The following is a 72,089-nucleotide window of genomic DNA, read 5'->3' as shown; positions in this document are numbered from 1 at the left end:
ACTTGTTTTGAATCTATCTTGTGACGTCGTACGAAGTAAGACATCTCTCAGTTCGCCGTTGACCGTTGCTGAGTGCATGTCGTTTATGTGGTAACAATGAACAATCTTCTAGAAAGGTAAACCACATAATTTAGGACATTATTTTAAAGTGAGGGACATTTATTTTATTGCATACAACATAGTTTTATTTTTTTTAATGTATCGGTTTTTAATTAAACATTTTTTTTCTTTATTACAGTTTAATGAAAATTAACATTTAACGTAGAAAGCACGTTGCCACAGTTTATATCTACTTTGCATGAAATTTTGTTTTTTAATGAATTTTTTTTAGTTTAAAATCTATTCTAGATAAATAATAATCTTCCATTTTACAAAATTTGGTTTATTCAAAAAAAAAAAAAGGGGTGATGTAATCTTTTTTGAAATGGATACATCAACGTGGCAAAATTTTTATAAAATTAATTACCGATGAATTTTATGTAGGAACTAAAATGAATTTTATTCAAGAAAATGCTATAAAATGTATTAATATTTTCAATAATTTTATAGGAATTGCCTAATTTTTATATTACATCTGGATAGATTACTTGTATAAATAGTTAAGTGTAATCTATATGTACTGAATAGACAAGTTTTTTCTTGCGCTTGGCTACCTTTAATGTCTACTGAAAATAAGTACAAATACCTTAGTACAATGAATATCTTGTAGGAACTATCAAATTTTATAGTTTCATGTATCAAATACTTTAATTATTATTGCTGAAACAGGAAATATTTTTTAGAAATTGTATTAAAGGAACAGTTTGTATTTTGAATTAGGAAAATAACAATGTGCAGTTTTATATCATATTTAAAATACACTTATTCCTTTTTAGTTTTTCAGATCATAATAATTGTGTTGTCTCCCCGCTAGAACAATCAGAATCTTCTTTCATACAAAATCATTGAACTAAATCTTTTTGGAGATCCACACATTTTCACATCTACGATGTTCAATTTCTTTTTTCTGTAATTCTCTAGAAAATTCTAGAAATAAAAGCCCCAATTATCACTTGTACAAATATTTTCCATTATTACATAGGTATTCTTCATTTATTTCTCAAGAGTTTATAATAATAAGAAATTATCTTTTATCTTAATTAAAGATAATTTAAAATTTATTTTTGTTTCCCATATTTCTAAATTTTTCCTGGACGTCAGTTGTAGTTAACTGCATTCATTTCTGGGTCTCTCGATTGTAACCTGAAAAAGAAATCTTTTGTAAAGCTGTTTTATTGTGTAATCAACCAAACCTGTTTTAGCTAAATTTATTTTAATTTTTTTCAGCTCACTAATAAATAAAAACAGAATATTCAAATCCAAATAATACTTGTTCTAATCCATTTTCATTTGATCCATTACCATTTGTAGTGAATTGCCAACCGGCACTCAAATTTCTGAATACTGTAATACAATCAAAAAAGTTTAATCTTATTTTTTAATTATTTTCAAGCAGGTGCAAATTTTTTATTTATTCTGATTATACAGATGACTAGGTAGAAAGAAAAAAATAAGGGCATAATTTTTTAATTACTCATTTTTCTTCTAAGTGAATTTTATTCTACGCTTTAATATATTTTTTATGTAATTGTTAACTTTGTTAGGTTAGATACTTTAGCGGTTAAGGTACTGATGTCATATATCTCTTTTGTCACCACATTCATATAAAAAAGTTAGCGAATTATTCAAAATAATTTCTTCATTGAAATCATTTACAATTTTTTACTCTGCTTTTTCTTTCAGTTACAATTATTTTACTGAATTTATGTATAGCCATTTGTAAAACTTCATACAGGAAGAAAAATACAATCCCAGTTTATATTCCTACGTTTAAGAAAACAGTCAAATGATCATATACTGTAAAGGTTTCATTTATTTTCATAATAACAAGTAGTACACTGTAATTTTGTTCTTTATGTGAATTCTCTCTTTTGTAATGTAATGCAAATAATACAATTTTTCAAAAATATTAGTTTCCTAACCTTTTAATTAAATATTTAAATTTAACCTCTTTGGAGAGAGATAAATGTTTTTACTATGTATATTTCGTATACAAATTATGTTTACACGGTTTTGTTGGCTCAAACAGTAATTTTAATAATATACATAAAATAATTAGGTAGCTTGTAATTGCGTGTACTTGTTATGTAGCTAGTAATTTCATGTAGCTTGTAATTGCATGTTCTTTTTATGTAGCTTAGAAATATAACTGTTTTATCATAAAAAATAGTTTTACTAACATTGACTAACATTAATTACACTAATTAATTTAAGTTTAGTTGATGGGTATTTTATGTATATCATTCATTCTGCTGTATTTGAGTTGAATATTTAAATTTAAATATAATATAAATCGATTATCAATTATTAAATTATAACTGGGTCTTCAAAGAGGTTAAATTATAATTGATTTTATTGAAGAAGGTATATACAATTTTATACAATTGGTATACAATTTTATACAAGGTATACAGGCTTTTTATACAATTTTTCCAGTATTCTTTAAATTAATTATTTTTACAGCAATTTTTTTTTTAAATAAGGAGAAATTTGTGATTTGCTAATTCATAGTATTGGCTTTGTTCAGTCGTATTTGATCTGTTTATGTAAAACATCCTTGCATCTTATTTTCTTTGTGGATTCACTTTTATTTTATAATTATCCTAAGTAATTTCTTAAATAAATAACCATATTTAACAAAAAAATTAATTCTAAAATGACCCTTTGAATATCTACATATAAACAAATTTAAGAATACAAATCAGATTTTTTGGCATTCGTTTAAAAAAAAGCTTTTCACCCTAACCATCTAATGTTAAATAAAACTATTTTTGACACCATCAAACAGTATTTGAAAGTATACTGAACTTCTACAGAGAACCATCAAGGAACTATTACAGTATATCCATCAGGAATCATTTTAGTTCTATTTAAAAGGCCTATCACTATTACCGTTGACATTTTTACAACCTAAAAATACACTACATTAAACCTTTTATATGAGCAAATTATATATATAAACCCCCTGGTTTTAGTCTAATAGAATATATGCCATATCTTGCCTGGTGGTTATCCACTGAAATTATTAGTTTATTTCTATAAATGTATATTTTTTATAAACAATTTTCCAAAACCATGTAAAACTGAAATCGAGCACATTCTCTTTCTTATACGGGATTAGAATTTGTAATTTAATTGGTACCTGTCACCTGCTATTAATCATTCTGCACCTCCCACTGTTCACATGTAGAATTTCTTTGTAATTATATTTCATATTGTTGATGAAAAAAGACCTCCTTTTTGATTACTGAATAATAAAATTTAATTTTTTTCTATAATCCAACAGATACAGGTAACTTCAATATTACATTTAGTATTTGCATTATTACCCCCTTTTCACTTGCATTGTCATTAATCGTAACTTGATTCCATTTGCTATTCATTAGCAACTTTACCTTTTTTTCAATAATATAAATTATAGACTTCCAACCAGGATTGGCAATATTATGCTGTGAAAATGCATTCTTAGAGAATCTTAAATGGGATAATCAAGAGGTCTGGATAGTAATGCATACACCTGCACAGGTACAAAAGGGAAAAAAAGAAATATGAAAAATACAAGTAAATTCATTATGATTAAAGACTCTCTGAGTAATTGATTTCTTCTATTTTTAATATTGAAAATAATAGAAAAATCCCTTAAGTTATATTTCTTCAAATCGATAACATTTTTCTGTTGACATTATGAAACAAACATCTTCTGGTTAATATTTCCCTAGTTCAGTCTTCTAATTCGGTTTCATTTTAAGAAATACAGTTTCAAATTATTTAACTGTAACAACACACAGATTAGAGTGTATATACAGACAGAAAATTTGATATGTCATATAGTTCAGGGTGTATTGTTTTAAATTTTTTATCAACTTAGCAAGTCTGATATGCTCTGAAACATTTCAGGGTGTATTGTTATAAATTTTTGATCAACTTAGCAAGTCTGATATGCTCTGAAACACTTCAGGGTGTATTGTTATAAATTTTTTATCAACTTAGCAAGTCTGATATGCTCTGAAACACTTCAGGGTGTATTTTTATAAATTTTTGATCAACTTAGCAAGTCTGATATGCTCTGAAACACTTCAGGGTGTATTGTTATAAATTTTTTATCAACTTAGCAAGTCTGATATGCTCTGAAACACTTCAGGGTGTATTTTTATAAATTTTTGATCAACTTAGCAAGTCTGATATGCTCTGAAACACTTCAGGGTGTATTGTTATAAATTGTTTATCAACTTAGCAAGTCTGATATGCTCTGAAACAGTTCAGGGTGTATGGTTTTAAATTTTTTATCAACTTAGCAAGTCTGATATGCTCTGAAACACTTCAGGGTGTATTGTTATAAATTTTTGATCAACTTAGCAAGTCTGATATGCTCTGAAACAGTTCAGGGTGTATTGTTTTAAATTTTTGATCAACTTAGCAAGTCTGATATGCTCTGAAACACTTCAGGGTGTATTGTTATAAATTGTTTATCAACTTAGCAAGTCTGATATGCTCTGAAACAGTTCAGGGTGTATTGTTTTAAATTTTTGATCAACTTAACAAGTCTGATATGCTCTGAAACACTTCAGGGTGTATTGTTTTAAATTTTTTATCAACTTAGCAAGTCTGATATGCTCTGAAACACTTCAGGGTGTATTGTTATAAATTGTTTATCAACTTAGCAAGTCTGATATGCTCTGAAACAGTTCAGGGTGTATTGTTTTAAATTTTTGATCAACTTAGCAAGTCTGATATGCTCTGAAACACTTCAGGGTGTATTGTTTTAAATTTTTGATCAACTTAGCAAGTCTGATATGCTCTGAAACACTTCAGGGTGTATTGTTTTAAATTTTTGATCAACTTAGCAAGTCTGATATGCTCTGAAACAGTTCAGGGTGTATGGTTTTAAATTTTTGATCAACTTAGCAAGTCTGATATGCTCTGAAACACTTCAGGGTGTATTGTTATAAATTGTTTATCAACTTAGCAAGTCTGATATGCTCTGAAACAGTTCAGGGTGTATTGTTTTAAATTTTTGATCAACTTAACAAGTCTGATATGCTCTGAAACAGTTCAGGGTGTATTGTTTTAAATTTTTGATCAACTTAACAAGTCTGATATGCTCTGAAACACTTCAGGGTGTATTGTTTTAAATTTTTTATCAACTTAGCAAGTCTGATATGCTCTGAAACAGTTCAGGGTGTATTGTTTTAAATTTTTGATCAACTTAGCAAGTCTGATATGCTCTGAAACACTTCAGGGTGTATTGTTATAATTTTTTTATCAACTTAGCAAGTCTGATATGCTCTGAATCAGTTCAGGGTGTATTGTTTTAAATTTTTGATCAACTTAGCAAGTCTGATATGCTCTGAAACACTTCAGGGTGTATTGTTATAATTTTTTGATCAACTTAGCAAGTCTGATATGCTCTGAAACAGTTCAGGGTGTATTGATTTAAATTTTTGATCAACTTAGCAAGTCTGATATGCTCTGAAACACTTCAGGGTGTATTGTTATAAATTTTTGATCAACTTAGCAAGTCTGATATGCTCTGAAACACTTCAGGGTGTATGGTTTTAAATTTTTTATCAACTTAGCAAGTCTGATATGCTCTGAAACATTTCAGGGTGTATTGTTATAAATTTTTGATCAACTTAGCAAGTCTGATATGCTCTGAAACACTTCAGGGTGTATTGTTATAAATTTTTTATCAACTTAGCAAGTCTGATATGCTCTGAAACATTTCAGGGTGTATTGTTTTAAATTTTTGATCAACTTAGCAAATCTGATATGCTCTGAAACACTTCAGGGTGTATTGTTATAAATTGTTTATCAACTTAGCAAGTCTGATATGCTCTGAAACAGTTCAAGGTGTATGGTTTTAAATTTTTTATCAACTTAGCAAGTCTGATATGCTCTGAAACACTTCAGGGTGTATTGTTTTAAATTTTTGATCAACTTAGCAAGTCTGATATGCTCTGAAACACTTCAGGGTGTATTGTTATAAATTGTTTATCAACTTAGCAAGTCTGATATGCTCTGAAACAGTTCAGGGTGTATTGTTTTAAATTTTTGATCAACTTAGCAAGTCTGATATGCTCTGAAACACTTCAGGGTGTATTGTTTTAAATTTTTGATCAACTTAGCAAGTCTGATATGCTCTGAAACAGTTCAGGGTGTATGGTTTTAAATTTTTGATCAACTTAGCAAGTCTGATATGCTCTGAAACACTTCAGGGTGTATTGTTATAAATTGTTTATCAACTTAGCAAGTCTGATATGCTCTGAAACACTTCAGGGTGTATTGTTATAAATTTTTTATCAACTTAGCAAGTCTGATATGCTCTGAAACACTTCAGGGTGTATTTTTATAAATTTTTGATCAACTTAGCAAGTCTGATATGCTCTGAAACACTTCAGGGTGTATTGTTATAAATTTTTTATCAACTTAGCAAGTCTGATATGCTCTGAAACACTTCAGGGTGTATTTTTATAAATTTTTGATCAACTTAGCAAGTCTGATATGCTCTGAAACACTTCAGGGTGTATTGTTATAAATTGTTTATCAACTTAGCAAGTCTGATATGCTCTGAAACAGTTCAGGGTGTATGGTTTTAAATTTTTTATCAACTTAGCAAGTCTGATATGCTCTGAAACACTTCAGGGTGTATTGTTATAAATTTTTGATCAACTTAGCAAGTCTGATATGCTCTGAAACAGTTCAGGGTGTATTGTTTTAAATTTTTGATCAACTTAGCAAGTCTGATATGCTCTGAAACACTTCAGGGTGTATTGTTATAAATTGTTTATCAACTTAGCAAGTCTGATATGCTCTGAAACAGTTCAGGGTGTATTGTTTTAAATTTTTGATCAACTTAACAAGTCTGATATGCTCTGAAACACTTCAGGGTGTATTGTTTTAAATTTTTTATCAACTTAGCAAGTCTGATATGCTCTGAAACACTTCAGGGTGTATTGTTATAAATTGTTTATCAACTTAGCAAGTCTGATATGCTCTGAAACAGTTCAGGGTGTATTGTTTTAAATTTTTGATCAACTTAGCAAGTCTGATATGCTCTGAAACACTTCAGGGTGTATTGTTTTAAATTTTTGATCAACTTAGCAAGTCTGATATGCTCTGAAACACTTCAGGGTGTATTGTTTTAAATTTTTGATCAACTTAGCAAGTCTGATATGCTCTGAAACAGTTCAGGGTGTATGGTTTTAAATTTTTGATCAACTTAGCAAGTCTGATATGCTCTGAAACACTTCAGGGTGTATTGTTATAAATTGTTTATCAACTTAGCAAGTCTGATATGCTCTGAAACAGTTCAGGGTGTATTGTTTTAAATTTTTGATCAACTTAACAAGTCTGATATGCTCTGAAACAGTTCAGGGTGTATTGTTTTAAATTTTTGATCAACTTAACAAGTCTGATATGCTCTGAAACACTTCAGGGTGTATTGTTTTAAATTTTTTATCAACTTAGCAAGTCTGATATGCTCTGAAACAGTTCAGGGTGTATTGTTTTAAATTTTTGATCAACTTAGCAAGTCTGATATGCTCTGAAACACTTCAGGGTGTATTGTTATAATTTTTTTATCAACTTAGCAAGTCTGATATGCTCTGAATCAGTTCAGGGTGTATTGTTTTAAATTTTTGATCAACTTAGCAAGTCTGATATGCTCTGAAACACTTCAGGGTGTATTGTTATAATTTTTTGATCAACTTAGCAAGTCTGATATGCTCTGAAACAGTTCAGGGTGTATTGATTTAAATTTTTGATCAACTTAGCAAGTCTGATATGCTCTGAAACACTTCAGGGTGTATTGTTATAAATTTTTGATCAACTTAGCAAGTCTGATATGCTCTGAAACACTTCAGGGTGTATGGTTTTAAATTTTTTATCAACTTAGCAAGTCTGATATGCTCTGAAACATTTCAGGGTGTATTGTTATAAATTTTTGATCAACTTAGCAAGTCTGATATGCTCTGAAACACTTCAGGGTGTATTGTTATAAATTTTTTATCAACTTAGCAAGTCTGATATGCTCTGAAACATTTCAGGGTGTATTGTTTTAAATTTTTGATCAACTTAGCAAATCTGATATGCTCTGAAACACTTCAGGGTGTATTGTTATAAATTGTTTATCAACTTAGCAAGTCTGATATGCTCTGAAACAGTTCAAGGTGTATGGTTTTAAATTTTTTATCAACTTAGCAAGTCTGATATGCTCTGAAACACTTCAGGGTGTATTGTTTTAAATTTTTGATCAACTTAGCAAGTCTGATATGCTCTGAAACACTTCAGGGTGTATTGTTATAAATTGTTTATCAACTTAGCAAGTCTGATATGCTCTGAAACAGTTCAGGGTGTATTGTTTTAAATTTTTGATCAACTTAGCAAGTCTGATATGCTCTGAAACACTTCAGGGTGTATTGTTTTAAATTTTTGATCAACTTAGCAAGTCTGATATGCTCTGAAACAGTTCAGGGTGTATGGTTTTAAATTTTTGATCAACTTAGCAAGTCTGATATGCTCTGAAACACTTCAGGGTGTATTGTTATAAATTGTTTATCAACTTAGCAAGTCTGATATGCTCTGAAACAGTTCAGGGTGTATTGTTTTAAATTTTTGATCAACTTAACAAGTCTGATATGCTCTGAATCAGTTCAGGGTGTATTGTTTTAAATTTTTGATCAACTTAGCAAGTCTGATATGCTCTGAAACACTTCAGGGTGTATTGTTATAATTTTTTGATCAACTTAGCAAGTCTGATATGCTCTGAAACAGTTCAGGGTGTATTGATTTAAATTTTTGATCAACTTAGCAAGTCTGATATGCTCTGAAACACTTCAGGGTGTATTGTTATAAATTTTTGATCAACTTAGCAAGTCTGATATGCTCTGAAACACTTCAGGGTGTATGGTTTTAAATTTTTTATCAACTTAGCAAGTCTGATATGCGCTGAAACAGTTCAGGGTGTATTATTTTAGATTGTTGCTTCACACGAAGCAAATCTTATATGCTGTGACAGTTCAGGGTATATTATTTCAACGTTTTCCTTAACGGGTAGCAGATTCAATGTGCTATTGCACAGTTCCGGGTGTATTATTCGCATTTTAGCTTATCAGTTACCTAATATGATACACAATTATTTTTAATTATAATTCTTGATTACATATTGACATTGTAAATATCTATGTTGTATGCAATGAATAGTTTTCGCAAGTGCCGGGTACATAAAGCATTCGCGCCGCGTCAACCGCGTCGCGACCGTACTTCATCATCCCGATATCGTTCATCGGGTTCGGTTGGGGGGTGCTGTGTATATAAATGTGTCTATATATTGGGGGGTGATATATAAATATGTTAATGTTAGAAATAGTTATTCATATAATTCATAATATTTAGTTATTCTATGTTTATTATGTTTCTTTGTCTTTTCAGCTCATCACTTCACTACCAGTGGCTGAAGTCCTCCTTAACACAATTTAAATTCATAAAAAATTCAGTTTTATAATTTAAATTTTTATTTTAATTTTAAATTTAATCGCATAAAAATTCCTTTTTTTAGTTTAAATTGCTTTATAAATTTTTATTTGAAATATTAATGAGTGGGTTTTTAAGATTACCTTTTTTGTAAATTATTTATATTTTGTTCATTTCATTGACAAAATTAATCATTTAAATAAGTTCAAGAAATTAAAAAAATAAGTAAATATATAGAGGCAATTTCTTAATTAAATGCAGCTTTTAAATCTGGTTCATGTAGGATATAATGTTTATTTTTAATTTTTTTTTATATATATTATATTATATTATATTACATAAGCTTTTTCTTAAATTTTTTTTGGTAGGTGTTCATCAAATTGAAGGTTAGAGCATATTTATATCTAATTACAGTTTTAAGAATTTTTTATTTTTTATTTTATTTGAAATATTTTAAATTTTGAATACCCTTTGCATTCCCCAATCTGCATTCAGCCAACCAGCTTCAGAGAAGATGCATGCTTGCATGTTAGTTTAATTTTTTCAAACCAGAGTCAGCTGATTTTAGAGGTGCCATAATAAATTATTTCACTTTATTTGCTTTTTTTTTTATTAAAACAATTAACTTAGCTGCAAAATTTACCAATTTTTTGTGGTAAAAACCTAAGTAGAATGATTATTTGAAAAAAATCCATCTATCATAACAGTAATCCAAATTACTTCAAAATTTAATAATTTTTTTATGTAATATATTTGCCTTGCATATTAAAAAGGCGTGTACTGATTCTGGTTTTTAGTGTGTAATTATTTTATTTTCACATATTTTGAAATTGTGGGGTAAATAAAGTGATTGGTGAAAATAAAGTGTGAAATTAAAGTGCGATCAATATCAAAGTGAGAAATTAACGTTATCTTCCTCACTACAAAAATTTACAAACTATAAATAAAAATGAGACTAGAAATAATACAGATTACCAGATTACATTCCACATCTCATCAACTCTTCACTTCATGCTGCATCCTATTTCTTCAGACTACCAGATCGACCGATTCTTTCAGCTGCTCGATGGATTTGATCTTTGGATTAGCCTTGGCGATAAATGTATAGCTGTGTTGCCAAATGGTAAAATATTAAGGTACTACTAATTCTTTACTACACCATATAATTCCATGATAATACTAGTATTTATTAAGACTCCATCCGTTTATGTAATGTTTAGCTTCAGTTAGAGCAACCAAGTATTGGAGATACTCACTCTGTGAATTCAACCGGCCATTATCACTTGCCTTGTACCAGGGGCCAAGGTCAGGGCATTAGCCCACTGTGGCTAGTCTAGTGGTAACTCATCATTGCAAGTCAAATGATTTCAAAGTCGAGAGTTCTAAGGTTCAAATCCTAGTAAAGACTTTTAAATGGATTTGAATATTAGAGTGTGGATATTAGTGTTCTTTCACGGTAGGGTTTCAATTAACCACACATTTCAGGAATAGTCGATGTGAGACTGAGCAAAACTACACTTAATTTGCATTCATACATATCATCTTCTTAAGTAATACCTTATGGTGGTTCCCGAGGCTAAACAGAAAAAGAGCGGGTCAGGCCATTAGTTTAGACTCCAGTTTATATCACTGATAGGTAACTTTCTCTTTTGATACTGCAGGTACTTTTATTTCTAAATTTTTTAAAAATTTTAGGTAGATCGGTTATTAAATGTCATGCGAAACACAGAAATTTTGTGTGGCAAATTACAACATAATGCAATAAAGGAAAAAACAGTATAATAAAGAAAAGAAACTTAATAGTGTTACATATCAAGAAATGCCAGTATCTGGTCAATGCCTAATTTGTCTCTGATAAATATTTTATTTGAATATAAACCACCAAAACACAGTAATTAGATAAGTTACACTTGCCATATTAATTTCCACAGACTGTTTTTTTGCAGTACCCTGCATCTCCAGTATGTATTAAATTCTATTTTTATTACATTAAAACTTATTTATTTTAATGATATCTATTTTTTATGATAAATTATGTTATCTTTTGTGAAATTTTAAATGATATTACAAACATAATTAGGGTATACAACATACCCTATTGTACAGGTACAACGTATACCAAAATGAAACGACTAGCACTAAATAGGGAATCTTAAAGAGCTGCATCAAAAACCAGTCAAATGACCTAAGACAAAAAAATGAACATAAATGTACTTGTGAAAATTTATAATTTATAATTATTTAATTAAATAAAATATTTATAATTTACACAAAAATTATATTAATAAATTAAAAAGAATAAGATAGAATATAATAGCAAGTGAAGGTGTAAGATACTGCACAAACCGGTTATTGGAACATAAGTATAAATAATCTAATTACTGTGTTTAGGTGATTTAAATTTCATATAATGTTAAATTTTATATATATATATATGTATATACAAATTTTTATGAATTTTGTTACAGCAATGAAACTTAATAACTTATTATGTACATTTCTTGGCTTACAATATTTCAAGAATATTTTGAGTATTTATCAGTTAACAACTGTACATCATTTGATTTTTTTTCATCATTGTTAATAAAATTGAAATGCAACATGTACTTATAATTTAACTCAATTATTCTTTTTGTAGAAGACAATTATTCTTTTATAATGTAAAGAATAGCCATGAAAAGCAACTGATTTTGTTTGATTTCATGTGTAAAATAAATGAAATGAGAATCAAATTATTGTCGTGACAGTCATCTTTTCACTTAGATACCTCTTTAATTATAATAAAAATGAATTTTATATATGTTTACAGATAGAGAATGGGTTTTGATAGATGAAAAACAAAACAATATCTTCATTTAACGTATTATTTTAATAGAAAATATACTGTGTAAAAATTTAGAAGTGATTTCACAAGTTTTTTTGTTTTTGATAATGGAAATTCTGTTTAGTCCTTTATTGTTTTAATTGCTTTAACAATGAATCTCTTGCCTGACGGGGGCTTGAAAATTTAATGAAACCATGCTTGCACCTCTTTGTCAAAATTTGTTGAATATACTTATAAAGTAGATGGCACATAAATATTTCATGAATTTTAAATACCAGAGCAATCAAAGCAAGTGGAAACCTATATAAAATTGTAAAAAATAGTAAGAAAATAAATGATGCATTTCATTCTATAAAAATATTAAATATGATTTAAAAAAAATAATATAAAAATTAGTAAAAGGATCAGGTGGTATACCGATATCCTGTATCGATTTTTGTTACCATTCAACATTATTCTTAGCTGAAAATTTTAGCTCTGCCAAGTAGGTTCATATAACACACATTCCTGGATGCGATATAGATTTGTTACCATCTACATCAGTGAACCTTAATTCAGAATAATGTTTTTGCATTTATTCTTGGTAAAGCGCTCTGATCTTGTACGAGAGGAATCCTTGCTGCCTTAAAAGGGGCTTAGAGTTTTTTTGAGCGAGTTGTCTTGTTTAGCAATCTTCCTTTCTCACCTTCTAACTTCAACTTTTTTCCTTTATTTTCTTCTACCTTGATCTATTAAAAGGGTGTTTTTCAATGATTTCTCAATGGATATCTACCCGATGCGGGGTCCGTAAAAAATTCAGTGTTCTTTGTATCTATCTAGTGTGGAAGAAGGTAGGTACACTTTTCTTGTGTACCTACCTAGCTAGTGATTCTATTTCTGTAAAAAATGTCTATATAAATACTTGTACCTCAGGTTAAATATTTAAGAAGTAAAAATGGACCACCTAATCATTCCTAATAAACATTTTTGTTAGAAAAAGTTAAGTGCTATCATACATGAAATGAATTAAATAACTAAAACAAAACTATTTAATTTCACAACTGCTAATTGAATTTGTCTTATTTTCTTTTGTTTCAGGTAACTCAACGGTTCATTTAATATTCTAAGGGAGAGCTGCCATGTAAGTGGCCCTCCTTACATTGTGGTACTCCCTTTTATTGTAGGATAATTTTCTACTAAAGGTACTTACTTTTGTTATTATTGTTTAATATTATAAATTTTCATGTTAAAAATAAGTTGTGTAGTTTTTAAGTTGATAGTATAATATTCTTATAAAATCGCGGTAGGTGCCTAGTCCCAGTAGGGTCCCCTGATAGGAACTTTCCTTTAGGGAATTTTTATGTCTATTTTTGTGTATGTTTCTGTTTCAGGTTCAACGTAAATTTTACATTAAAATTACTTAGATAAGCAGTGTAAATTAAGTTTTATGAAAATAGATTTAAATTTTGTATATGCTGTGTATGTTTTTTCAGGTACAATGTAGATATTATTTTATTATTAGTTAAGTCGCGTCCGCGATCCCAATGCCTAGTCCCAGTAGGGTCCCCTGATAGGAACTTTCTTGTAGGAAATTTTTATGTCTATTTTTGTGTATGTTTCTGTTTCAGGTTCAACGTAAATTTTACATTAAAATTACTTAGATAAGCAGTGTAAATTAAGTTTTATGAAAATAGATTTAAATTTTGTATATGCTGTGTATTTTTTTTTCAGGTACAACGTAGATATTATTTTATTATTAGTTAGTTAAGTCGCGTCCACGATCCCAATCCCTAATAGGGTCCTCCTCCCTAAGGGGGAGGTTTTTAGTCGGTGAGAGCCCGACACTACCGTCTGTTGCGGGCGCAGACGGTGGCTGGTAGAGCTTTTCCTCCTCCTACGCAAAAAAAAAAAAAAAAAAAAAAAAAAAAAATTAACAGTTCATATTAAGTGCATTACTAATCTTTTTGCCAAGTGATTTTGAGTTGTAGGTGCTGTACTGGGAGTACTTTTAAATTCATGGAAGCTGTGACAAAAAAAATGGTTACTGATTCTCAAATATAATATTGAAAGCGGAAAATGGTTAGGGGAAGATAAAAGAAAATTTTAGTTAAAGTGACTATCAACCGTAGTTTCAAATCTGGATTGAATAAAAAGTAAGTACTGTAAATGTCTAATAGAATTTTTAAAACGCAGCAAAATATAAAAATCACATGTAGAATTGGGCATGGTATTTTAACAAATATTGGGTGCTGAATTCAAAACTTATAAAATTTTGTGTAATACATTGCATTTTTAGATACATACGATTTATTTACCAATAAATGCATAATCAGTGTCATACCAATATTTCAAAAAAGTTATTATTTTTATGTATTCATTTGTTTTCAATTTGTTTAAATCAGCTAAGTTTTTGTTATTCAAATACAGATGAATTGAAATATATTCAATAGAGTTTTTAAACGATTAAATCATTGGAACTAAGTTTTTAAAATAAGTTTACAAATGTTTTCTCGCTTATACGATGTTTTATCAGTTTCTCTAAATAAAAACCAACAACAGTCATCAATCATTCTAGCGTCCCATCTTCCTTTGTAGTGATGCTGACTGTAACGGTCTCCTTGCTCATCACTGACAGAGCACAAATTTTCAGGAAAAAAGTCTAGGTGAGACTTTAGGAAATGAATTTTTAATGACATCCTACGTACTAAATATTTGTAGTTTTTTAACAGCTTATTAACTATAAACATAGTTTTCATCTTTTCTGTGGCCTAAAAAACACCAACAATGTCTCTGAAGGACTTCCATGCAGCTAATGCATGATAAATAACAGGGCTCGTCGTTTCCTGTTGAACCGTTCAGTTACTGAGCATCATATAAAAATAACACGAGGCACCCAGATTTTATCTTTATCCCTGAGTGCGCAATCCAGAAATAAGTTTTTCTTTGAGATTTATGCGTACATTTACCTCTAATGTAACAATAATTGTCTGGATTTGTCAACTTTTTATTTTAACTTTTTAATTGTCAACTTTTTAGAGGCCATGTAGCAAATAAAAACGAGAAAAAAATCTCTTCAGTATTATAAAGAATTTATGAAAATATAGCAAAACACTAATAACTGTGTGAACACAACACACAGTATAGACAATTGAAGTTTTGACTGAATATAATTTTAAGCTCTGTAGTAGGCAACAACAGATGTCTGTATTATTTGGCTGTCTCAGCGGACAGCCGAATCACCCAGCTTTTGACCCAGTTCTTAAGAATCCTAATATGAGGGAGTATGAGGACCGTCCACGTTGTACTGCGCCTGTGGGTGTCCGTACACGACGTCTGCTGCAGCATATGAGTGTTGACTCTCCCTCGTTCTTTCCATCATGTCCGTGCTCGAACTCCCCGTGGAGAATACACCATGTAAATTTTACGTTTGATCATACAACATAATATAAGCGTTCCACGCCACCTATTGTTTTCTGGCAGATGTTTCAGTTTCTCCTCGCCAAGTTGAACCCAGGCGTGGTGATATATACTGATGGGTCGAAGCATGGCGGTAACGTTGGTTGTGCTTTTGTTATCAATGAACAGACCCTATATGTTTGGCCTACCCGGTGTTACGAGTGTGTTCACCGCAGAACTACTCGCTGTGGATAGGGCTCTAAGTATCGTTGGCCCTAAATATAGGAGCATTCTTATTTGCAGTGACTCGTACAGTGCTCTCCAGACATTGGAAAACCTTTATTCCAAACATCCTGTCATTGACATTTATGATAAAATCGCTGAGTTAAATAAACGCAACAGGGAGGTAGGTTTTTGCTGGATCCCCAGCCACGTTGGAATTCTAGGTAACGAAAGAACAGATTCTGCTGCCAAGGAAGCGTGTATTCAGCCTCCTTTCACCACCCGAGTTAGTACCTTTGATTTTATCAATCATATAAAACAATCACTGCGAGCGAGGTGGCAAAGTGACTGGACGGCTACCGTCGATAATAAACTCCAACGGATTAAGTGTTGCCATGGGGCTCCTCTTGCAGAAACTCTCGTCGTGAGGAAGTTGTCCTCTGCCGGTTACGGTTGTGACATACGAGGATCACACACGAATACCTAATGTCAGGAGAAATGTTTTAATTATTTAAAACAAATAATTTTTATTGTCTATTTTACATCTACAATGATATTAGAATACAAGAATTAATTACATTTTTAGTAAGTAGAAGCAAAGTATATAATGTGCTAACACCAATCAGCTATGATTAATCTAATTACATGTTCATTCATTTAATAGGTAATAGGTAAAAGAGTAGTCGATGAAACACATGATGTTACTGTTCCCAACTGTGAGGTACATTTCGTGAATAATTTTCTTTGACCTAGCAGAAGTCTTATCTTCAGTTATTGAATTACATTCCATTTTACAATTTAATTTAATTCCACTGTAGTTATTCTCTATTTTTAGAGCTTAATTTATTACAAAATGAAGCTTTATGTCACACAATTACTAGTTCATCAGAAAATTTAATAAGTATATCAAATATTATCAAGATACCGCAAAACTTACTGAGAAATAGATTTAAAAAAAACAATAATAGAACAGATAATATAGATAGATGGAACTTTTGATGGCAATAAATGTACTTTTATTGTTTTTCATACACTGAATTGATTCTTAAAGTATGTTGTGCATTACCTACCCAAATGCTACTCAATCAGAGTAAGATGCGTATTATAACGTACTTAAAATATCTTACTCAAATGCATGATAAATAAAAGAAAGTGTATACTTATATTGCAATGCTTATTCTTATAGATATTATTGTGCAGTGCACTGACAAGACAGCTTAATAGCAAGTGCACTATAATATTGATAAGGTAATCTAATTTTTATATTTCCATTAGCAAACACGTCTACCAACCCGTAGCCATTATATTTGCTTTTATATTTGATCAGATTACTTCTATATATGGAGCATTATTACCATTACATTTTCAACTTAAAATGTCAAGGGGGTGAGGCTGTAGAGCAAGGTCACCTTCAGTATCTCCAGATTTCGCCTAATTAAGGTCATATTTTAAGGCACATTTGTTAACAGTTACAAAATAATAATATTTGCAAAAAGAGTTTTGCAAAATTGCACCCCACCCCAAAAAATGCTATTGTTATGCTTGTATGTTATGTTGTGACGTCACAGGTAAGCGATAGAATTAAATAAATGAATAATATTTAAATTGTAAAAATGTAACTCGGTCCGGCCTGGTCTTGAACTCGATCGCCCGGTCGACTCGGTACCTGGTGCGTTAAGCCTCGCGGCTATACCGGTTTTTCTTTTTCCTGTTTAGCCTCCGGAAATTATCGTTCAGATAATATCAGAGGATGATATGTATGAGTAAATGAAGTGCAGTCTTATACGGTCTCAGTTCTACCATTCCTGAGATGTGTGGTTAATTAAAACCCAACCACCAAAGAACACCGGTATCCACGATCTAGTATTGAAATCCGTGTAAAAATAACTGACTTTACTAGGACTTGAACGCTGGAACTCTCGACTTCCAAATCAGCTGATTTTGCGAAGACGCGTTCACCACTAGATCAACCTGGTGGGTTTAGCTACTCCGGTCTATCTACCCTAAAGCGAAATTTGTTCTAACATTAGTTTAGTTAGTGCCGACCGTCGCCGCTAGTACCTCCACACCCGCGCGAATTAAATACGTTTTGCGTACTTTTTTTGTTTCCCCTACTTTTTTTGTTTCTTGACTTATGTTGCAATTAGTGTATACTGAATATTTATTTAATTCTGTTGAGCTATTTTACCTAATTTACATTTGTAGCTGTTAACTGATACGGGTTTCTATATTAACTGCATTTGACAAAGACTGTGATCTTATTCTTTCTAATATGTGTTAGTTTGATATGCTGTAAGTGTATCAATAACATGGATTTTCTGATTTTAAAGTGTATTTATGGATTACTTTGGATATATTAAGATCTATATTACTTTGGATATATTTGAACTTCGGAGATTACTATGAACTTGGGGAATTCATTAGTTGAATTGTATGAGTTTTGCTTAAGAATGTGATATTACAACATTGTGGTTCTGATGTAAACTTAATCTCTTTTAAATGGACTGGTTTTGATAATTACTTTTTATGAGTAGAGGCAACTACCTCTACAATGTATGAGAGGAACTCTGTGTCCTTTGTAATTTTTTCCAGATTAAGTGTAGGATTTTTAAATGAAAAATTACATTGTCTACATAGATTATTTGAAGATATTTTCCATTTTTTCATCATCTTCATTGCTTAAAATTAGATTATTAGAGATTAATGAGCAGCATTCAGATATCAAATATTTTCAAACAGAAATTTAGGAAAACTAATTAGTAAATTTCAGTATAAAAATAATGCATACCTGCTTATTCCAAGGTGTCTTTAGCTCACTCTAAATTGTTTTTCTACACTTATTCACATTTCTTTTTATCAAAGATCCAGATTACTTTCTTTTAGAAGTGTTGTTTTCACACGGGGAACATTTATAGGCTTATTTAATTAAAATAAAATAACTAAAAATTTCAAATCTGATAAACATAAAAAAACATCATCATAAAAAATGCACTAAATATATATATCTGTTAAATTTTTCATTAAATTTAAAATTTTGCAAGTCAGCTTTAAACAAGGAGTTAGTAGTAAATTTTTATGATTATTTATTTTTAATTTAGTGTGAGCTTATCAAAAGAAGAAAAAAAAAAAAAATTGAAATAGGAATAGTTTTATTGTTTTTGTGCACAGTACAACTTCTGCATAAAAGTTTTATTTTATCATTTATTTCGAATTATAGCCCTTATTTTTTATTGCTATTTTACCTTTTAGTAATCTCACCACAACTGAGCCAGTTTTTTTAAAGCTTTCCTTTTTGAATATGTAATATATTATTTTACTTTTGAACATAAACATATAATGGTTGTAAACTGCTAAAAATCCAGTACATTAAAAAATATATATATATTTTTTCTTTTTGTATAAAATGATGCATTATTTACATATATGTGAATTAAAATATTGGTTCACTGATCTCCATGGAGAAGTTGTAGCATCTCAGTCTTTCATTCAGAAGGTCCTAGGTTTGAATCCCCTGGTCAGGCGTGGTATTTTTCATACACTAAAAAATGTCTATTCCATACTCTCACGTACAAAGTTTGAGGTTTAGTGGTGAATTATTTTTTTTTACAATATTTTTAACCACGTAAATTAGATGAAAAAAAGATTAAACAGCAGTTATAGTATTTTAAATTGACTAATATCAGTAGTTTTTTTTTAATATTAACCTTTTGAACTATCAGTATGATAATAATATATAATTATAAATGTATAAAATAACAGTAGTTATGTTAGAAATATTTGAGTACTAGTTCTAATTTAATTATTGTAATTCAGGTTTGCTTTATTACTAGTTATTATTTGATTATATTTTACTTAATATTCGTTTTAATTTTCTGAATTAAATATTATCTAATTTAATAAAGTGGGTGATTTTTATTTAAAAAAATGCTAAACAATATGACAAACAAAATAAATTTTAAACAATTACGATTACATTCTGTTTTATATAATAAAAATGTAATTAATAGGAGTGTATTATTTAAAAGTCTTTGCATTAATAGAACATTTTCTAATTGTATGAAATTTTATAGTAGATCGAAACTTGATGAATTGATACCAAAATCTGAAGGATTTCCATCTAGACATATTGGACCAAGAGAACAAGATCAGACTTCTATGCTTGATTCATTAGGTTTTAGAGCAAGTTGATTATTTTCTTGTATTGTTATATTTTATATATTGTATTGTATATATATATTGTATTGTATTGTATATATTGTTATATTGTATATTACATAAAAATTTAATCTTCTTATATGTAACTCATAATTTAAATTTTCTTATATGCAACTCATAATTTAAATCTTATTTTATCTAACAGAAGAAAACAGTTTTCAAATTTCTCCTCATACGTAACATTCACTGTAGTTTCTAATTTTTCTTTTTATAATTTCTCTATTGTTAGTATTAATTGTCATAATATAGTATACAATAAATATATTTAAGAATTTCTTTCTAATAACAGTATTTGTATTTTGATGCTGGAAAATTTCTTCTTTTGTGTTTAAGCTCTCCTAATATATTCCAGGCTGCTTTTGATATTTTATTTGTTATCCAACCTTACATCTGAAAAAAAGATTGTGTTCCCCTATCTTAATATTTGATTTCTCATTGTTTTAGTTACTTTTAATGATAGTTTAATAAAACTTATTTTTCATTTGACTTTCTCTAATGATTTCGAGTCATTCATTTCTTTTAACTCATTCTAAACTTCAGATAAAGTGACTTAGTACAGTGAATTTTTAGTCTCTGTCTATTGATAAGAGTTAAGGGTCTGTCTCCAAGAAAAATTCTTTTAATGGTTCTTCCATATAAAAATTAAAAAGTAAATAAAATAGGGTTCATTTATGACTCATTCCTTACTTTACCTTTTCTACTTTTATTATAATTATTGGATTCTTATACAACTTATATAACTGTTTATATTTCATATTTTAATCCCATCATTCTTGAACATTTTATTTCATTTTAAATAATTTTTTTTAAGATTATAAATGTCACATTCAGATTTATACAAGCTAACCTTCTAAAATTAATCGGTAGACTAAATTTGCATTTTGTTCCCGTGCTTTTCCAGAAACCAATTCGGGTTCATCTTTCTTTTGTTCTAATCTTCTATAAATTAAAAAGTTTACTGCAGAGATATTAAACTTACATTCAGATTGTTTACCTGTTTCTGCTTACTTTGGTATCTTAAAAAATAGATCATTTGTTAAAATCTGAGAGAACTTTTCAAATCTAATAAATTGCACTTTTTATACTTTTTGCTTACACACTTATTACGTATAAAAACAATTTGTTTGGTTTGTTGGAAAGATTAATATTTTGTTAGAAATTAATAAAAGTTATTTTTAAAATACTGAAAATATTTCTTCCAAAGGTCCTTTCAGAGCAAAATAGTAGCATCATCTTCACTGGAGATACTGCTGATGTTTATAATGTTGCTCATTTAAAAACTCAGGATACTTCTTAAGTTCATAGTTAAGTCTAAAGAAGTATGAGTACCAGTGCACATTCATATTTATCAGATGAGTTCGCAGCTTTTATAAGATCTGGTTGATTTTTCCCATAATTATAACATTCAACACAGGTTTTGTTGAAGTAATACAGACAAATTAGTAAGCTTTAAACTGTTTCACTGAAAGGCCGTTGGCTCATTAGTCCACTGAGATGACATCACTGAAAAAATTCTCTCCACGTTTGCATGTGAGCTGGTATTAAAAATAAGTATTGGAACATTTTCAACAAGTGAGAATACTGATGCTTATCCATACTCTCAAAGCACCTAATCTACTTTTCACTTGAGTTTAAATTCTCCCATTTAGGCTCTCCTTCGTCGTGCTGTTTGTCCATTAAAACTGTAACCGTGCTCTTTAGGCAAAGAAACTGATCATAAACCTCACTTTTTGGGAAAGAAATGTTTTTGAGGTAAAATATGTCTGATTTTTTTCTATTTGATCCCAATTAGGGATTGGCTTAGCATTATCCAGTTAAAGGTGGATAAGTGCTGAAGGGACTCACTCCACTTATCCAATTAACCATAAGCTGTCTGGAAAAATTCCTTACATTCCCCATTAAACATCTTATCACTTTCTTTCTCTTTAACAATTATTTGCTTAATTTTAAACGCAATAAAGAGAGATTCTTTTTGTTCTTTAAGAGCCTTCAAAGTTTTGTCGAGAATTGATTTAACCTCAATAATTGAATATTTGAAGATTCAATTGTTTTTATTTTTTTTTTATGAAATAAAGACAGCTGCTTGTAGAGAAATCACATATAAGCCTCACTTAGTGTGGTTGAGAAAAAGTCCATGCGTATTTTAGGGGATTTTTCCTGATTGAGTAACTACACCTTCAAAGCTTCCTGTAAACTTAAAATTCATTCAACTGCAGGCGTAAGAGATACCCATCTTGTTCTTGAGTGGTAAAGCAACTGTTTGTAAGTTATATCAACAAACTCACAGAAACTTCAGTTCTGCTTGTGTAGAGAAGTAGTTGAACAGTTTGACAGCTACTGTGTCAAAATCCATTGCAAGGACATCAGCTGCACAAGAAACTGTATTGTGCAATGTGTGTGCAGGGCATCCAATCCCCTCTATGTCTTTCTGCAAATTACCTTGCAGTTTGTGGAAAATGTTGTTTACCCCTTTGTGGTTCGCACCTCCAAAATTAGCCTTTGTGTTATCACCACAAAATGACGAATATTTATCTAAAGGGAGGTTTACTTCAACTAGGCTTGCTTGTTAAGCAGTAGATGGTTATGGTATCTGAACTGTTATCTTTCAGTGATGAAACCTTTATTATTTTACTGGTAATATAATCATCTTCTTTAAAATATTGAACAACAGGAAATATTTTTCTGCTTTATGGTCACTAGCATCAGTTGAAACTTCATAATATGGAATTTCTTCTAATTCTGAAACCCAAGTACTAACTGAATGTGAAGAAAGCATGTAACTGATAAATGAGTAGCTTTAGTGCGTGCTGTTTATTGTTTTACTGCAACCTTAGAGTCGGGATAAATATTCGGATTTAACTTATTTGAATAATCAACTGATTTAAAAGAGCGAGATGCTATTTTACAACATATGGTACCTGCTGTAAGATCAGCAGTAGCTATGATTATTTCTTCTTTCGAATCCTTTTTCACAAAAAAATTCGCCAATCATCTTAGAAGAATTCACACCGTACATGCTATTTTTATGTTTGTTTTTAAATGGTTTAACAGATCAGCTCTAATGCCGTGACTTACTGAGATGAACTTGTTGCAGAAAGAACAATATGCTTCTTCTTCATTCTTCTCCTTTTTAATAAAAGTTCACCTTAGAATATTGTTCTCTGAAATGACATTTTCATTTTGACATTGTACATGCAAACGCTACACTAACATGCAGCAACTTAAATATGTGCACAATGAAATAGCCTAAACTCCAAAATAACAGTAATGACACAGACTGTCTGTGAGCAGTGAAGTGACTAACCTTGATTTGGCTTTTGTTTTGGTTTGACATCTGCTGTCTGCAGGCAGGCGCGCAGGTCAGAAGTTGTCAACCCTCAACGCATAAAATTTCCCTAAATTAGAGTGAAATTTGTCTTCCGAAAAATAATGTTTACATTATTTACCAAACCGGGATAATTTAATATCCTGAAAATCCTTCTCGGGACACCAGGACGTTGAGGATAAAACAAGTGACAGTCTCAAAAAATCAGGACGTACAGCAACTCTATTCATGCAGGATGGAGCCAGACCACTCACAGCTAATGTTGGTTTAGACTTTTTGCATGAAACTTTTAACGCAAATGTCATTTCAAACCGATTTCGTAATCGTTTTGTGTGCGAATAGAACTGCCCCCGAACAGTCCTGATTTGAATCCGTGTGATTATTTTCTTTGGGGATTAAAGAAGGAAAAAAATTTTCCTAAACATCCTTGTACAGTGATGGAACTGTGGGTCCCGATCATCGAGGCGTGCAATGAGATAACTGAGGATATTTGTCGTCGAGTTACTAACAATGTAGGAGTTCATGTTGATGAATTTGCTAGATGTGATGGTGGTCATATTGAACATATGATAAGCAGAACATAATCTCCAGGTATATACTAAACACATTGTATTTTACTTTTCTGTATCGCGATTCAAATAAATATTTTTTAACAAAACCAAATGTTAGATAATTTCGTGCACCACTCTGTATACATACTCGTATATATTAAAAATAACGGCAAAATATTAAAAAAAAATAGATTAACAAAAATTATTCGGTAATGACTGCAAATAGAGTTTCTCAGTATTAAAGTCATATTCTTAATGTCTGTCTATTTTGTCTGTATAGTAATATATGGCTAAAATACGACTGTTTCATTAACTGATAAACATTTTATCCAAATTCATCCTTGCAAAAAGATGAATTAAATTAACTTAAAATCACATATTTGGTCATTTCTTTTATCTTTTTATTTATGTTAGGGCTTTTATTGTATGTACTACTTTTCAATAGCATACTAATATAATGGTGTTCATTACTTTGCTAATGATGTTTTCTTGATCATGTTGTTGCATTCTCCTGGTGGTTTTCTGTAAATTCCTAACTGAAGTTTCTTTTCAATTTTTTTTGATGTTCATATCCAAAATTATTTTCTATTTCCTTTGTGTGTACTAAATTTTTATGACAGATATTGAGTCTATATCAGTCTGAATTAATTTAGTTTGTAATTTAAACTTTATGAATAAATTGCACTATGAAATAGAATATATTGATTTGTGGTTTATTATTTTTTAGTCATTGGATGAATTAAGCAGTAAGGCGGTTCCTGATAATATAAATCTGAGAAGACCATTACATTTGGATGAGCCTTTAGGTAATACATTTTTAATGGCTTTATGTATTTTTTAAGAATTTTATTTAAATCCTTTTGACAACACAAATGTTTTCAGCAAAAGTGCTGCTGTCATTGTTGCACTATGATTTCAATTAAAATTATTAGTGGTAATTTTTTTTTAAAACCACGTAAATAAGATGTAATCACACACACACACACACACACACACGCGCGCGCACACGCACACGCACACGCACACGCACACGCACACACACACACACGCGCACACACACACACACACACACACACACACACACACACACACACACACACACACACACACACACACATACATACATGCATACATTCATACATTCAATCATACATATATATATATATATATATATATATATATATATAATAATGTTATTTTTAAACAAATAACATTAATTTAGTTGACAAACAGATCTGGTTCAAAGATAATTTGGATGACAACTTATTTTCATATCATTTTCATGACATATATATATAAAAAAGAGATATTCCAATTAACATTTTATTGTAAAATGTATCTGTTTCATTTTTAGTTAATCATAAAATGATATGAAAATTCTTTATTGGGCTTTATGTTTTAGAGACCTAACAAAATATAATAAGCATTAGTATTGCAATTAGTCAAAATTTTGGGGATCTAACTTCTTTAATTTCTGATTGTTTTGAGTTAAAAAAAAAAGGGTAAAATTCTGTAGGTGTGTATTTGTTTGGGTGTTGGCATTTATCTACCATAATGTGTCTAACATACATTCATGAAATTTCATATGATAACCTGCATATACGTAATATCGATGATGTTAAATTTTAATGAAAATTGAACAAGGTGGTGGAATTAATTACAGCTAAGAAAGTTTTGTAACCGTACTTTCAATTAAAAAGAATTGTAAAACAAAATATAAAAGCACAAACAAACAAAAGCAAATAAAAATTTCACCAACACCGATCAGGACTTTTAACATAAATGTGCAGAGCTGATTTAGTGTAAAAGATTTCAAGCCATCAGTTACTGCTATTACTTTGCTTTGTGATCTTGCTACTACTATAGATATTATTAAAATATTTTAAAGTTATAAAATTGTGAAAATCTTGCAGTTTATTTGAATTTTATCCCATCATATTTTTGTTTGTTTTTTGATGAATCAATATTTTTTATACTTCTGTTGATGCAACACATAATGTCTCTGGAACTCAAAACTTGTTCCACAAGTGCAATGTGTGAATTGAGATATACAGAATGTTGAGGGGATATCTTGAGATATAGCAGGTTGCAGTTCATATCTGAATAATGTCTTAAATTTTGTGACATAAATGAAATGCCTCACTAAAATCCTACATCCTCCCAGGATAAGTAGGGTATCCTGAGAATGTCTTAAAATTCAAGTAAATATAGAAAATACCTGAAAATTTTAAATTTATCTTTTTAATTTATCAATAATAAAATTAATATTATTAAATTTAAGTTTACAGAATCCCTTTGATTCTTTGAACTCCCATTCTCACAGAATTTATGTAGCATAATTTAATTATAGGGAACAGAACTGGTTAACGGGCTATCAATGTTATTATATTGTTATATGCGACTATCCTTGAATATGTTGTCATCTAACACACAGAATAACATAAATTTTACCCTTGATCGTGCAAATTTGAGGTGACCATTACTATTTTCTACCCAGCACATTAAATCGAAAATTCCTAATCCAAATTGAAAACAGTTTGTTGGTCTTTTCTTATAGTTAAGGACTCTTTGTAATACTTGAATAACTCCCAAATAAAAGTTCATAATGCTTAAACAGTTAGTTTAATTCTTTTCTTTGTAGAGAGGGGCAATTCCTGCAATACCCTGATTGCAGTATCAGGATATTGGAAAGTTTTGTAGATTACTTCTTAATTGACACTTAGTACTGATGAACTAATTCTTGTTTTAAATGTGTGATTTATTTTATCTATTTGTATATCTTATGTATTGTGGCATTTGCAATGTGAAATATATATTACGTGATGAATTGAAATAATTGTTTATAAAGTATTGTAAAAGAATAATTAATAAAGTGCAACTTTCAAATATATAAAATACTTGTTAAAAAACAACTGACCTTGAAATGGTTCTGACCAATCAGCAGAGATGGATTGGATGCATATAGGTGGTTTATATCTTAAAAATTAATTATATTTAATCTGCAAATGAATTAATTCATTTGCAGATTAATTCGATTTAGGGAGGTGCACAAAGAACATTTATTGGGGATGGATATAAAGTGCTTTGTACTTAACTTTATGGGATTAATTTAAAAATTATTATTCATATTTAAATTTACAGGTGAATATGAACTTATAAAAAAAATTAGAAAAATTGCAGAACTTAACCAAGTATGGCGGTCATATATTGGTATGGGATACCATAATTGTTGCGTCCCGCATACTATAATGAGAAATATTTTTGAAAATCCAGGCTGGTAAGTCAATTTATCTCTGTATTAAATGTTCATGGTTTTCTTATTTTTTTAATCAGTACTTGTTATTTTTCTTTTATTACAAACCTGTATAATGCAGAATTATAGTAGAAATCTTTTTTCAAAGTATAGAACAAAAATAACTTCTTACAACAAATATGGCCGTAAAATAATTTCCTGAAACATATAAGTCAATGATCCCTAAGATAACACGAAGCATTGTGAATTACTATTAAAATACTTTAAGAAAATGCCACAAATTAAACTTTAAAGATAATAAAAAATAATTTTGACCTTACCTAACAAAAGAATAAACAAAAACATACTTTCAGAATACACCAAGAACAATAGATAATTAACATGCTCATCCACAACATCTTAAGTAATCAGCCTCATAAACTATCTGCTTAAGTATAATCTACTCATGTCCCCTAAAGAGCACATAAGGACTCTTCACTACAGAATGTCTAACACCCAGATTCTCATTCCGTGTAACAGCACACTCATCGATAGTCTTATACAAAATTAATAAAAATACTAAAAAAGGTAAGTGAAACAAAAAATACATCATATTAATATATATAAAACATAAAGAATCGGAGAAAATAGCTTATAAATTAAAAAAAATCTGGATGCAGTGTGGCTTTTCAAACATTGATCAGACAAAATAAACAATTTTACACAGAAAAGAAACAACCTGGAATATTTCACTATTCTGTAGTATGTAAACTGAATTGTTCAAACCACACAATTTTCTACATCAGTCAAACAGGGTACAATTTCATTCTAAGATATAATGAATATTATAAAAGCTTTCCACATCAACGTAGAACCAATATTTGCCAGTAATCTTGTCGACACAATAAGCATGTCGACCGACATTAATAATAAACTTGATATTCTTAATTTTCAGAAAAGAATTGCTTATTAACATACTCAAACGTTATGAAATAGAAGAAAATTTCATTCATAACTGCATTGCTGGGACTTGAAGATTAAAATGTTTTATTTTAAATAATGAAAAAGACAAACAAATGTTTTAAGACTGAGAGGTGTTGCTATCATCAACCATATCACATATAAAAATGTAATAATTTTAAGAAGTGAAATAAACAAAGGTCAGGGATAGGGGCAATTACTTTTATACCGAGATTTTGAATACTAGATTTTGGATATCGGTACTCTTTGGGAGTTAGGTTTCATCTCAGAAATGGTTGATCTGAGATTGTACAAGACTTCATTTCATTTACATTCATACATATCATCCTCATTCATCTTCTGAAGTAATACCTTGTGGTGATTCCGGAGACTAAACAGAAAAGAAAAAAGGGATAAGGGCGGGCAATAATGATCAGATGAGGAAGCGGTTATAATGTTACCAGTTGTAAATAATTACAACCATTGAACTCAGTAAGTCAGGTAAACAAAAGAAGAAGAGACTTAAGAAGCAAGAAATTCATCTCCTGAAACCAGAGTTAATGGAAAAAGATGAAGAAGAAACATTGATAAAATCCAGTTTCTCTTCTTCATCTCAGTCTGTATACAAGAAAGGTGACTGCCTCAGCATTTCTTTGCAACTCACTTAAAGAGAGTGTGTTATCCCCTTCATAAACTAAGGCCCCGTCAGGTGCATCCCTGCTAGACCAAAAGATACTGCCAAGGCCTTCAGAGAACAGAGGAAGAAAGGATGCAAAAATTTAGCAATTCTCCCAAGGATAACCGTAGTCAAAATTTTCAAACTTACACAATCTAATAAGATCAGAACGCAATACAAAATTCCATCCAGTTTAAAAACAAATAATTTTATACCTGTAATAATTTTAATACCTGTTATTAAAATTAACTACATGCCAACTAATTAGAAAGAAACAGCAGCAAGGGATAGAAGTCCAGGGCCTGCAACAAATATGAGGGTAAAACATCTTCCGACATACTTGTGCTCCGTTCCATATTACCTTACAAAAACAGAAAACCAAGGGGTTAGTATTGCTGTTATATTAGTGATTCAGATGTAGTTGCTTTTACTGTAGTGGTTTCTTTTAACTATGAAAAAGTTAAAAGACAGGATTATTGTTGAACAGGATAGTTGTAGGAGAAGTAAGAGTAGAGAGTTTTGAAATTCATGATCTGAAGTAGTTTAACCAAAATATATTTTACTAGATAGATCTAGGAAGAGGTTTCTCCAACATCTTCACCCTTGACTGAAAAAATGCTATTTTCAGCATAAATTTTTTGATATAGATGTTACTAATCAATATTCCTACATTGTATTCATTTTTTTTTTTTTTTTGTAAAGATAAAGAAGAAAAAAATGTACGCGAATTCTGTATGTTTTTGAAATGTATGAAATTAAATTATTATATGAAAATCTTTTTATTTATCCCAGTGACTAATTTATTCAAGTCTTATTATTTACTCTGATAAGAGTTTTAAATTTGACTGACTTAAATCCTGTCAGTTTTATAATAGAATTATTTCAAAAAACAATGTAGTACACTTTATTTAAAAATTTAAGACTTGTGCCTCTTAAAACAGGTAAAAAATAAAGATATTATGTTTTATTAGCTAAATTTAAAAAACCTAGATTGATCAAACTTCTCACAAAACCAGTTGTCAGTTGAATCAACAATTATGAAATAGGAATTGCATTGTGTAGTTCAGTAACAAATTAACCACACATGCAATAACCATTAACACATTAACCACATTAACTGCGTGTTAGTAATGACTGATTAAATATTTAAAAAATTATTGGGACTACATCACATTATACCACTTGATGTCAGTCATCTCAAAAAAAACCTACACTAGAGCTTGAAAATTTTGTTCATTTTATCATTAAAAAAGAAAATCATGAATTTTAAAAAAAACTTTAAGAAAATAGAATGAAAAATGTTTTTCTGAATGCAGAAACAAACCTACTTTTTGATCCTTTATTCTTATGTCTTTTATTTCACGATAGTTATTAATATTATGATATTTTCAAGTTCACTGAAAGTGAAAGTTACTTTAGAGAATTTCAGATAATTGAAGAGTTACTGCAGGTTGCTGTGAGCCAAAATGAAATTCTTTGTTATTTTATTTGAACTATCTGTAATATGTGTAATATTTTATTTGAAATATCTGTAAGGTGTTTAATAATTTTTTTTTTTTTAGGACAACACAGTATACACCTGATCAACCAGATCTTGCACAAGGAAGATTAGAAGGTCTTTTGAATTATCAAACAATGGTTTGTGAGTTAACTGGTATGGAAGTAGCTAATGCTTCTTTGTTAGATGAAAGTACAGCTGCTGCAGAAGCTATGGGATTATCTCATAGGTAATAATTTTATTAAACATAAATTTTAAGAAGTAAAACAATATACCCATGATGTAAGCAATAATTTAATATACCTTTGTGCAAATCAATTGAAAGAAGTACAACATTTTTATATTTCACGGTTAGTCAACCTGTTTTCAATGGTTTTCCACCAAATATTAGCTGAGTAATATTTATAAAGTTATGAGTCTCAAAACTTTGTTCAGTAAATACTCAGTTCTTTCTTTCTTGTTTCTTTATCATATTGTTAGTTTTTTCTATATTTTTTAATATTTATTATGCGAGTAGAAGATTTATAATATTGGATGTACTATTTATAAAAAGGGATGCTATAATTATTTTGTATAAACATGCTCTTCCTTTTTTTTTAAGAGGTGGAGGAACCCCATTTGCAGGTGCCTAGGCAGTGTCGGGCTCGCTAACAGGTTCTGCAAGGTGTTATTAGGTGTATATGTATACTTGCACACTACCATTAAACCTCCACTCCTGGCTACCCACCTCCTGGTATTGCTAATGAAGCATTTCATCAGGAGGGAAGTAATACGCCCTCACAGACAGTCATACACCAGTTATGCACAGAGAACAGGAACACAGTAGATCATACAAATCTCACCACATACACCGCACAACATCACATCCGATCAATCATTTCTCACACACACACATCAGACACTTCATGCACACTACTTACCCGAGGCCGCCATTGAGTACACAGGTGAAACACACTTCCTTTACTCAATGAGATATATCTGCCAGATGTAAGTTGAGTTTAAATATAGTTGAAAAAATAATTGAAATGAATAATTAAACTGGTCTATCCAGTTTCCCAACAGTATCCCTTCATGAGATACTACTTTTTTGATTAAAAAAAAAAAAAAAAAAAATTGACCTTTAAAAAGATCTTGTAGAAGCTGGAGTCAAAGTATATTTCTCAGTGATTCTGTCATGTTTTGGAAAGATCAAATTTTTTCAGGACAAAGAGATAAAGTACTTATTAGCCTAGGAATTCACCAGATATGACTTGATTGAAAACCTGCGGTCCATTTGTAAAATTAAACTCAGGAAAATGGGCTGCACAATAAAAGAGCATATGATTTTATTACTTATAGTTTCATAAACCAAAAGATTTGTAACCAAAAGTGTAAATTTTTGGTTAAATCAATGTTTAATAGGATTAAAATGTTAATTAAACCTAAAGGAGATTGTACTAACTATAAAAATAACTTTAATACAAGTTATTTTATTTGCTTTGTCACTAAAAATAAATAAAGTCATTATATTACAAAATTAATTTTGTTTTAATTAATTTGCATGAGTGTAATTATAGATATTAAAAATATAAATTAATAAATTTTTTTTGTTTTGGATTAACAGAGATGTTTTGCTCACATATTGAGCATTTTCATTGTTCTACTAATTGTAAACTTAGTTTTAAAATGGCTGCAGTCAGATAGGAGTACTCTAGATGAAAATAGAATATTGTAATTAGTGAAAAAACGTTCAAATTTTTTGATTCAATAATAGCCAATGAGAATTTGAGATTTGAAGAATGTGGTCACTAAAAATATCACTTGGCTCCGGACAGATATATTTGTGTATTTCAAATCATTCTTAAGTTTTAAATTATTAAATATTAAAGTCCAGTGAGGTCGTGTTTGTTTAAATATTTTTGTGCGTTAACAGATTTTTTAATTGTGGATTTTAAATACAAATGTATACATTTTTCCTGATGTAACAGTTTTGGTTACTGTTCTCATTGCAGTTTTTGTTTTTTCTTATGTTTGAATTATTTGAGCATAAAATTATGGTAATTTCAATGTGTAATGTAATTTAATGTGTTAAACTCACTTCTGAAGTAATTCTTGGTCACAGAATGGTAATTAAACAATGTAGAAAATAAATGAAAAGTGATAATTTTGTATGATGTAAGATGATTTGATGCATTACAACATATTTTGTAGTATATGTCTGATATATTTTAAAAATTTGTGTTCTATTTTTGTGGTTGTTTATCAAAGGAAGTTTAGTTTATTGTTTTTATTTAGTTTCTATATGAACTGTAGTCAAGAATGAACATTTTAGTTGAAGTATGCAGTATTAAAATAACTGTGATAACTTTAACAAAATGCAAATGCAAAAAATAAAAAGCGATGTCATTGGCACATGTGATACTCATCCCATTTGTCCAGTATATATCCCAAGGAATCAAGGAGGGTATTCTTAAAATGAAATTGCTTTTTATGAAGTAAGCAGAGATGTATATGAAATATTTTTTTATCTCACATCATTAGTTATGGAGGGTCAGTTAAATCGGTGGGTCATTTACAGAAGTTGATTAATGGGAGGCTTCTGTAGTAAAGTAGGAAGTTATGACTATTACTAGGATAATATGAATATTATGTTAAACTTGTTTAATTTTATTTTCAGACACAATAAACGACGTAAACTAGTTTTGTCAAAAACATTACATCCCCAAACAATAAGTGTAGTAAAAACAAGAGCTGATTCATTAGGTTTAACTGTTGAGGCCGGAAATATACATGAAGTTGATTTTTCAAATCGTGATATTGCTGGAGCATTATTTCAATATCCTGATACTGAAGGAAATATTGAAGATATAACAAAAGTTATAGAACACGCTCATTCTCATGGTGTAAGTATTTACATTCTTATTTCTAGAATTTAAGTTATTTTTTAAACAATTTAATATAAAAAATTAATGACAGCTTCTCTCAAATTACATGAAAATTATTCTCCAGAAGATCTTTTTTGGAGCTAACCTTTTAGCTCCATTGTCAGTGGAGTTAACGGCAGAATCAGATCATTTTCTCATTATTATAGGTTGTCTATCTGCTTGGAAGTTCTGTTGGTTAGTGTTGAAGGAACCCTGCTCTTCACCACTCACTGGTTCAGTGCAACCTGTTTGCCCAACTCTACTAATTGCACTACTAACTCATTTGTACTGACAGAAAATAGTAAACTCACATTACCTTTATACATTCATTAATTATTGATTTATTTGTTGTTTTACTAATTTTATATTTCTTATCACCACACCTATATAATATTTATGGCCTGACTGCTTACTTCATTTGTTTCATTGGTGAAGCCATGGTTATTTTTGTAAAATTACAAGAGCAAATCAATCTTTTGTTTGTTGTTTTATTAAGTTTTATGAAATTATGTATCTAAATTATTGAAAATATTTCTTAAATGTAGCATTTTTAAATATAATAATTTTTATTATTTGTTAGTGGACTCATAGGTCGATGCTTAAAATTATTTTATTAGTTATTTGTATAGATCGATTTTAGGGAGGGATATGCGTAGTACATAATTTACAAATGCTTTATCATACTTTTTACTGAACAGTTATTGTGGAAATAAAACTTTCTCTCGTAGTATTCTGAAAAAAAATGTCTAACTAGGGAAGAGTATCACTCAGGCAGTCTAAGGAATTGATGAAAAATGTGATCGGTTATGACCGAGGAAGCAAGGAATGGGATATGTCTGATAGATACAAAAAAGTCTTAGAATTTGTTTCAAAAGTCACAAAAGTGTTAGAAAAGAATAGCGATGTGAAAAAAAACAAGGCAACTCATCTTAATTTAGTTAAAACTTAACTTATCAAAAAAAGGAATTTTTGTAGATTATTTTTAAAAGGAGCTATTAGACAGATGGTTCTCAGGTTTAACATAACTGAAGCTAGGTAAGCTGAAATAAGTCTTAATATATATATTATTCTTAAGTGTTTTTATTCTCAGCCAATTTCAGTATTGTCATAGTTCCTAGAAGTCTATTTCTCTTTGTCTGGCCTGATGTCATTTTTTCAACTTGTGCGTATTCAGAAATTTATTTTATCAGCCTTACGTAATTCTTTAGTGGTCTGCTTGCTTGTAAATTATTTTTGTTATGTCTTCATTCCCGAATTCCACACGTTTTCTCTAATCGTTCTCATACTAACACTTAGACACTATTCTTGTTGCCAACACACACTCTCTTAGGTCTGCCTAGGTTTGGTTTCCCCCTCTTTTCACTTACGCCATTTTTTCGGCAGAGTAGATCAGACTTTCACCATGTGCGATCGACTGTGACCTTTCTCTCTCATACTTCATGTTTTTAAATACGTTCGTCTTCGTACTCTCATAAATGTTGTGGTATTTCTCCGTCGAAATATTCTGTAGTTCAACTCGTCAGTGTTTCGTGACTTCACCGATCTCTATGGTTTGTTTTGCCTCGTTTCTTTGTTAAGTTCAAATTCTGTATATTACGTCTCTCCGGAAAGTGTTTCAATCGCTACAAACTGCCGAATCTTCTCCAGCTGCTGATTTCTTTTTTCATCGATGCAGATTCTCTCCAAATTCGTAGCTACATATCTGAGGTGCTACGTAATTATTCAACTTCTAATCACAAATTGTTACCTCTGTTATTTTTTATTCGCCATCACAGACTACGCCAAGGATAACTGTATGTATATGTGCACTTTAATTTCACGAGTTCATTTTTTACCGATATTCGTGTGTTATTAAGGGATGTTCAAATCCTTCATTATTTATTATAGTAAACAGTTACGCTATTAGTAAAATTTGTGAAACATTCAGTAAATCGTACATTATGTTTTTCAAGTTGGGTTTAAAAACCCATTTATTCACTTAAGTGCACTCAGTACAGGCAGTCCAGGTGGCTTATATAAGGTTATGTTATTATGTCATGTGCAAACATATTTTATGTGCTTACTTATTACAATTTGTTTATATTTGTACTTGACTCTATCATTCAGTTTAATGTAATTCGTTAATCGCAGAGATTAATTATTATCTATTCATGAACTGAATTCATATTACTTCTCTTAGATTAATCTAAAGAAAATAACTCCTGATGTGAAGTTACGTTTTTGGACTTCTTTGTAATTTTATATTTTCAAGTAAGCTTGTTTACTAAAATAAACTCTATTTATATGTTCACTTTTTTCAATTTGATTATTGTAATTAACTCTTTTTTTATACTGAAATATAATCGTGGCCTTTTTTCTATACTAAACTAGAATTACATGCTTTAATTATTTAATGTTAAGTTTGATGATGTTCATAATTCAGAAAAGGCCAGTGCCAGTAATAAGATGTACTGTAGTTTATTTTTCTAAGTTAATGACATTTGTTCATTGCTAATTTTTCAATATTACAGCATATGTCAGTAATGCAAATAGTTTTCCAGTCATACTATGTTTATTGATGTTATGTTTTTCTAAGTATATAATTGTAAATAGGGTGTTTTATGTTCTCTTGTTTTCAGGCTTTGTTAAATTGTTGTCTATAATTGTTTGTCATCTTTTCAAAATGTGTATTTGAAAAATGCATATTCTTGCAAATGGAGGAATTTGCAGTCCATAACTAGACCACCTAATAGACTTACTTAGACTGGCAGTGAACTCATTGCTTACTTGATTCACAGTCTCTTGTAATTAAAAAAACCTTTTGATTTCCAGTTTGTGAAACCAAGCTTCCAGTCTCTCTTGAAGTCATATGTTTGGAATATGATGTCTTGGATGTAGGAGAATTGATATTTAATTCAGTTTGTACAAGCCGTTGAACATGCATAACTAATTGAAACTACTAACCAAAGCATGTATCTTGACAGTTGCATTGGAGTCGGCTTGTCTGCATTTGTGTATTCTGCTGAATCTGAGAGTATACTGAACAAATCTTGGGGATATATCCTGTCGTTTGAGCTTATGTTGTAAGAGATTTCAAGAACTGGTTTCCTAAATAGGGCCATTAGTTTTAGATACCTTCACCCCAGACATCGTGTATATAAAATGTGTGGGTTTGTAGATGTAATCAATATGAATGTAGAATTAATAAATATATTGACCTGTTATAAATTTGTTAAATAATTAGTTTTGTTGGTTTTCTTAAAACATGCATTTCATAATAAAGTTTCACTCAAGATTATAAACATACTATAAAATAAGTAAAGTTCCTTATTATACTAAAGTTAACTCTGATTAATTAATATTCAATACCATGTTGATTATGAATATATGTTTAAATTATTCAATTTTTTATACATATTTTGTGGTTTTTTGAAAGATAACACTTATTAATGTTATTGTAATTAAAATAATTTTTTATTAATTTATAATTATAATAAAAAATAACTTAATTTACAGGTTGTTATGGACAAAGGAACCATCAAGGGAAGTACCAAGAATTTTATTACTTATAAGAGCATAAATAATTTGTTAAATGATGGAATTATAAATGAAAACTCCATTGAATGTAATTGTGCATACGGTGATGTAACGATAGAAAATTTAATAGAGAATATTAGTGAAAACAAGTTGCTCGAGCAAAAAGGAAAAGAATTGGTTTGTGAATATTGCAATGAAAGATTCAGATGTAACTGTTATTTAAAGAGACACATTAACATTCATACTAAACAGAAAAAAAATAGTAACTTTTGTCAAAAGTCATTTAATTTTAAAAATGTTTTAAAGAGACATCTTAATAATATTAATACAACAGAGGAAAATTATGTTTGTAACTTCTGTCAAAAGTCATTTAATAGTAAATCCCATTTAGTGAGACATCTTAATATTCATAAAAAAGAGAAAAATTATATTTGTAAGTTTTGTCAAAAGTCATTTAATCGCAAAAGCTCTTTAAACAGACATATTAATATTCATTCAAAAGAGAAAAAATATATTTATAACTTTTGTCAGAAGTCTTTTCATCATAGTTTTACTTTAAAATTACATTTAAATATTCATACTAAGGAGAAAAATTATATTTGTACCTTTTGTCAAAAGTCATTTAATAATAAAAGCGCTTTAAACAAACATATTAATATTCATACAAAAGAGAAAAATTATATTTGTAACTTTTGTCAGACGTCTTTTAATACTAAATACAATTTAGTGAGACATCTTAATATTCATACAAAAGAGAAAAATTAATTTATAACTTCTGTCAGAAGATGTTTAATCATTTTTCTAATTTAAAGCTGCGTATTAATTTACATCCCAAAAGGAAAAGTATGTATGTAAATTTTCCCAAAAGTCTTTTAATTGCAGTTGTGATTTTAAAACACATATTAATTTCCACTTAAAGAAAAAAATTAATATTTGTAACATTTATCAAAAATCTTTTGATCAGATTTATATTTTGGAAAGACATCTTAACAATATCCTTATTAGAGAATCATTATGACCTTTTAAGAAAATTGACCTTTTAAGGAAAAAAGTAATAGCATTCTTTAATATGTGTATAATTTAAAACTAGTATGACAAAATTTTTCTAATGTTTATAATTTAACGTTAGATTTTTCTCATTTTTGTATATTACAACTTAAGGCGGGGAATTTCTATCTTGTTTGCCTCAAATGCAGATTTGTATATTACTGTAGTTTATAGTATATGATGATGAGTATGTTTATGAACATTTTAAGCCCTGAACCATGGCAGTCAGAAAATTTGGCGTAAAAAAGTTGTGTAAAGTTCTCAAGTGAGACTTTTGTCCAAATCACAAGTTTAAATGTGTTTTTCTTGAACATTTTTTTTTCAAGTTTATATTTAATTTTATATTAAATTTAATATTAACTTAATTTTTTTATATTAATTTAATATTTAATATTATATTTAATTTTATATTAACTTCACATCATGTGTCTTACATTTGAGTAATGTTTTCAAATATTAAAACCAAACAAGCTTGAACAAACAATAATATTCAGATATAAATATTATTAAGAATATTTTTTTTTTGATATGAAAAGCTTTTGTTCATTAAGACTAAAAAGTAAAAAATAAAAATAAAAAATTACAATAATATATTTGATTACATATAAAAAATTATTTTTTAAAAAAGCTTTTATTTAACTAATATTAATATTAACATTAATAAAAAAAGGCAAACAAATTAGACAACCCTCTAAAAAGTAAAAAATAAGAATTAAATCAAATTGAGAATTTTAAACAAAAAAATATAATATATTAACAAATATAAAAATGCACTGAAAAGTAAAAAATGAATTATATAAATGTCTAATAAATAACCAATAAATAAATGTAATAATTATTAAATTTTAAAATTAAAAGTAATGAAAATATTTAGTTAAAATAAAAGCGTGCATAAACACTAAATAAAAATATCGTGCATAAAAATATCTCTACTGCTATGACCCATAATTGCTTGAGTCTACCAGGCAGACTAAATTGGTCCTGCCTGGTAACAGTTTTACTAGAATATCACTTTAAACTCTTAAAACATTTTATCAAAGATTTGTATATTTCATCAACGTAATACGTAACGAAGTAATATAATCTCATATTACTTCATTACACTCTAAGCATTTTATTGTTTATATATCAAAATGTTCTTTATAATTTTAACCTTTATTGCTTATGTAAATAAATTATTGGCAATAATGCTTGAATTAAAATTAATTTTAATAAAATTTTATGAAATTTAATTTAAAAATAAATTTGTCATAAAAATGTGTATATAATTTACATATATAAGTTAAAAATATATATCCACTTACTACTGTGTTGATAAAAATATAATCAACTTGCTCTGTTGATCACCTTACTGGTGTATGAGGTGTGTTCATAAAGTACGAGAATTTTTGTTTTTTGGAAAGAATTTTATTTATTTGTCTACAATAATGTTATCCCCTTCAAAATAGTCCCCATTAGATATATACTTATTCCAGTGCTTTTTTCAATCCCCGAAACACTTCTGGAACTCAATCTTTGGAATAGTGTTTAGCTCTTTCAGCTATTTACTTTCAATCTCATCTATGCTTGTAAAACGATGGCCCTTTAAGGTTCTCTTTATCTTTGGAAATAGAAAAAAAGTCATACGGGGCCATGTCTGGCAAATATGGTGGCTGGGGTATCATTACAGTGTTGTTTTTGCTAAAAATTGATGAACAAACCATGAATTGTGAGCAGGCACATTATTGTGGTGCAAAAGCCATGAATTGTTTCGCCACATCTGGGTGTTTTTTTCAGATTGCTTCATGCAAACGGCATTATGTAATACTCGTTGATTGTTTGAACTTGTGACAAGAACTCATCATGCACTATGCCGTTAAAATCGAAGAACACTGTGAGCATAACCTTCACATTCGACCGTACTTGTCGAGCTTTTTTCGGTCTTGATCCAGAAAGCCTCCACTGGAATGATTGAGTCTTAGTTTTGACATGATATCTGTAAACCCATGTTTCATTACCTGTTGTGACACGTTTCAGTAGTTCTTCATTGTTGTTGACTTCATTTAGCAACTCCTGAGCAACTTCCATTCGCCATTGTTTTGGTTCAAAATTCAACAATTTTGGAACAAATTTTGCTGTCACGTTTCATACCCAAAACATCTGAAAAATTTCATGGCATGAGCCAGTTGATATCCCAACATCATCAGCTACTTCTCTGATTGTGATTCATAATCATTTCTTTTACTTTTTCCATGTTTTCATCGGTTGTTGATGTTCTGGGGCACCCAGGGCATTTGTCTTCTTCAAACGCTCTTCTTCAAAGAGCATTTTAAGTTGAAGGATAAGCATTTTGAGTTGAAGGAAGGTCTTCACGATCTTCTTGGAAATGCTTATACTACTCATAAACCCTTGCTTTACTCACAGCAGACTCACCAAAAGTAATATTTAATATTTTTAAAACATTGCTACATTTTAATCCATTCTAATAGCAAAATTTAACACAAATTCTCTGATCAATTATCTATAAAAATAAAAAATCTTTGATTGTACCAAAACATGTGTTATCCTTTTGACAGCTTACAACAGACTAAACATCCAGTATGGCTAAAAATTTACAGATACTTTTCAGACGTGTTTACTAATACAACAGTGAAAAAATGCAGAGAATCTGACTAATACATCCAGTGAAATTTCAAAATTCTCATTACTTTTTGAACACACTTCGTAAATTCCGGAAATTTATATCAGTTCTGTATAAATTATTATTAGTAATAATGAAGTCTAATTAATTGTTCAGAACATTCTAATTCAACTTATATAAATTCTAATAACACATTCTTATTCCAATTTGCATTCATTATTACAATGAATTCACATTCATTTTCTTTCAGAGTTATTCCAATCAACTTAACTTAAAATTGGAAATGAATCGCTGTGGTTGTCTTTAGTCCTTCAACTTTTCTATATTTTTTCCAATTTTGTACACTTTCATGAACTTTTTGTTGAGCTTAGTACAGTAATTAAAAAGATTTTATTGCTGCAGTGCAATTTTTTTTTATTTTAGTCTGTATAAGTCTTTCTCAGGATAGAAATAGAGGAAGTTGCAATTAAAATTTTGTCTATTTCATGTTTTTTGTGTTACTATCTCTTATTATTGTAATGAACATAGAAAAACTGATATCACTCTTATAAAGCAGTTGTTTTTTTTTTACTGCTAATAATAAATTGGTTATGGATAAAACTAAACTATTAATTCCTATTCACTTCTTTACATGTTTCTTTAGTCTGGCCTATATGACATAGTCGCCTTCTACTGGGATGCTTGATCCCTTCAGATATCTACTGTAGAACAATTCTAACCCACTTGTGTTCCAAGTTATGTAACCCACCTAACTATTGACTTGCTAAAATAGCTTCATAAAAAATATGTTTGTTTACATTTTCCTGCTGTTTATTTTTTATTGTATGATAAATGTGGTTTATAGAAAATGTTAGTAGGATAAAAAGAGAAAGGTTTTGATAAGTGAATTTTAAGCGTTATAGAATTTAGAATTATATTTTATATTTTTATGTACTTGTGTATGATTATTTTTTAAATCGTATGTTTTAGTTATCTGTAGCTTTGGTCATCACTGAAAGGGATCCTGTTAAAGCTAAAAAGAAATTACTGGAAATACTTTACAGTTTTAAAAAAATTAATGAAATCATAGATTGTGCTGCTGAAACATCTGATTTAAATTTAAAGGAATTAGCTTGCAAAATGTTTGGTGAACTGAGCATTGAAGAACCTAATATTATACGTAATGTTGAGAGTGATATTAGGCCTTGGTGTAAAAAAAGCCTTGGTGTGATGAACTTCTTAAAGGAAATCCTGCATCTTATTCTGGTTTATTAGCTAAAGCTGCACAATTAATAAGAAATTCTTTGTATTCTGATGCCGGAGATCTATTAGAAACAGGTGATTGTATTTTTTTGTTATCTAGCTGTATTTTTTAACTTACATTAATATTGCTTATTTTTTCATTATTATTTATTTATATTTACACAATATAAATGTGTTGTGTTTCATTTTAAAAAAAAATTTGTTAAATCTTGAGGGGCCAAGCATAGAATTATAATTTTTAGATTCTTTTCCCACTATGTGAGAGTGTCAGATTTTAAAAGACTCTCTTTCCTGGTTCTTTTTTTTATTTTATAAGGGATCTTTCTTATAATTGAGTCTGATTCTCTGACATGGAAAATGTAGAGAGGAAAATTTTCTTCAAGTATCTTCTGACTAGAACCAAAATGGCTTCATATGGTGATCCTGGGTTGAAAAAGAAAGAAATTTCTGACTTAACAAGAGTAGAGTAATCTTTAGGACTCAGTTTTATTTGTAAACTTTAGGTAGAATAAATTCTGTTTTTCCAAACAAGAAAAACAGCTTAAAATAACTCAAGATGCTTGTGATATTTGTGATAATGGAGTTAGCCAGGTGGTAAATTTGCTAATATATATAAGAAAATAACTCAAGAATTGAAATCCACCATCTCATAAGTGGTGCAACAAGGCCAGTGGATTCTGGCGATCTCAGATCACATGCAAAGAGAAATTGGAACCTCTTGAAAACACACAATAATTAAATTAATCAAAACACAAGAATTCTTTGAAACTTTAAACACAAACTCTATTCTTAAAGTAGGAAAATTAAAATACTAACTAAAATTTTTTATGAAGAACAAATTCTAATTATAGCAATTTTGGAAACTGTATTTACAGATGAAAATACAATAGAATCAGAAAATTACAGCATTTTAAAAGGAATTTAACGTTAAAAAAATTTAAACGTAGTCAAAAACTTCTCCTCTTCTGAAAGGCTCTTTCTTCTGACAATAGTTGTGAAACAAAAACTACACTGATCAACTGCCTTACCCCAAACAGCCCAGCAAAAGAAAATCATAGAGAAGGTCAAAGAATTCTGGAAACTTCCTGAACAAGAAATATACAAATTTCTAGAACAAAATGCTAAAATTCTACTTTTGAGACTTAAAAATGCAGGTCAGAAAAGAAAAGACCTTGTGGAAAACCTTCAAGCTCATTTTAGAATGGACAAGAATGGTGTGAGGTTGATTAGCATGTACAGTGTCTTCAATTTTGAGTTATTTTCCAGAAATTTCAAAAAAATTGTATGCAAACGAAGATCCAGGAGATCTCCCAACCAAAACCTTGAAGAATTTCAAATGGATCACTTAACAGTTTCCTACAAATGGAGGAAAGAATAATGAAGGTAAAAGTAATTAAACTCACAAATATCGAGACATTATATGAGCAAGGTCTATCATAAAAGTCATTCCAAAACAGAAAGAGAGCATAATTCTCAGAACAGATTGAAGAAAACTCAAACAAAACAGAGAAGTTCTTTACTCTAGTCAATAGAATAGAAAACCTTTCTTTTTTCCTGTTTAGCCTCCAGGAATTGCCATCAGGTATTACTTCAGAGGATGATATGTATGAGTGTAAATGAAGTGTGAAGTCTTGTACAGTCTCAGACCGACTATTTCTGAGATGTGTGGTTAATTGAAACTCAACCACCAAAGATACCACACTGGTATCCATGATCTAGTATTCAAATCCGTATAAAAGTAACCGTCTTTACTAGGACTTGAACACTGGAACTTTCAACTTCAAAATCATCTGATTTGTAAAGACGCGTTTACCACTAGATCAACCCAGTGGGTTAGAATAGAAAAACCTAAATTCAGAGAATTTACAAGACAAAATCACAGAACCAGTAAATTGAAGTCATGGCAAACAGGTGAACAAAAAATCATTGGTGCTGGAATGAAGTTTGTGGAGATCAACTTGACAAATAAATTAAAACTTGAAAAAAATAGTATTTGATCGCAAAATAAGAACATTACCTCAGATGACAGAGAAAGCAAAACAGCCTAGGTTGTAAGATACAAAAAGTACAGGCAAAATCAGTTAACACAGAGTGACTAGAATAAACAACACCAGAAACCTTTTTTAAATCTTTTAAATTGACTTTCAAAATACCAACCACCAAGTCTGTGCTTCAAGAAATAAAATGGAGAAATTGTACTAAACAGTGAAGAAAACTGTGGAATTATCGAAAGTTTCAGAATCTACTAAACTCTGAAGAACCAAAATACAAATTTGATAAGATAAAACCTACTTCCACTAACCTGGCTAATCCTTCAGACAAGCAGGAAATTCAATATATCGTAAGAAAATTAAAAAAGTAAGAAATCAAAGTGAAAACATGCTAATAGCTAGAATGTGGATGGGGAGATATTAGAAAAACTGATTGAGAAGTTGAGAAAAATTTGGTTTGAAGATAAGATTCCAGAAGATTCTAAAGATCTGTTGCTTCAGTTTACACAAGAAAGAGGTTAACATTATATCCAAAATTCAATCCAAAATTTGGCATTACAACTCTCATATTATAAAGTCTACGCAGCTGCATGCCTGACTTTGAATAAGGTTCTGGAAGAAATGGAAAAAAGAAAGAAGGATTCTTGAATTAAGAAAAATTGAAGATGAATGAAAAACTCAGGAAAGTCATCAAACTTATAAGGAAACAGAAAAATTATCAGATACGGTAAGGAAAAAGAGAATCTGTTTTTATAGGTACTACATTAGAATGATTCCATAAAGGTTGATAAAAAGAATCTTTGACCGCTAAAAAAAACTAAACCAAAATGGAAAACAGATGTCAAACAAAACCTGGAAGAAAGGAAATAAAATTGAAGAAATACTGAATAGGAAAACTTTTAAAAAAGTAACAAATTTTTAGGGATAAGAAAACCTAAAAGAAATCAGGATACATTTGGACAGAAGAAAGAAACAAAATGAGATAATGATCAAATTGTGAACGAAAATAAAACAGCAGAAGAAGATGATGAAATCAAAAGTTACATTTCTCAGAGTAATAGTTGATTAAGTTTGCTAAAAAATAAAAATAAAATAGTAAGTTAATATAATGTCACTGACTTTTTTGTTAAACATGAAAAGTACTTAATTTTTAAACGGACAGTAGTCATGACTCATATTATGTGTTACTTTTTTTGAGGCATTAAAATATGGAATTGTTAAATATTAGAACATTTCTTTCTAAAAATCAGCCTAAATCTTTTGTTTTACATGTAGAAAACTTATTTTTCTTTTCATTAAGCATGAGATTTGTTACTGAAACAAATTGAGAATTTTTTCTACTATTTGTGTAAATATAAAAATCAAATAAAAGGAAACATATTACAGATACTTAGATGTTGTAGCTACATTTTTCCTTTTTTATAAACAAGAAATTTGCTATAAAATTCTTTGTACACATTTTATTTTGATTTACTTTTAATTTCAAAAGGTGAATAATCTGCTAAATTTTATCAAGGATCTTTCATAAGAATAAGTTTTTTGATTCCTCCTACGTGTGAGAAGTAAGATTTTGTTGCCTCATTTCTTCTTCATCTTTATATAATTGGACTACCCCAGATACTTAAGAAAAAATTTCATATAGTTGCCACAAAAATCAGTAAATGTGTTGATGAATATTCCTTATTATTCATTTTTCTACTTAAGTGTATTCTTTTATTTGTAGGATAAACTTGAGGCTTTTTGTGGTATTCTCATATTCCCTACATTGTTTCCTTGGTTACCCAGATTTCTTTTTCCTGTTATCGTGGTAGTACAGTAGTAGTCTGCAGCTTTATGCTTGTGTTCCCGTTTTTCCATGTTGTTATAAACCAAACTTGATTTATTTGGAGTACGCTTTAATTGATGTTAAGAAACTGATTCCCATAAAATTTTTATTTAATGTATGGTTTTTTACGTGGTTAACCATGTTAAAATGGGCACTGTTAACTGTGGCCATACAGGAAATGTGGTCACATCCACATAGTAATTGTATGACTTGTTGTTATTAATCCATTCTCACTGTTGAATGTTCAACCCTCACAAATTTTAAAATTATAAAAATATCAAATAAATTTACAACATTTTTAAAAATTATATAGGGAATTTCAAAGCAGCATTCTTGTTTTTGTTTCAAAATTTTAATTTAAAAATTTTACCTTTTTATTTTTTATGTAATTAAAAAAGTCCATAACATTATATGGAATTTTCAACAAAAACTCATTTGGAAGTTTCAATTGACCGATTCTGAGATTTATAAGCGATATATATATTTTTAATAATCATTGTTTCTTTCCTAAGGAAATCATATTATTTTGGGATATGTTTTAGCTTTCATTGTTTCATTTATGATGTATTTCTTATCTAAAAACTGAAAAAAGAAATTGTTTTTATGAAAATTTTTTGTAGACATTGCAAAATTTTGATGATTGATCGTAACTTATGTGGCAGCAAGATTACTGCAAAATATGGTAGAATTGGTAGCACTTAATGGTAAAACTTAGGGCTGTATCAGCAGAACTGGTGCATTAAATATTAGTAGAGTATCAGTTATTTGTTCATTACATTCAATTATTTTCAGTAGATGGAAGCAAATGAAAAAAGTTAATAAGCAAGTATTCATATTTATGAAAATTATGATTTAAAAATTAAAAATATGCTCTTGAAGAGCATTATCTCACATGGACAAATGTCTAATTAATAATAGATAAATACCTAATCTAAGCAGTAGTTAGATCTGAATGTATTGCTTATCACTAACTGTTAATGTGCCATTGTTACTGTTATTTTAAAATAAGTAAGCAACAGTGGAATCTATGTTATTCATCAGGAATCAGAACCAAGCTCGTGACTGATATAATAGATAGTAACAGAATTGGCTTAAAAAAAAAAAAAATATATGATACAGCCTACAGGCAATGAAGATCCATATTTATTTTTTTTAAAACTATTCTATCATAATACAGCATAGTGTAACAATATTATACACTATATAATAGCAGTTTTGGGAAATAACAGCAAAATATAAAAAAAATAACATTCCTGTAACTAGACATAAAATGGATCAAACTAAACAAGTTGTGCATTTATAGATATTTCAGTTTATTTTTAAAAAGGTTTTAGTTTAGTTATTAGAGTTAATAAGCCATATTTAAAAAAAAAATTTTTGTGCTTTTTATGTTAACATAAAGTCAAAAGCAGTATAGATGTGGCTTATTATGATGGCAGTATGATGCAGGTATAAGGGAATTAAGATAATTTTGTTGAAATGAAATTGCTTAAGACCGTTAAAAGTGATTATGGGATAAATTAAGTCCAGTCTCAAGATATCTGTTATTATTAATATTTTATTTTTTTGCTACACAAATACAGTGAGAATTATTTAGCTTGAAACTCACAGAAATAGCAAAGTACTGTGACTATTTCAGGGAGAGTAATATTCCAGTAATTAGAAATCGAACTCTAAGGGGTTCTGGGCGGGCAATTGCTTGTGATAAGTTATTTTATTTCTTGGGTTCTGATGGTTAACCTATGGGCAAATAAGATCTTCCTGTACTTAGGTTGTTTTTTTATCTAATCCATCTTTTTTTTATCTATCCCTTATAAAGGTTGAGAATCACTGCAATAGACCATTATAAAGTTATAAATGTATTTTGCTATAATTCCGTGAATGCAACTATTAACAATACTAGAATTTTATTCAATAATTACAGCCTTTCAAAATTTTAATTTAGCATAACATAATTTTGTGTCCTTATATTAGTCATTAATGACATTGTATTTTAAAAAGATGTAACTTAGCAAACAAATCTTTTTTATGTAATGCATACTTTTTAATTGTAAAATATACATTATCTGCTGTTATCTAAAGAAAAATTCAGGAGATTCAAAAGGCTTATTTGATATGTCTCAAATTAAAAAAGTTAAAGCTATAAAAATATAAGTCTATCGACAGTAGTATTGTCAAGAATCTGCATAGGAATTGTATCTTCGACACAGTTGTTTTTTTTATTCTATCCTGTAGCTTTAAGCATTAAATGAAATGAAAAAGATTTCTTGTACACGATAACTTAAAAATTTTGAATGTTGTTGACAAGACCGTTTTTCACCAAAAAATAGATTTATATTGATTTATTCTTTGTACATTAACAGGTATTACTAAAGACAGCAGTTCTTGGCATGCTCAGTGTATGCTTAGCAAAGCTCATCTGAAATTACTTTGTTATTATGATGCTGAAATATGTGCTAAAGCTGCTAAGAAGTATAATCCAGATCCAAAATTTAAGAGTATTATTGACACGCTATTAGCTGAAGCTCAAGTGCATTCAAGAGATGAAAAAAAATGGAATCAGAGTATTGACATCTGTAAACAAGTATGTAGTATTAATTAAGATTTTATTTTGGTTGCTACATATACCATATATAAAAATAGTTAAAATTTATCTTAGATGATTTCAAACTTTTTACTTGAAGCTAGAGCGTTTTACCACATTTTTGCACTCCCTAAGATTTGGCCTTGTTTCTTAAATTTATTAATAATCAAATGCTTTAGAACAAAGGGTAGAAGATGAAATAGATAGATGTAAAAGATCTGTTGTTAATTAATTTATAAATAAACTTGTTTTGTAGGTTTTACTCTTGTTTTGTTTTAAATACTGATGTTTATGGATATCTTTTTATTAACACTTTCTTGAAATAGGTAGTCTTTAAATTACCACTTTTGCTGCTAAGCCTGCAGATCTGCAGGAAAGCATGAATATGAATCCTTCCCACTTTTTCTACTCCATTTCTGTAGTCTTTGATATTTCTCATTGCGTTAATTATGGAGAGATGCAGGGCAGGTTATTTTGAATGATTTTATATATTACAATATAGTACTTGGAGAGGTCTATGTTTTATTACAGTGCAGTCTGATCATGGGCGTGGGGGGGGGGGGGTTGGTTATAAGTATTTTTTCTTAGTTTTTTCTCAGTCAGATGAAAGTTTTTCTTCAGTTTATTTTAAAATAATCTAGGAGTTAAATCTATGATTTTTTTTGGTTAAGTCTTGTAACTTGATAGCTTTTTATAATTAAAAAGCTGGTATAAGCTTTTTATATCATCTGATGTAAGTAAAAATAAAGGTCCTTTGGTACATACATAACATTTGTATCTGCATTTGTTTATTTTGAATGCTTTCTTGAAATAGGTAGTCTTAAAATTAACACTTTTGCTATTAAGCCTGTAGATCTACAGGAAATATAAATTCTTTCCGCTTTTTCTACTGCAAATCTGCAGTTTTTGATTTTTCTCATTACATTGATTATGGAGGGATACAGGCCATGTTGTTTTGAATGATTTTATGTTACAATCATTTGGAGAGGTCTGTTTTTTATTACAATGCATATTTTTACTTAGTTGTACTATTATTAGGTTATTGTACATTCTCATCCATTTGACCAGAGAATAGTCGTCTACATTTTTTGTTAGGTAGGACCTGCTTATGTAAGGTTCTGCCTTTTTCTATCCACTGCAATGAGGTTTTGCAGTGACCTGGCAAAACTCCAGGACCTTACATCAACGGAGAAGCATGATCAGTATCTAACATAAATTTAATTATTTATTTTTGTAGACAGAATTATGTTTACAGAATACTTAAGAAGCAGTAGTAAAAAAAATAGTGGTTATTTAAATAAAAATATGATTTGATTAAAATTAGAAATTTGTTTAAAATTGATTTGTTTAAATTTTATGTTGTTATATTACATAATAAAAAATACTCACTGAAACAGTAAAAACTTCTCCAACAATAGTTCAAGTTTTCTTTTGAAACAAGACGGTAATTTTAAAAGAGCACCAGGTTCCTGCACCCACACATTTTACCCACTTTAAAACAAGTGCTTTCGCCATCCATCCTTTTTCTTGGCACCTGTCAGTGACATAGCAACAAGTCATTTTACACTCTTTGGAAAGTTTTTTCTTTAATTGCAATAAATGATAGAAATTTTTGCCAACTACAAGTATCATCAACATGATTGTACATTGCTGTTTTACATAACCACAAGTACTGTTTTACAAAGTAAAACTGCAAACAGTGTTATCACTGACAGAGTTAATTGTTGAATCTGCTGCCGTGTGGAAGTAAACTGATGTTTGATTGGCATTTGCTATCTCTCCCATTAGAAAGCTATTTTCTTGTCGTAGCTGAATTAAATAACTCTAAAGGCCAATAATTTTTCCTGAAAGGTATTTGACAAACATTGACATGCAGATGTATGTTTTGTTATTTATAGTTCATACCTATACATAAAACAATTTAACTATCCTAGACTTGCTTTAAAATTCAGTATTTGAAGTTTCCTCACAATTTGTGCGGCTTTTAATCGGGTCATCTATTGAAACAGCAAATCCTTGCTCGCATATATCTTGAATGTAAGAAAACTACTGCTCTTCTACTTGAGGGAAGTTCCAAATTCAGTCACATAATACTAAAGTAGTACTGTAAAAAGATACTGCTTCTCTTTTTCTTTCTCCGATTTCTTATACATGATTCTGGAATATCATAGTTACAGCCTGCTGCACAATTACAGACATCCTCAGCTAAGCGAATAACTAATTTTTTGCCTACTGTAAATAATTTAAAATGTTTTATAAAATTCATTTTTACTAGTTTGCTTAAAGTTTACTAATTGAAAAAATTTAGTATAACTGAATATATAATCTTCCTTCATTCAACTAAAACAAAATGAATACTGTTACAAGTTTATCTGAAATGACTTTTGTTTTATATAAAATTACAAGATGATTAATAATAACATATGTTATAATAACTGAAAATACAGAGATAAACAAAATGCTTATGACAAAAGTTTGTTTATAAACAGGCAATTATGATATAGTCTACATAACAGATGTGACTCAGCATTAATGATGTGAAATCAAAAGTAATTAGAATATATGCTACAATTTGTTTTGGTTACTACCATATATTGTATATTATATTACAATATGTAGTACAGTAGTAAATACAAATATTGGACCCTCATTTGGAAATCCAGCTTGTCACATGCACCCATAAATTTCATGTTCCTTTTTAAGAAAAAAGGTGTGTGTTTTACATGAGTCAATACAATATACAGTTTTATGCATTGTACATGAACTACACCAAACTTTGGTTTTCTTGGTTATAGACGTGAAAATATTCTCACAAAAAATTAAATTTGTTATCTTACTTTAACTACATAACACAAAAAACTTTATTGGCAAAGGAGGATATATGCACTAAACATTGCATAAGAGTTTAAGTTAAATTCATGTATTTTTTTGTCATAATTGATGACAGCATTAAATATAATGAGTTGTATGTATGCAGCTTTGACAATATCTTTTATTTCTATATGTAGTGTAGAAACTTTTTAAGTTACTGTTGATTTGTTCCAAATTATAAGAACAGAGCGTAAAAATAGTTGTTTATTTTTAAATCTCTTTCATAAGTAAATAGTAAAATTTTAATTTAGTTAAAATTGCATACATGTAATTGTAGCATTAAAATTGCAATATATTGAAATTTGGATGATGTCTTAAATCATGTAACTACCATGCCTTACTAAAATCAACAGATAACTTTTAAATTTGTAAACAACATCCACAGAAACACAGATTTTGCAAAGATGATTTTGCTATGAATGGTTTCTAACAGTGGGTGGGGTATAAACATATCATTATGAAGACAATAGCTTTGTACGCATGAATGCATGATGATTAATTTACTGCAGGTTCTGATATGTTATTGCTGAGGAGTCTGCTGAGTTATACAGTTAACACACCAGCATTGTACTTTAATATGTAGTGTGATGTTAAAAATTCACTATGAAGGCATGTCCTGTGGTTTCATTTAGTTGTGTGATTTATAGTTACTGTGTCAAGTGTGTTGTGTTAGTGAATAAATATGCCAAGGAAGTAAATGATCCGGATAGCTTCTGTTATCGTATGTGGGGAATTTGACTTTAAAGAACAATGATGAAATTTGACTCCACTTGTTAAAAAAATGTTATGAACTATACTTTGCCTTTAAATTTGGGGTTCAGGATAGGAACTGGGTCCCTTACACCTGCTGTTTGATCTGTGTGAAATGTCTGATAGACTTTGCAAGGCGCAATTGCCACATGAGTTTTGCCATATTGATGAATGTGTGGTGTCAGAACACAAGATCATTTGTCAGATTTCTGTATTACAAAGATAAAAGAAATAAGTAATAATTCCAAACACAGTGCAGTACCAGAATTTGCCATCTGGTAAAAGGCTTATGGTTGGTACTGTCTCCAAGGCCATTATCATATCCTCCTCCAATACATGTAACTTTAGAAGATGAATTGGAATACAAGGTAGCCACTAAAGTTTGTTATGAGGAGTATGATAATCCTACTTTTGAAACAGAGTCGACTTTCTAAAATCTTATCTGATAACTCAAACTGAATTAAATAACTTTTTTCAGGAGAAACAAGCAGAGCTTTTGTGATCTAGGCTGAAAAGCTGAAATCTTCTCCATACTGACACTGAAGTTTGTTTCTTTCATAATTGTCAGGAAGATTTATATTCTGAAGAAAATAATTTAGTGTATTTTAACAATATTAGGGTTGATATAGATGCACTTCATCATGAACATAGCTGGAGAATGGAAACTGTTCATTGATTGTTTGAAAACTAGTTTAAAGGATGTCCTTTAATGCAGTGGCAACAAATTTTCTTCTGATCCAATATCTTATGCGACTAACTTGAAAAAAAAGTATGACAGTATGATAATCCTGTTAGAAATAAATCAGTAAACAATTACCATTAGACTAGATGTTGTAATTTAAAAGTTGCATTTAATGGGTTTCTATCTCTGCTACTAAATTTTCTTGCTTTTTTTGTGATTGGGACACCAGGGACAAAACAAATCATTTTATCAGAAAGAAATGGGCGAAAGGTGAAGCACTTATGCCTGGACAGAACAATGTTGTTTGTACATTCCCCACTAGTTAACTTAAGAAATAATTCTTATACCTCAACTACATGTAAAGTTTGGGCTTTTCAAAACCTTATTTAAGGCAATGGGGAAAAATGTTCTGGGTTTCATTATTTGAAAGAAAAAGTTAAAATCAAGTAATACATTTTTGAAAGGAAAAAGAAAAGGAAGAACTGATAAGGTAAATTGAAAAGTCAGCATGGATGTCATTTAGTTGTGAAAAAAATTTTATAAAATCATAAATCCCCCAACTACTGTGACATTATGGGTGTATTTATTACAGTAAATTAACAGAATTAAAACATGTATGGGTTATAATAAAAATTCATTTTTTGGATTCACACCTGGATTTCTTTCTGGACAATCTCGATGCCATCAGTGATGAGCTTTGATAATATCTTCACCATCAAATCTCAGTCATGGCAAACAGGTACCAGTGACAGTGGAGTGAAATAATGCTTGCAGAGTATTGTTTGACGTTAAAGAGCGATGTTCCATAATACGGCAATTTTCATGAATTTTATCGTTGATTTTCATTGTCAGTTCATCAGTCACAAGGCTAGGCCGACCAGTGTTGTCAAATTTAGACTAGGCACAGGGTCCGCGCTTCTGCGGTCTCAGTTAGTTAGTTTGAGGAAATCATGTTAGGTTGACCGTGATGTCTGTTTGAGGCCTACGTGAAGGCAAAATTTGATTTGTGTTTTACTAATGTAAATGTCTGCGGAGGCATTTACATCGGTGGCATCCCAACTGAGGCCTGGTTGATGACTGTGAGATGTAATCAGTTAGAGGGACCTCTGGTAAAGCCCCTCGGGGCTAGGAACAGAGAGGTGGTGTGGCGACCGGAAACATCACAAGTTGGATGTCTTCCCCTACAGGGCTATGATGAGGCTAGACTGAAAGATGTCATTGCCAAGGTACTGAAGATGAACTCTGGTAAAGCCCATAAGGGCAAAGTACAGAGGGGGTGGTGAGGTGACCGAAACCATCACATAGAAGGTGTCTTCTCCTGTGTGGTGAGTTGCAGACTGATATCTCATCTTAAGCTATCATAGTAAATATATTGTTGAACAAAATTACATTTTCCAGAACTGAAAGATATTAATTTGTATTTTATGGCGTACAAAAATTTAATGAAGATTTTTATTAAACGTAAACAAATTACTCTATTTATTTATCAAGTTCTGAAATATTAACAGGGAGCAACACAATTACTTTTTGATTGTAACTTTAATTTTACTATTGGGTAGAAATTGTTGGCAAGTTTATAATTCTAATTTATTGTTATGATTTTAAACGTTACAGTTGTTAATAGAAGACAGAAATAATGCAATGGCTTTGGAATGTATGTGCAGAGCTCATATACATTTAGAAAAGTGGGATATAGCAAAAAAATTGTTAGCAAAACTGGAAACTATGTATACCAGTGGTAGTAATGAGGTTACTGCTATATTACTTCAATTAGCTGAGTTCAATTAGCTGAGCTAGCCGATAAGGCTATGCCACCTCTTGATATACTTTTTGGTATTACTGTTAAACATCCTGGCTCACCAGATGCTTGGTATCATCTAGGTATGCGTTGTTTAGAAGAAGATGAGATTCGACAATGCATTAATGCATTATTTAAGGTACTTTATTGTTTATTCATGTTTATATTAAAGATAAATATACTTTTTCCATTTTGTTTATTGAAATTTATTGTTTTATATAGTGTGCAAACCTTGATTTAGTTTTATTATTTAGTTTAGTGTATTATTATGAGTGTTTTGAAGAGGATCCAATTTTTTGAATGTGGATTTATAATTTATCCAAGAGTAAATTGTATATTACACTATTTGTCTCCATTACTGTACTCAGGTTATTGTATGCGGAAGATGAAATAACTTTGTGATACACCATTGTCATTTCAATATCCATTCTTTGTTGTATATCAGTTGTTTGCCATGAATTAGATTGCAGAAATTTATCCAATTTATCAGTTGAAATTTCATTAGTTTGTAATTTGCAAGAGATGAACATTATCATGTTTCTATATAAATGTTTGGAGAGCAGAAGTGTATGTAACCAAAAGATACTAGGTGATATCACTTTTAACAACTGAAATATCTGATTATTCAAAAGAGTGATAAACTCATCCGTAAGAAATATTTCTAGAAAATTTTTTAGAAAGTTATCTATATTAACATTTTAATTAGATTATTTGCAACAGTGAAACATAATGTGACAGCATTCATAATAGGTCAATGCAACAGCATAATGCTGTCTTCACTGCTGTCAAATTGGAACTCCTTTAGCCCCATTTTCGGGTTGGAGAACAACCAGAAATCACAAAATTCCATGTCTAATAAGTAAGGGGTCTGGTGATCTTAGGAGTTCCATACTTGACCAAGAAATCCTGGATTACATATGAAGAAAGGGCTGTAATTATCATGTTGCAGAACCTCTAGGTAGTATGTCTGTTGGAAATTTGGCCTTATGGTGGGTATTCATATCCACAACTTCATAAAAAATATAAAAAATATAACTGGTCAGCATTACTTTCACTTAGCTCTTCATTTGTTTTGTTTGCATTGGTGTTGAGGATGATGGTGACTTCTTTCTTTCTTCTATTCAAATGAAAACAGTTTTGGCTTAAATTTCATAACCGCTGCGCATGCTCAAATCATTCATTAAAATCATGTAATTAGTTCTACAGAACTATCATTAATGCCGATGTCATTTGCAATTTCTTAGTCGGTCGAAAATTTTCCTTATCAAATTAAATATTTTGTAAATGAAATGTGGATTTTGGTCTGATGACAGCCAGCCACTGTGCTGGTATATTTATTTGATTACTTAGGATGTTTTTTTTAACTAGTAGATATTTAATATGTTTATGGTTTGTTCTACTTTTATAGGCTGGAAAATTAGCGCCTTACTGGTATAAAGTTTACTTAGAACTGGGTAATTATTATGTTACTCATGATTTAGTAAAAGCTAGATGTTGTTACAAAAAAGCTTTGTATCTTAATAAACGGTCTTCTGAAGTGGCAATGGCTCTTAGTGATATATACAGGATTCAGGGAGAGACAGTAAGTATTTTAAATTAATATTTATGTCTTGTGTGCTTATTGTTAAAAGAATGCTCATGAAAAGAAAATGTAAGAGTGATCTAACTTTTTGACATCAAATTAAGACACCTTTCTGCTTATGTTTATAACAACATATGAACTCATGTTTTCCTACTGTTACTTGTAAAAACTGAAACTGTTGCTCATTTCCTTTTTTCAATACTTTATAATGCGATTGAGATATCTTTTTATTGTAATATCTATTTTTTCAAATGTAATAATTACAAAAATATTTAACACAGTTAGTTGCTTATTCCAATCATAAATTTTTTTAATATTATTGATTATTATATATATTGTTTTGTGATGTGTAATTTTGTTGTAGTTAAGTGATGAAAGTATATTTGTAACAACTGACTTCACACGTTACTAAGAGATTGTGGTTATTAAAATGTACATCATACTTTGTTATATAAAGTGTTGTTTTTATCGATTGTTTGACGTATTACATTTGATTCAAAACACTAGTGTTTTGAATCTGAACATTACATGTCCATTGTATATTATATTACTATCCAGACAGTAACATAATATTGGCTAGCCAAACCACACACATACACACTCCTTCTTATTTAACATATTTATAATTTTAACTTTTAATTAATATTTTTATTATTTGACAACATATTTTTATATATGGAATTTTTAACTTTAATTTTAACTTTTGATTTTGATTTTAAATCTTAAATATAAAAGGAAAAAAAAATTTAATTCCATTTTGATTTGAATTGATTTTAAAGTTTATATCCAAAATTTTAACAAATTTTGTGTTATTGTATTTATCAAGATTTTATTTTGTTAATATTGTGTATTTATGGTATGTAATTTTACGTGAACAATTATAAGTTTGGATCAACTTAAGATGCGAGAAAATTGTGAAAGTACTCTTGTGTAAGGTAAGTGTCATCCTATTTAATTTAATCTTATTCTGTACTTGGTGGATCAAGTTATTTATTTATATATATATATATGTGTATTACTGAAATTAATCTTTTCAAAATTAATATTATTCCTCTGTGCTGTTAAATTATATTAAACAAACCACCTAATATAGAATATTAAGATACTTTCATGGGATCCCGCATCCTTATTCACGATTGAAATAATTCTGTTATTGCATAATAAATATATTATTATTGCTGTTATTTATTAAACAACAATAATAAATGTTATTCTACACCAGGTGGTTTATTTAATAGATATATATATATATATATATATATATTAATTAAATAAGAATCCTTTCAAATTCATTATAAATTATTATAATGTTCAGATTTTGAGCATTAATACACTAACTTTTTGCTCTGTCAAGGAGCTCTTTCTATATTGCATGCGAGTTGAAATAAGTCAATGAATGATTTAAAAAAGATAACTTATTATTTTTTATTCTGAATATTCTGATAATATATTGTTTGTGAATTTTATCATAGATATAATTTTTTTTTTACCTATGTAAGTGAATTAATTTAATACAAAAAAGTTTTTGTATAAAATAATGATTTTAACTCTGTAAATTCTCTATTGTAAAATAATAATTATTATGATATTGGATAATGCTATTTTTTTAATGTAGAATAAGATTATTTATCCAAATCAATTATATTAATTACTTATATAATGATTTTACTTTTAATTACGTATTATGTTACTTATTTAGGTTTTAATGGTCATAAATATTAATTGCTGTATTCTTAAAATGATATTTCTGAAAAGAATGATTTCTGAAAGTTATGATGGTTCTATTATTTTATTGACTTATAAGTCAATATTTTATCCACTTTTTTTTTTTTTAATTAAAAGAGACGATCAGAAAGCAAGTTACACCCCTTCTATGAAACAAACACATATTTATAAGACAATTTTTTTTTTATTGAACAAAAAACTACACATTTTCATCTATTTTTCGACATAATCACAAAGTTTTTCTGAACACTTTTCATACCTTGTGACAAGTTTTTCAGTTTCACTCTCATAAAAATTTCGTCCAATTTCCTTCAACCGTTTAACTACCGCTTCCTTCAGTTCATCATTAGTGAAACGCTCCCCTCCCAGGTCTCGCTTGAGAGGACCAAACAGGTGGTAGTCACAGGGTGCTAGGTCAGGGCTGTAAGGCGGATGAGACTACACTTCCCACTTGAATTTTTGCAGTAACTCCTTTGTCACATGAGCTGAATGAGGAGTAGTGTTGTCGCAAAGAAAAACGATACCATTGCTCAATCTTCCAGGTCTTCGATTTTTAATGGCTTTACGCAATTTTTTTAAAGTCTTCACGTTAAGATTCAGCATTGATTATTGTTCCTCGGGGCATAAATTCACTGTAAATAACTCCCTCGGAATTGAAAAAGATGTCAGCATAACCTTTTGAGCAAATCTTAGTATCTCCGTTCATGTGATGCTCGTTTAGTCTGAGGACTGTAATGAAGCACCCAGCTGTCATCCCCTGTGATGATTTGTTTCAAAAACTGTGGACCAGTCCTGGAATAACGTTGAAGAAAAAGAAAGAGCAGATGCAAAATGTTTATGTTTGTGGTTGTCAGTCAACAGATTTGGCACCCATCGTGCACACATCTTACGGTAACCAAGCTGATCGTGAATAATCACAATCACACTACCAAACTGATGTTAAGTTCACTTGCAATTTCTCTAATTTTAATATGCCAGTCACTCAAGATCATTTCATTCACATGTTCCGTGTTACCCGTTGTGTTTGCTGTTGAAGGACGCCAGCACGCAGTCTGTCATTCACATTTGTTTTTCCGTTTCTGAACATTTGGCACCATTTTGTGATCATGGGATGTGACATTGCAGTCTCACCATATACCTCAACAACTTGGCGATGAATTTCATAATTGTAATTTTTTGCCTACAAAAATCGGACTGCTGAATGCCCTTCTAATCTGGACAAAACCCCTAAAGGACATCCTATATTTGACAATGACACTACGCATGTACTGAATGTTGTACAGAATTGCTGCTGGGGGAGCTTAAAGACAACAGCACAACCAGTGCTGCCACTGTAAGACATTAATATATCCTTTTCAGTTCAAGAACACAGTAAGGGTGTAATTTATTTTTTGATCCACCTCTCATATTAATGGATTTATTGATGTTTTTTATTTTATTTTCTTTGCAGGCTTTAAATATTGAATTATTAACTGCTGTTACAAAAACAACACAAAGCAAATGGGCGTGGTTAGAATTAAGTATTCAACATTTTGAACTTCAAGATGTTGGTGCTGCTGTGAAATCCCTTCTAGCTGCTATTCGTATTGATGTGGAAGACTCGTATGTTTATGTTCTTTTAGTTTTATAGATAAGAGATAACTATGTTTTTTTAAAACTATTATGTTATAACAGAATTTGCTGAATTATTAATTTGTCAGTACTTAGTTTTTCTGTTGAAATGCATACATTCTGTTAGGTCATGAAAATTTGATATTTCTTTATTAAAAAATACAGTTATGTGGTGAATGATGTTTATTAATATCAGAAAATGTTTCATAAGTAAATAAGTGACTATCATGTATGGCTGATAGACGTAATATATTTATTTTTCAATACAAATATTATGCAGCATCAACAATTGTTATATTCATTAGTCAGTAATAAATGCCAGCAGCATGCAGTGCAACTGTATTCACTGTTGTTTAATATTCGTTATCTGTAGAAAATAATTTATTAAACTTTGCTTTGGCTTTGGCATTTATCCTTATTTCTCAAGTTCATTTTTCAGGATTCTCTATTCCTTAAAATATTCCAGGTCATTTTAGACTCTGGCTTTTAAGGAATGCAGCTTTTATCTTAACCTGGACCTTATTAAGTTTGTGTTAGCAAAGGCATTGTGCTATAAAGATTGATTCACTGAATATTCCTGTGTTTGGAACTTTACTGCATCCCTGCTGCAGTGACTTATCAGTTCCTGAAAAGTGGTTGTAAATCATGCTTTTATGGTGTATGTTACATGATCCAACTTTTTTCATTGCGTGTATCATTCTTTGTTTGAATGACATGGGTTTTCTTACTATGTATATTTATGAAACAAGTTTAAAATTGTTATGGTATGTAATTTTTTTTTCATGTTTTATCAAGTTTTTTAAAACCAAATGAAAAAAAATAAGAACACTAGCTTCCATTAGACCTGTAAAGATACAGAAGGAAATGAAATAGAATGAAGAATGTCCAATTTTAGTTTATAACTGTGCTGCAATATTTTATTCTACAACAAAAAAATGATAATATTATACATAGATTATAATCATGATCACAACCCAAGTTTTTACCTTACTTTCTAAAAAAACAAACAATTTTAATGTACTTTTTTAACAAAAACAAAATAGAACAGAGAAAGTTTTGCTAGATTGTATAGAAGGTGTAGGATGCAAAATCACATTTTAAGACTTGGAAATTTTTCTGAGGACACATTCCAAGAAATCATTTAACATACAAACATAAAATTAAAAATCACTAACTGGAATATTGTAAGAGCTATTCATCTGATTAGTGAAAGTCCTTGGGTTATTATGTATATAACCTAATCAATTCTTTAAAATTTTGTTAACTTATTGTTGGTGATTCAGAGGCTGTAAATAGAATGACATCAGAAATTGTTTATCTCGTCTTGTATTTGAATTATTACCATTTACTTCTTTTGCTTTCCTATAATTAATTAAACAGCTTAGTGTAGTAAAGTAAATTATATTTTATTTCTAAAACAAAACATATAGTATTTGTTTTAAAGCTTTTCTAGCTCACTTACAGTAAAAGAAAGAAATAACAATAAAATCAAAGCATAAACCAGCTTGTAACATTATAAAAAGATATAAACATTTTTTTTTTTGCATTTATGATAAATTTGTTAATTTTATTCTACAAAAATACTTACGTTACTACGTTTAATACATTATTATTTTACCCTTAATTCAATTAAAAAAATTGAAAAGTATGAGTCATCAAAGGAATACCTCTGTGATGACTTGGTCACTTTCTCTATAACTAATTAAAAATATATTCCTGCTTGAACAACTTATTAATTTTCAAATAAATCTGAAATTTCTATGATTTTCATATTATTATATTGCTCATGAGGAAATAAAAATAATTCCAAGATATGTTAGGCTGGTGAGAGTAAAGAAAAGAATTAATAATAATAATAATCTTTATTCCACAAAATAAACAGATTACAAATGAAAATAAAATTATTTAGTTATAATTTCTTAATACATAAGCTTAGTAGACATACAACCAAACAATATAAAATAATAAAAGTAAACAATTTTTACATAATCTTGTGGAACTAGGGTACTCCCTATAGTAATAATTGTATTGTATGTTAACATCCATTATTTTTCAATGAGCAAAATAATAAACTAACCATTTATTGAATAATGGTCAAGTATGGATTTCCAAGTGAATATAAAAAATAATTACACAATACAGATCTTGCAGTACTAAAATTGCAGCTAGTGATAAGATTAAATAAATGTACATGCATACAGATTAAATAAATCAGAACCATAAATACAATACAAGAATACAGTGATAAAATTGAAAATGAAATTAATCCTAGATAAAAAATTGAAACAAAAATAAAAATTAATAAAAATATGAAAATTTTAGTCATTGATTCCACCCACAATCACAGGCCAATCAATTAAAAAAACTCTCTAGATCTTCATTTGACAACAACCAATCATAAAATGATAGTGAAAACCTTTTAGAGTCTTCTATGGATTTAAATTCCCTGGGTAAGTGATTAAATATTTTTGGACCTATGAATAAAAATGTTTAAATAATTCAATTCTTGGCCTAGGAGGAACTAGTCTAACTGCTTGCTGCAAAGGCCTCATAGCCAGAGTACCAAGGATCCTATCCTGTTTACAGCCTTAATAATATGTCATTAGTATTCTATAGAAATATATATGACGCAGTGGCAAGTTCTTAAGGCCTCTGAATAATGGGAAGGATTCATGTCGTTTACTTATTCTATAAATATAGTTTCAGAAATGCTTTGTTTTTGCGTTATTGTTAGCAAATATTTCTTTCTGATTTCTTCTCCAATGGTAAAATATTACCGTCCTACTTTTATAAGTATGAGGATGATTTGGAAAGTAACCTACATATAAAAAACCTGTATAAATAAAAATATTTTATTATATACAACTTAAAATTACAACTTTAACCATTTTTCAACATGCTCACCATTTAGACTCAAGAATTTGTCATAGCGCTTCACTAATTTACAAATATCTTCCCTTCATAAAATTCAGTCGCCTGAGTACCTAGCCAACCTTTCACGGCATTTTGAAATTCGTCATCATTATCAAAGTGCTGCGATGCAAGCCATTTCTTCATGTGAGTGAAGAGAAGAAAATCACTTTATATCAAGTTTGGGCTGTTAGGGGAATGAACAAAAATGTCCCATTTGAATTGATCAGAAGTTCTTGAGCGCTTTTAGGACGAGTGTTGTCATGGAAAAACAACACATCGGATGACAGCATACTGCAACATTTGTTCTGAATGGCTTGCTTAAGTTTTTTCCAAGTTTCACAGTAGACTGCTGCAGTAATTGTCATACCATGTTCTATAAAATGGACTGGATGAACTTTCTTGGCATTTCAAAAAACCGTAGCTGTAACCTTCCTCGTTGGCAAAGTTTGGCTGGTTTTTTTGGTATACATGGAGAACTGGTAATGGCTGCAGGCCATCGATTGTTTTGTTTTGGTGTTCATGTAGGCCACTGAAGTTTCGCCCCCGGTCACAGTTCTCTTTAAAAAACTTTCTCCTTCAATGTCAGAGTTTGAAAGGAAGTCTAATTCAGAGCCCATTTGTTTGGTTCGATGAATCTCTGTGAGCATTTTTTGGAACCAAGCACAGAACTTCCACTAGCCTAATTTATTGGTGACAATCTTGTACAAATCCATACAAGAAATGTGCGGGAATTGTTCAGAAAGTTCAGAGATGTTAAATCTTCGATTTTGATGCATTTTTTCATCAGTTTCACTGAAAAGATCATCATTCACATTATAGAAAGCCTAACACACTTCTCTTCTTCCTGGATGTTTGTCTTTCAAACAAACATCCATGTATCCAAAAAGGGGGTACAGTTTTTAAAAAATCATACCCATTGCCACACTACATCGCATCATTCATAACGTTTGGGCCATTCACAGTACATAACTGACGATGGATGTCTGATGCAAAACATTTTGTGCTCAAAGAAATCTTATGATAGCATGTACCTTGTATTTTGTAGGATTTTTTATTGCAGTGCTCATGTTTTTAGGTTATAACAAGCAAACGCGCTGAAGTACACGGCTCACACTAACACAGCTGGAAGCGCACTTATTCAGAGAGTACGCTGATGTTTCAGTAGTGGCACCACTAACATTACTAGTAGTGCTAAGCTACAATGGAGGTTACTTTCTGAAACACCCAGATAATTTTTACAAGTTAATTGGCAAATTTATAAAATGAAATTTTGTTTAAATATCTCATTTTTATAATCTGTTATTAATATGAAAGTTTTATATTTTTTATTATTATGTAACTTGATTAACTTTTCACTGCTTTTAAGTAAGCTTTTAATTATTTTTCTTTTACTTATTGTGGATTGTTAATTTTGTTTTATAATTTTTTTACAAAATAAAAGATTTATAGTGTAGTTTGGTTTAAAGTTTCGACTTTTTGTATATATTTCAATCTAAATTATTTAAATAAAAGGTCTGAATCATATACATTTTCCAGTTTTGTAATTGATGCTATTATTGATGTATCGTGTACATCAGTAATATATGTAATAGATTATTATTGTATTGTATACAACAATAATGTATGCAAATAAAAGTGTATAGCATTCAGACTTTATTTAACATTTCATAGCTCTGTTTCTATTTAATAATTTAATCCATATTAATTTACAATTAAATAATGGATCAAAATAAGGTAAGAACATTTTGTTGCATTTTATTGCTTAATTGGATTCATATTTTGGATTATTAAGATTTGAATACTTTGGTATATTTTACTGCTTAGGTGGATTCACTATTCAATTAATATTGATTTATAAATAAATATACACGTGGATATGTTCATTTTTCACATGCATAATGTAAATATTATTATTAAATTTTGAAGTAACTTTCAGTTTAGATTTTAAGCCCCAAGTATGGAAATATAATTAGTACAAGAAGTAATCCACAATATATCTATTTTCACAGAAAAAAAAATACAATAATAATAATAATAAAATTTAATCCAGAAAAAAAAATACATAATTGTAATTTTGCTAAATTATCAGAACATTCCTCTTTATGTTGGTTAAAAAAAAATTAAGTTATTTTTTAATAAGAACAAAAAAATGATGTCCAATAATCCAATGTATTTATTTATTCAGTTTTTGTAAATGTACTGTCTAAATTTTTACCCATATTTTAAATAATGCCAAAACTTTTTTCTGTTCTGTAGGTTTGTAATATTTCTTGATAGTGCATTGCACATCTTAGGTACTAAAAGACTGTAAAATCGCTAATGTAGAAGGTTTTCCTTCTACTATACCTTCCGTATTGTTGAAGGTTGATGGTATTTGCCATTAAATCTAGGAAGTTTATGCTGAAGACACCATTATAAATGATTTGTTGTGCTATGTTGATGAATTCATCTAACAGGATCAGCATTTTATTTGATGAAATCAATGAAAATTTTTCATTTGCTTCTTCCAACATTATCCATGGAATTGTCACTATTCATCTCAATTGTAAAAAAATTTATGCAAGGTGCGGTTTCTTGCAGACTTTGTGTTAAACATTTAAAAATCCCCATTAAGATGCTGCATTGTAATTTTTTAATCATTATGCAAAAGATGGAGATGAATTCTTTACACATATCATGACATTTTGACCCCTGTAAGAGAAGATTCCTGCCATGACAATCCCAGTTGACACACACCACTCTCTCTATTTCTAGCACTGATGGGCTTTACCGGAGGTCATCGTTTAGAGCTTCTAAATCTGATTACATAACACTGTCATCAGTTTGGCCTCTCTCAGAATGTCACCGATGCAAATGCAAATGCCTCAGCAAACATTTCCATCTGTGTGTTTACTCAACTCTGCTCTCATCTTCGTATTAGGCTTCTTCCAATTTCTCTCACTTGCTTTAATTTGTAGTACTTTCAACTAACTGATTAACTGTTTATGGAAATGCGATCTCCGCGCCTATATCTACATGAACACAAAACAACCATTTCCCATAACTAAATTTCAAACTAGATGTACTATCAAAAAAATTTATTCATTTCAATCTACTAGAAACATCTAATTTCTAATTCCATATCCCTTAAACAAGTGTTGATTGCAACAACAATTTTGTCCTACAGATAGATACCCAAATCCAACTCTTAATTTGTCAGACAAGAAATTCATGAAATTCTAACAAAACGTATTTACCATCTCTCTCTGTGCTGGTCTACTTTTGAGAGTGAGTCAAATGTCTTCACAGAGTTCCTAACACAATCTACCTTCATCCTAAAAATGATAAGTTCAGTTGACCAGGGTTTGATGCCAAAATGCTTATCTTGGCGAAGAAAGCACCCAAGCAGGTTCCTAGCCACCCAGGTTGCTCTAGCTATTAGAGCATCAAATTTCAGCCATCCTCTGCAGGGTCAGAAACCTAAGTAAGTATATTCGATTCCCATCAGGTTTTCCAAATAACTTGCAAATCAGCATTAATTCCTGCAAGTTCCCTTAATACTCTAGTACATACAGACTTGTAATTTGGACAGATATACAGGATGACTACTCTACAGGAAAATACCATGAACGTGACAGCCATTAGACGATTCATCCCATCTGACCTACCTTGAGGATGGAATGGGTTTCTGTTCAAACAGAAACCTTGGTTCTCAATTTCTCATTTGTGCTTGGAGGTCAGGTGGGGCCTATCTTTTTTGGCATCATAGTGTAGTTAGCACTCAGTGGCAAGGATATCAGTAGTCTTAACATCCGGAATAACAAGGACTGCCTTGCAAGAGGCAGTTGTATAGCCACCAATTACTGACAATTATAAGAGACACTGGGCTCCCCAGACATCATTTGGTGAGCCCAGACAGGTGCAGCATACAGCATTATAGCCTCATAAACACTGTTTAAAGATCATGCTTAGTTCTAAAATTTTATCTCCAATTGTGCTACTCTACAAATACCAAAGAAAGCAGCATCACACTTTCTTGGCAACATATTGAAAGAGCTTCTTGAATTGAAAATTCTCATCTAGGATAACATGTAGATACTTCTGAAGCAGGACATACCTAATTGGATGACATGACATTGATACACGAGCTTGTTGTGTAGCAACCAGTCACCCTTTGAGCAATATCATAATAGTTTTCTCTGGGCTGAACACCATCTTATGCTTTTATCTTCACAACTGGAATATGTTACAAGCCTGAGAAGCCCTGAACTCGATCTCACTCCATGAATTTCTTTAACTAACAAAAGCTCATCATCTGTATAAGTGATGACGCAAACCCATTGATTAATCTGAACCACATCAAAGAATCGAATTCAACAAACTAGAGTAAGGGTCCTATCATTCTATCTTGCGAACAACCTTTGGTTTTTGTCTTTTCTACCTCTGAGCTGCTGCCTTGAAAAACTTCTCAATTGCTGAAATAACTAAATACTACATTTAGCTCATTTTGGGTGCAATCACCCTTTTGGGAATGAAAGCTGAATTTTTATACCAGAGAGTAAACTTCAGTATATGATTACCTTGTTCACCATGCAAACCAAACAAATTTAAGTAGGAGTCTGCACTTGAATAGTTACGACTACTGTCTTCTGGAACCAAAAACGTCCTTCCTTGCTGAGTTTATGGTCCATTTAGCATAAGTAAATACTGATGCACATTGTAAAACAGTAACTAAATTGTGGTAGACTGTTTGAAATTGTAGAGAAGCCTGTTGTCTAGCAGCATTTGTTTCCTCTGTTACATTTCATGGTCTCATACCAATAAGAAAATACATCAGTTGCTTTTAAAACTGAAGTAGGAAATTTTCAATCAGCCAACCTGTACCCCCTCACCTGACCCCTAGTGGCTATCATTTGTTTATCAAACTGAAAGACCTTTTTTGGAGGAAAATGTTTGGGAGAGAATGATAAGACTTAAAACAGTGACTACTATCTTGGTGAACTGGGAACAGAGGAATATGATACAGGATTGCCCCGGTCAGAAAATTTGATAGATTTTCTTTTTATCATAAAATTGGTACCATTTTCTGGTTGGCCTTCATAGTATTTATATGTGTAATTTATGTAAAAGTACCTTTACTTAAATGCTGTTTAATCTGATTATATTGTAGCAAACACAAACTGATAACCAAAGTCAATTCCTAGTTATTATTATTATTGATAATAATAACAAAAAACCCGTTTCAATGTGCAAATTATAAAATGGAATTTGTTTTTGTTTAACAGTATTTTGACTTGTAAAATTTAAAAAAAAAAACCATCATTTTAGAAGCATTAAAACAATAAGTTTACTCCGTCTTTATGAAATCTATATAGAGTTGAAACCTTTCCATAATCAAGGGCTATATTATTGATAAGAGAGGAACTTGAATATCTTGATCCAAATTCTATTTTAGTGTAGGCTTTAATTTTGTGACAGACTTTTGGCAAATTCTGTTTTTTCATTTTATTCCAAATAACATAGATTTGGTTATATGTAACAATTATTTTGGGACCATATAAAAAAAGCTTGTTTTAAATGGGCATCTGTTTTAGGAAGATTTATAATTTATTAATTAAATTAATAAAATTAGTGTAGTAAGACTTGTTGAAGATCTGTTTACTATATAAAAGTTTTACTGGAAATGAAGGTTAATGAAAATTATTTAAAAAATTATTATTATTATATACTATTTATCTTTATAATTGCTGAGATGGCAGGTTGTATGATGTATGATAATTGACCTCAAATGTTTTTCAAGTCAAAGAAGTCACTGCATGTATGCATGATATTATTGGCCAGTTTTATTAGGTGTTCATTTCTAAACTGATTTCATGATTATTGAAATTAATCTGTGATTTATAAATTTTTTTATCTGTTTTAGGAAAATTCCATTGCCAGATAATAGAGACATAGTTGAAAGTGTTGATATGGAGATGAGTGATGAAGAGGATCCTCAGTTACCAGGGTCTTTTACATCAGTAAAATTAAAACCACCACCTCCCACATTGTTGACATCATTGCAGAAAAATCAGCTGAACAGAAAAATTCATAAATCAGATTTACGTAGTCCACTGGAACCTCTTACTGGTGGGCAGAGCCAGTCCATATCGTTTAATATATCTGTAGCAAATAAAATATTAACAGAGTCTCCTTTGAAAGAAAAAGAAGAGCCTAAGAAGAAATTACCTTTACATAAGTTGAATCCTTCTCCTCCAAAAAATATTATTGAACTCAGTGAAATAATGCCACCTCCATTGCCTCCAATGTCAACTAAACCAGAAATTCATCCAGGGAACATCGGGGTTGAAATCACTAGTCAGAAATCTGTGAATCGTCTCCCCAATGAAGATGATAAAAGAGGAGTTCCTGAATTAAAAACGGAACAGCATCTTACAAAAAAGGATGAAAATGTTGTACCTCAAAATAATAGTTCAGGACCAAAGTTTCCAAACACAAACTCTAGGTTTTGTGGTCCTAATAATGCAGGACCAAGATATCCGAACCCAGTGCCCGGGCCAGGTTTTTCTAATGTTGAACAAGGTCATGCCAAATTGCTTGCCAAATTTTGGACTTAAATAATCCAGTGAGTAACATAAAAAATGATGAACAGGATGATGGCGGTGTGATAGAGGATTTAACATGGATGCCACTTCTTAATACACCTCCTCCTCTTAATGCACCACCACCATTAATTTCACAACCCCCTGTGTTTAGGCCAAGAGGTTCTGGTCCTAAATCATGGAGAGGTCCTAGAAGAGGGATGCCACCTCGGTTCAGACCTTCTGGCGGCGGTCCTCCTTCAGAAAATTTTCAACAGACACATAATGTGGGACCTAGACCTTTTTTTAGAGGAAACAATAATTGGAGACCACGCTTTAATAACTGGTAAGTCATTATTGTTAAAAAAAATTAAACAAAAAGATATAGTTGTGTAAAATATCTTAACATTTTATTTTTAAATATTGTCATTCAAGTAGTAATGAAAATAGTTTTTAAAAAATAAACTAATTACTCGTATTCTGGATCAGTGAGTCATTCTATGTCATTTTTCTTTTATTTGAGAATAACAGCTTTTCTTTAATACTGTTAATACATAAATATGTATTTGAGAAATTATATAATTTTGTCATAAGTATGTTTGTGTACATTTAGTCAAATGAAAATTTTGTCCAATGAAACAATTGTAAAAAGAGTATATTATCTAATTTTTTTTTTTGTATTTGATTCTATGTTTGTATGTTTATTTGTTTTTTTGACAGCAGTTATATATTTTATAAACTTATAAAAAAGGATTTTACAATTTTTTTATATGCAGATCTTATAAGTTGAAGCACTAGGAAAGTGAATAAAATAAAAAAGCTTAAAATTAATTTGCAATCTTGCAAAATTTGCTATTTATTATGAGTGTTATAATGTAAATTTTATAAGAAAATAATTCTTAAATTAAATTATGAGTATTAGTATTTAATTTATTATCTGTTAAATTTATTTATGTTCTTTTAAAACCATTTGGTTTTTTTGTATTGATTTAGCCATTAGACAAATGGTGATTATTTTATTATTTACAACTTACTTTCATTCAGCATTTAAAAAAAAAATGTTAATTATGGTTATTTGTTTTAAATATGATACAACATTACTTTAATACCAAAGTGTAATTTTTTTTGTACATCAAAGATCAGATGTATTTTTTAAATGGAGATATTTGATATCATTTTTATAACGAAAGAAAGTAGTTATACCTTTTTAAATAAACACATAGAATATATTATTTTTCCTTTACTAAATTAACAGACTCAATGATTAAAAAATAACTGAATTTGAATGGATTTTCCCTGTAGATTTACTATAATCAAGCAGCAAAAATGTTTTCAGTAAGGACATTTTGAATTAAAAATAAAATGAAAAAAAAGCTAAAAATTGATTTAAGTATATATCTCACTAGCCTCTTCACACGCCATATTCAGAAAATTGTCCTGTCAGTGATTTCAACTATCCATTTATTTTGTTTCAGTTCATAATTTCTAAAATTCTACAGCCATTTTTTAAAATACAGAAAAATGTGATTTCTTGATTCAAGGGGCCATAGGAAAAGCAATTAAAGATTTGTGCAAAATTATCATGCAAAAACATAATACTTTTGAAGCTCTCTGTATCTTTAGTTGTGAATATTTTCTAGTAGTTTTTTTACCGCTTATGAATCAGTTGTGATCCCGTAATCAAGAAATTGGAAATGTAAAATTCGTTTTGAGTTTCAAGAAAATAATGAACGTAAAGTTTCCTTATTGAACAAATTAACTCCTCCTCATAACAGACAGTGCTGTAGTCTTGACATTATTTTCATTTATAATATTTGGCTCATAGCTGTATTAAATTTACCCGTGAATTAATGCAGCATAATAATTTTTTCCAACAAAAACAAATTACAGCTTTTGATTTGCTGTATTTTTAATTTTGCATGCAATGCAAATAGATCATGAGAGGATACAACTGCATTGCTACATTCCAAAGGTTCACTATTGTTATAGTCAAATGTTATGTGTGTTTCTGATCCAAAAATTATTTAGAATGGTACTTTAAAATGGAAATTATTTAAAAGAAAAAAATGCTTCATGCATGATTGATGATTTTGTTTATAGTTTCAGTAAATTAATTAATGCAGTGAGTGTGTACATGCTAAAGAATGTTAATATTGTGAAATTTTACTTCACTCGTATCTTTTTAAGTTTGTAGTAAATTAAAAATCCATCATGAAAATAATTGCTTCTGACTAATGAAAATAATTTTTATTATAGAATTGTTTTGCTATTTTATTTAACCATATTGTTAATTTATTTTAAGTAGCATTGACTGCTGTGGTCATTAACTTTTAAATACTAACAGTCGCTCTCCTACCTAATGAGAATATTGACCTATTTTTTTTTTAATTTTGCCAATCTTTAGGAACAATTTTATAAAATTTTGTTTTACATTTTTAATTAATATCTTGTTAGTATAATTATGTGATGTTATTTCATTATGTATTCCATATGCAATGGAATCATTACATAGTAGGACATAAGTTGTTATTGCTTAATACATTCAACACTAAAGGATGTTATGCAGAATCCGTTTATGGTGTATTGAATGACTGCAGGATATCATGGAATATAATAAATAACCTGAACAATATTTTTTTTTGTTTTTAACTCGACATCATCTTGGAACAAATTAAATAAAGCTATTCAGAAGTGTTTCTGTAGTTTCTGGCTGAACAAGTGTAAGTTTTATAACATACTTTTAATTTTTTTTTTGGTGTGGAAATCTTGTAGCTTTTTATTTTAAATGTTTCTGGCATTTTAAAGACAAAAATATCTTAAGACTGAATTATCTATAACCTTTTTTTTTTCATTCAGTTAAATATTTATAAAGTTTGGTGTTAAGATAGTACATCTGGTAATGTTTGTTGCCTGTACCTTAAATATCAGTATAACAAATTAGAGGATTCAGTTGCCTGTTTTATTCTAATCAGTATCAGGGATGAAAGGATTTTATCTTGTGTAATAGTTACTTAGACATTAGTTGAAATTGTAGAAAATTTAAAAGAAAAATACTGCAAATTTAACTGAATAAAAATTGTAACTTTATAGTTTTTTTTTTTTAAATAGAATTACTTTTATCATTAGATTAAAATACTCTTTTTTTAGATTTCAGCTAGTAATATTGTTTGATTGGGAGAAACAGAATGATTAAGAAAAGTGAAAAATTTAACAAATATAGTAAAGTTGTGTAATTGCTATTAATAACATTAGTTATAATGGTATGAAATGTTAAACTCTGTGTTTAGATAAGTTGGATTTTGCAGTAGCTATTAATAATATTGTTCCATATTTTTAATATCTGAAAAACTGTGAAAGGTACGCTAGACATTACATCTAATCAAATTGTGCCCAATGTTTTAATTGCTTGTTTGGAATTGTC

The 72,089-nt window shown here is 29.6% G+C and overlaps 2 protein-coding genes and 1 long non-coding RNA gene across 3 annotated transcripts; all 3 read left to right on the top strand.

Moving 5' to 3' along the window:
• Positions 1-24,802: 24,802 nt before the first annotated feature.
• On the top strand, positions 24,803-30,530 carry LOC142327971 (uncharacterized). Its single transcript, XR_012757133.1, has 3 exons — positions 24,803-24,888; positions 27,224-27,359; positions 30,513-30,530. It is a non-coding gene; the product is annotated as an uncharacterized LOC142327971 (long non-coding RNA).
• Positions 30,531-30,551: 21 nt separating this feature from the next.
• On the top strand, positions 30,552-41,827 carry LOC142328365 (uncharacterized). The gene is made up of 4 exons (XM_075372072.1): positions 30,552-30,677; positions 33,105-33,330; positions 36,847-37,044; positions 41,504-41,827. Exons 1-4 carry the CDS (start codon positions 30,586-30,588, stop codon positions 41,786-41,788), a joined length of 801 nt encoding a protein of 266 aa, XP_075228187.1. The 5' UTR covers positions 30,552-30,585; the 3' UTR covers positions 41,789-41,827.
• A 6,129-nt stretch (positions 41,828-47,956) lies between these two features.
• On the top strand, positions 47,957-68,709 carry LOC142328162 (uncharacterized). Its single transcript, XM_075371706.1, has 5 exons — positions 47,957-48,176; positions 54,094-54,416; positions 55,686-55,859; positions 59,035-59,186; positions 68,011-68,709. Exons 2-5 carry the CDS (start codon positions 54,288-54,290, stop codon positions 68,702-68,704), a joined length of 1,149 nt encoding a protein of 382 aa, XP_075227821.1. The 5' UTR covers positions 47,957-48,176; positions 54,094-54,287; the 3' UTR covers positions 68,705-68,709.
• Positions 68,710-72,089: the final 3,380 nt, after the last annotated feature.

The sequence above is a fragment of the Lycorma delicatula genome, chromosome 7 (genome assembly GCF_047948215.1).
Source record: "Lycorma delicatula isolate Av1 chromosome 7, ASM4794821v1, whole genome shotgun sequence".
NCBI lineage: Eukaryota > Metazoa > Arthropoda > Insecta > Hemiptera > Fulgoridae > Lycorma > Lycorma delicatula.
The sequence above is the reverse complement of the archived record's forward strand: the minus strand, read 5'-3'. Positions and strand labels throughout refer to the sequence as shown.

Coding starts and splice junctions, on each gene's coding strand:
- LOC142328365 (XM_075372072.1), top strand. CDS start 30,586: ATGGTTTGTGAGTTAACTGGTATGGAAGTAGCTAATGCTTCTTTGTTA. Junction 30,678..33,104: donor GCTATGGGATTATCTCATAG/GTAATAATTTTA, acceptor TTTTATTTTCAG/ACACAATAAACGACGTAAAC. Junction 37,045..41,503: donor AGCAAAAAGGAAAAGAATTG/GTTTGTGAATAT, acceptor CGTATGTTTTAG/TTATCTGTAGCTTTGGTCAT.
- LOC142328162 (XM_075371706.1), top strand. CDS start 54,288: ATGCCACCTCTTGATATACTTTTTGGTATTACTGTTAAACATCCTGGC. Junction 55,860..59,034: donor ACAGGATTCAGGGAGAGACA/GTAAGTATTTTA, acceptor TTTTCTTTGCAG/GCTTTAAATATTGAATTATT. Junction 59,187..68,010: donor CGTATTGATGTGGAAGACTC/GTATGTTTATGT, acceptor TATCTGTTTTAG/GAAAATTCCATTGCCAGATA.